The sequence below is a fragment of the Globicephala melas genome, chromosome 15, assembly GCF_963455315.2.
Source record: "Globicephala melas chromosome 15, mGloMel1.2, whole genome shotgun sequence".
Classification (NCBI taxonomy): domain Eukaryota; kingdom Metazoa; phylum Chordata; class Mammalia; order Artiodactyla; family Delphinidae; genus Globicephala; species Globicephala melas.
This window is the reverse complement of record NC_083328.1, coordinates 11,305,713-11,377,801: the sequence shown is the minus strand read 5'-3', so window position 1 is coordinate 11,377,801 and position 72,089 is coordinate 11,305,713.

The window sequence follows — 72,089 nt, the reverse complement described above, 5'->3', positions numbered from 1 at the left end:
GTGTGTAAAAGGGGCTTAATAAATTATAGAATAAAATATTACTCTACAGTGGAAGCTGCTGTTCAGAAAATTGACCACAGCCAGCAAAGACACTTGGCTCTCTTTGATGGACCATGTGTCTCTAGAGCGGAAGTGTTACTCAGATATTTAGAAACACTCTCTGCAAGACATTCAGAGGTGAAATCCTTGTAATTAGCTATCATGTCAGTTTGCGTTATTTTGGTTATCAGTCAGAGGAAAGAGAATTTACTGGTTCTTGTAAATTGTCAAGCGGCAGGACTAAACTTTAGGCAAAGCTTGATCCAGTAGCTCAGATAACCGGGACTTGGTTTCTCCCGGTCCAATGTACTTGCCATGGCTTCCTCCCAAAGCCCCATGCGGTGGTCCCATCTCATTTCCCAAGTCTCTCCTCAAGTAAAAGAAGAAATATCTATGGCAGCTGTGAGCCCCACATCCCCCCAGGGCCAGGACAAGACTGAGAGGATTGAGGCATTTGCCTCAGATGCAAAATTTAAGTGGGCATCAAAAAAACTCAGTAATCAAGGTACATAATATTTTCATGCTACGTGTAAAAAAAAATAATGCAAAAATCCATGATGAACAGAATATCAAAGACTTAAATAAAAGAAGAATCAGAATCAGCTGAAGAGAGATGCTTTCTCCCAATAGTTCCATCAAACATCTTTTTTCTCCTCTGGGCCCTGAGTTATGTCCCATCCCAGAACCAATTGCTGTGGCCAGAGGCATGGGACACGCCCACTGGCTTCAGCTAATCAGGGTCCACTTCTGAAGTGGGGTGGGGTCAGTCATAATCAAGCCAAAGAACAATGAATGGGAGAGCTGGCTCCAGAAAGAAAGACCATAAAAATCACAGTATTGTTACCCTAGGAAGGCGGCATGAATCTCAGGTGTCAGTAAGCTATGTTTCACTCTAGTCATTAATTAACCAGATTCCATCTTTTCGTCCAGCTCCAAAGCTAAGTTTATTTGCTTACCATTACAACTTGATGTTTATCATGATGGTCAGAAGTCCACGTTCTGCTTATTTTGCCTCCCCCACCCCCAGTTTGTTTGCTTTTAGCAAGGTTAAGAAGGAAGAGGTGTTGGTGTGGGTAGGAGGACTCCAAGAGGATGGGGTGTCCATGGACCTACACTGTTAAGGTAGAGGGGGATCAGTGAAACTGTAGCCCACAAGGTCTTCTTTGTGTCTGTCTACAGTCCTACTAACTCTGTGTGTGTGTGCGTGCGTGTACGCACGCGCTCACCTTTGGCACAGTGATGACTGTCATAAGCACATTCTCAGTGGGGTACTTATGGAACATCTCTGATGATAAAGATGCTGTTCACACCTGAGCACTTAGTATGTGTGTATTATATATAAGGTGTTTTCATTTATAGTAGCTTAGCCAGTTATGCAAGGCTGGTATTTTTACTTCCTCTTTTTTTTTTTAACGTCTTTATTGGAGTATAATTGCATTACAATGGTGTGTTAGTTTCTGCTTTATAACAAAGTGACTCAGTTATGCCTATACATATGTCCCCATATCTCTTCCCTCTTGCATCTCCCTCCCTCCCACCCTCCCTATCCCACCCCTCTAGGGGGTCACAAACCACCGAGCTGATCTCCCTGTGCTATGTGGCTGCTTCCTCTTTTAACAGAGGAAAAGACTGAGGCTCAGATATCTTACCAAAAAAGAGTAACTCTAAGGACAAATAACTAGAAAGTGGCTGAGATCAGATTTAGATCCACATCATTCTGGACCCAAGGCTCATGTTCTTTTCGGCATACCTCACTTGATGGAGGGGGTAGATCATTAGACCCAGAGTCAGGAGGCCAGGTCTGTTCCCAGTTCTGTAACTGACAGTCCCACTTTTGGCAAGTTGCTTCCCCTTTCTGGGATGTGGTGTTCTTAGGTATACCGTGAGAGTCACTTTTAAGTTTTGTTTTTAGCAGAAAAGCACTTCCTTCAAATGGAATCTTAAATGACTCAAAGCAGGCTCTTCTCTTTTTTTTGCGGTACGCGGGCCTCGCACTGTGGCCCCTCCCGTTGCGGAGCACAGGCTCCGGACGCGCAGGCTCAGCGGCCATGGCTCACGAGCCCAGCCGCTCCGCGGCATGTGGGATCTTCCCGGACCGGGGCACGAACCCGTGTCCCCTGCATCGGCAGGCCTACTCTCAACCACTGCGCCACCAGGGAAGCCCAAAAAGCAGGCTCTTCTGATGGAGTCTGGGGAGTGGGGAGTCGGGGTGGGATTGGGGAATCACAGAGCCCTGCTGGTTCAGCAGCCCTTTCCCACTGGGAGCTCCTGGGGTGCTGGTGAACACAGTGTAAAAGGCACTAAACTTGACAAAAGTCATTTCCAGTCCTACCGTTTCATGGCCATGGTTCTGAGTGTCCTCTGAAGGAACCAGAGAAACAGAGGTTAAGGAACTTGAGGCATGAAGTAAATGAGGAGAGAAGAGGGAGGACTCACAAGCCCTGGCTGACAGGAGCAAACACGGTGGGAAACCCCAGGCCACTTGGTTGGAGATGGAGGAACCAGTATAAACTTCATCTGCAGAAACGCTTACATCTTGATTTCTTGTTTTGTTCTCTGAAAGTCTTCTTCTTCTCTTCCTTTCTGGGTACACCTCTCATATTCTTTTAGAACAATATCATTGTCCTCTCCATGAGTTCAGAATCTGTTACAGGGACCCTCACGAAGTGTTGGTATGATAAATGTTAAAGTTGATTACATTGGGGAGGGGATTGTGAGACTATTAAACTGGTTTAAAAATGGGTTGGTTTCAAGAGCTGTAAGCAGTTGGAAAATAAAAAAGGAAACCCTTTTTTTTTAGTTCTTAAAAGAAATCCATAATGGGTTTTCCTCATAAACTGCAATTATTTTTAAATAGCACTAATGAATAATTTAAAGACCCACTGGGTTAGGCAATTAGTTTTAAGTGTGGATTAATTGCTTTCTTTATAATATTACATATTCATTTTTTTGCATAACTTGGACAGATATTTCATCTTATTTAAAAATATTTTATGTTTTCTAAAATGTTCTGATAGGTGGGAAAAGAAAATGCTACAGTCATTGTAGAATGTGAAGCCTGTACCTGCCCTTGCTTCAGGAGATCTAGCAAAAGCGTGGCATTTTCTTTTCCCCACTGGTGATCCGGTAGGCGGGGTGTTACTGATGGCAGTGGCTATCAAACTGTTTCTGATTGTGACCCGCAATAAGAAATTGTGTCCCAGTACTGACACTTTAACATAAAAGTTATATGGAACAGAAGTTTTAGAATACAAGGCTTAGCTCTTTTTCATACCCACCAATATTTTCTATTCCACTCCACTTAAAACATGGTCCAGCAAGGTAACTTTTGGAGGCAGGAAGGAGGTTTCTGGGGAAGCTGGCCAAGTTCTGTTTCTTGACCTGGGTGGTGGTTATAGAGATGCTCATCTTGGGGCTTCCCTGGTGGCGCAGTGGTTGAGAGTCCGCTTGCCGATGCAGGGGACACGGGTTCGTGCCCCGGTCTGGGAGGATCCCACATGCCATGGAGCGGCTGGGCCCGTGAGCCATGGCCGCTGAGCCTGTGCGTCCGGAGCCTGTGCTCCGCAACGGGAGAGGCCACGGAGGTGAGAGGCCCGCTTACCGCAAAAAAAAAAAAAAAAAAAAAAAAAGAGATGCTCATCTTGTAACTATTCACTAGCATCGTTTCATATGCTTATCTGTACCTGTGTTTTATTTTGCTACATAAAGGTTAAAAGTATATGTTCCAGCAGTTTGGAAAACATAGTCCTAGGGGTGTGGAAACTTTCCTGCCCATCTTCATTTTGTTTTTAAAGCAGAGAGAGAAGGTTAAACTGAAAAACCCAAGGGTGATTTAAGGGACCCTAGGAAACAGAGCAGAGCAGCAAAACCACTCCTCTGGCCATGCTGCAGGGGGTGGGTGGAGTGGGCTTGAGAGCTAAATCCGCAAGTCAGTTTTGGGATCGAAATCTATCCCCCCACTGGCTTTCCGGAGTCAATGAACAGGCCAGGAACTTAGCCAAATGGGATTCCCTCAGGTTGGGGTCTGCAATATCGTTGGAAGGAGGCATTCAAGGGGTGGGGGTGGATTATGCTGGGCATTTTACTGTTACGAACTTCAAACTTGGAACCTCTTTTTAAAGAGAGAGAGGTCCTCTCTCTTTAATCTTCTCTACCTCAATCAGCTTCTTCTAATGGGTACCTGTACATTAGCATTGAGGGTCTATTTCCCTCATTTTATTGATCTGTCTTGAAACTGTCTGAACCAATCAACCTTCTTTAGAGAGTAGTATTTCAGACAATGTATGTAGAATGATGGGCGTTGAAATCCTCGGTTCTAGCCTCAGCCTTGATCTGCAGTAGCTTTGTGGTCTTGGGTAAAGGGAACAGGATATCATTTCATCAATCAAGAGCAATCAATCTTTGACTATTTTGCTGTCCAAGAACACAATGGCATGAAGCTTTTATCTCCCAAGTAATACAGCTTTTATTTAGTGTTCAGAAAAATTATTCAGAGCTTTGAAATAAAGCGAGTGGCATGTCCCTTGAACATCATGAATGGCCCCAGACCCACCCAAGGGGGGGAGTATATTTTGTTCAACTCTGCTTACTATTGGTTAAAGATTCAGACTATATGACATTATACGTTAACTTGGAGATTTTTTTGTCCAGTAGAGATACAAGTACTTTCTGTCTGATTGAACTGATAACCCCAAATATTACAGTTTATTAGCCTGTTGAACTTTCAGTGGTTTTGTATCTAACCCAGAAATCATATCCTAACATTTCTGTAGTAAATTGTCTTTAAATACCTAGCTCTTCAAATATTCTTTGAACAAGTCTTAGTACATTACTGGTTCCCTCATTAATTAATGAATTGAATAAAATCTTTGACATGTGTTCATTTTATATTTACACAAGAGTCAAGATTTTATCTTTTTGAAGATTATGCTTTTTGTAGGTTGCTCTACAGAGATGCCCAAGTGTACTGACCTGACAGAGCCGATTAAACTGTGTTGCTTGAGAAACGCATCTCAAGGGCTGTGTAAGCCCAGACACCTCTTTTCTTGCTTCCAGAGTGAATCCCAGATGGCAACAGAACTCTAACTTTGCTGGCTTTCTATTTCTCTAGATTTCTTCTGTTTTTCATGTCTATAGATTTTATGTTTTTTTTTTAGTTTCTGGTTCGTTATTCCCCTTGGTGTTAGCAAGAGTTGGGATTTTGGTTTTATGGTCTCTTGTGAATGGATGATGGAGATGTATTCTCTGACATGTGAGACAGATATTCTGATTTGAGAAACTTTTAAAAAAAAATTGTATGTTTGTCTGTTTGTGAGCACAAATCAATTAAGAATTTCATGCTCACTGGAAAGAATAGTTCTTTGAGATCTGAACTGGTGAATTTTTGTGTTTCTGTGGTTATTTTTGACTTGAGGCTGAAGCTATAGAACTGAAGCTATGAGCTGTCTGTGTGTCAGGAGGGCTGTGTGTCTGTGATTCACAAAAGGCCTTGATATCACATTGTACAGGTATGAAATGTTTTCTTACCTCCAGGTTAGATTATTATGTCTTAAAATAAAGGAGCTCTGATCTGACTAGTTGTCAGAAATTGATAAATCTTATATAAATCTCATATTCCCCCAATATACAGAAAATAAGTAAACTACAGTTTAAAGTACTAAATTTTAAAAATGATTCTTAATGAAAATGTTAGCTCATAACCACATTAGTATAAGAATCCAAGTTCACATAATTAAGATAAATCTTTAGAAAAATCAGACTGGTTCAATTATTTTGGTTTAAAAATAAGCAATAACTATATATCTTTCCCTTGAATTTACAAGTTTGAAGATCTTGGTACTTTTTCTCATGAACTTCCTAACTTCCTGGTTTACTGATCAAATAAACTAACATTACTCCTACATAGCATTTAAGATTATAAAAAAATGTAAATTTTGTTTAACTAAATTGAATGATAATTCTGAAAAATGTTTTCATAGCAGTGTTTATGCTGTGTAGTCTGTCAGCTTGGACATAATTTCCAACATCTTTAGGTAACTTGAATTAATATTAAATTGAGTTAATTGATAATTGTTGTTTACTTAGATACTTTCTAAGAATGGATAATTAAACATTGATGACTAAGTGTAATTTTAAATTTATATATTTTACTAATTATTTTTATATGCTAAAGAGTGGCTATATTTGGGGGATCATATTAAGAAAACTTCTTCATTTTTATCACATTAAGAAGGAGCACAGAAGTGTGCAGCTATAGATAGTTCTGTTCTATGTATTCATGAACTTTGATAATTTAGTAAAATGTTTGTGTACAAGAGTGACTTTTCAATTTCCCTTCTCCCAGTTTTCTCTGTGAAATAATTTTGGTTAAAGTGAAGTATTTTGTTTAAAAGTTATGATTAGTGTTGGTGGGCAAAAAAAAAAAAAAAAAGAAGCAACAAAAAGAAATAAAAGGCATATAGATTAGAAGGAAAAAACAAATGTCTCTACTCTTAAATGGCATGGTTGTCTATATAGAAAATCCCAAAGAATCCACAAAGAGGCTCCTAGAACTAATAAATGAGTTTAGTAAGGATGCAGGATATAAGGTCAATATATAGTAATCAGTGTATTTTTATGTGTATTAGCAATGACCATTTGTAAATTTAAAAAAATACCATCTACAATGGCACCAAAAAACCATGAAATATTTAGGCATAAATCTAACAAATTATGTAAGACTTCTATATGCAGAAATTTATAGTACAATTATCAATAAAATAAAAGAAGGTCTAAAATGAATTTGTGTTTGTGAATAGGAAGACTCAATATTGTTAAGATGTCTGTTCTTCCCAAATTGATCTATAAATTCAAGCCAACCCCAGTCAAACCCAGAAAGACTTCTGTATAAATCATCAAGGTGATACTAATATTAAAGGCAAGCAATATAGAAGAGCCAGAACATTAAAAAAAATTTTTTTTAATTAAAAAAACTTTTTGTGTTTTGGCCACACCACGTGGCATATGGGATCTTAGTTCCCTGACCAGGGATCGAACCCGTGCCCCCTGCATTGAAAGTGCAGAGTCTTAGCCACTGGATTGCTAGGGAAGTCTGGAGCCAGAACATTTTAAAAAAAGAACAAAGTTGGAAGACTCACACTACCTGATTTCAACACTTATTATAATGATACACTAATAAAACAGTGTGGTATTGGCAAAAGGATAGACACACAGGTCAGTGAAACAGAGAACAGAGTCCAGATTTAGACCCTTCCATATATGGTCAATCAATTTTGACAAAGGTACAAAGGGAACACTAGAGATATTATAGTCTTTTCGACAAATACTGTAGCAATTGGACACCCACATGCAAAAGAATGACTCTCCATCCATGATGCAAAGCAACTGGTACCCTCATATGTTTCTGTGAGAATGCAAAATAGTATAGTCACATTGGAAAATTTGGCAGTTCAACATTCACTTTCCATAAAATCCAGCAACCTCCCTTTCTAGATATGCCCAAGTGAAATGAAAACTTATGTTTATGCATAAACTTGTACACGGATATTTATAGAGTCTTTATTCATAATTGCTCAAAAATGGAAGCAATCCAAGTGTCCTTCAACTTATGAATGGGTAAACAAGCTATTGTACGTCTATGTAATGGAACACTACTCAGCAAACTCCTGAGACCTGCAACTACGTGGATGAAGCTCAATGCATTATGATAAGTGAAGGAAGCCAGACTCAAAAGGCTACATACTGTAGGATTCCATTTATAGGACATTCTGGAATAGGTGAAAGTATAGGACAGAAAACAGATCAGTGGTTATCAGGGGCTGGGAGTGAGGTGAGGGGTTGATTAAAAGAGGTGTGAGGGGATTTGAGGGTATGTGTGAAGACCTGTTTTACGCCTTGATGGTGGTGGTGTTAGTTATGTGATAGAATGCATGTCACGTGTCATAACTCCAGGATGGTACACTATGAAAGGGTGAATTTGATGATGTAAATTACACCTCAATAAAATAATATTGGTGCTTAAAGCTATGCCAGGAGCAATAGTGATCGAGAAATACAACTATGTATGTGAGGCAATGGGATTAAATTTTGTTTTTCAAGAAAAATAGAGTGTTGATTTGTCCTACAATGTCAGCTTGTTCCAGAATACAAGAGCTTAGTGAACAAATAAGCAGCTTTTATTTGTCTAGGTTTATAATACCAGAGTCTGAAAAGAGGGTACAAAGTGTATTAAAATTTTGGCAAAGTTTGCTCAATTTTGACGGGCCTATTCATAAGATTATGTTAAAAAAAAGAAAAAAGAAAACTTATGCTACAACTATATTAATTCATTACGTGAATTTGGCTTTCTCTTTGTTAAAATGATAAATTGATTTTACAGCTCTTATCCGCCTAGTAGTAGAGTTTGTGTGTCTCACTAGGATAATTTTCTAGTCTTTTTGTTGACTTTATCATGTCTTTGATTATTTAAAAACGACAACAACAAAGAGCAAAGATTCTTCACTGTACACAAGCTCAGGTTCCTTATAATCATGTTGCCTTTAAAACATTATATTGTCACTTTGATTAAATAGGTAACCAAATTGTTTCCCTCAGGCATCCATGATCCCGTCTTAATCAAGTGACTAAATCTCCTTTGATAACTCTTTTGATTTTGCCCAAGTTTGGATCTAAACTGAGAAAGATAAAGTGACATTCCCAGGATATTTTTTACATCTAACACAATATTTTAGATTTTCAAGAGGTCCCCTGGAAGTCATAAAGATTTGTTATTCTGCCTTATAAAAACAGATGCTAGACATAATTAGGTTTTTCTTTTGGTTTGCTCCATACCTCTAAATCAATTCTACATTAGCATAAGAGCTGCATGGGAAAAACTGTCAAATCAAAAGGGATGTTCAGCTCTCCCTAGGTTAAGTTTCCATAGTTGAAATGATATTAATTCAGATATCTCAGAAGTTGTACACGTTATAGGAACGCCCTGGAGATTGGTCAATACTCTCGCTCTCCACAACGTGTTCTTACCCTCAGGGGAAACAGCAGTCAAACTCTGATGAAATGGATATGCACTCTACCCCAATATAGAATTTTCTTCTCCATTCCTACATTATTTATTACTGTAATAAATTAACCAGGGTCATTCAGTTTCATAATCAAAGAGGTCTCTGCTTTCTTCTGAGGCTTGCCCCAAATTCTACAGGCTAGAATTTGTCTCTTCAACAAAAGGGCAGCTTCAGAACCTCCTGGAAAGGGATTATACCAAACACTCTAAACTATTGGTATGTCTAAGAATAGACTCTAAGGCACATGCTTCTGAGCTGACATAGCTGAACCAACTTTCAGATTGCATCAGTAGACAGTCAAGGTTTCAAGGACTCTTTTTAGCCTACCACGTGAAAGCGGACTGCTTACCCACACCCAGCAGAATGAGAATCAATTATATGGGACTGAAGAGACTGATGAGGGAAATTTAACTTGAGTTGTGTGTTTGCAATATTGTTGATGGTGTTTTAATGTTCTATATCTTATGGACATGTAAGAAAATATGAGAAAGCCTTTTCTCCTTCTTCACTAACCCTCCATTTAGTAGACTTTGCTTTTAAACTAAGTAAAACTTTTAACGGTATCTGATTCTTAGCTAATTCCTTAGAGTTCAAAAATAAATGTTTTTACTGAATATCTCCTTATTTTTTTTTAATGGCAATACAGTTTTGGCATGGGCTCATTAGAATCTGTCCTCTTTTTTACTGGAATATAATTGGACAAATCAATTGTGCAGCCAAGGTCATGACTGGATGTCACATTTGAGGAGGATTCTCATTTAATTAGGTATGACAGACCCAATCTTAAGGAAAATTACTCTGATGGTTATTTTGTGGTTGCCCCATGCGGTGCCTCGATTAAACATTATTTCTGGGTACGTCTGTGAGGGTGTTTCTGTATGAGATTAGTATTGGAATCAGTGGACTCAGTAAACTAGATTGTCCTCCCCAGTGTTGGTGGGCATCATTCCACCTGTTGAGGGCCTGAATAGAACAAAACGGCAGAGGAAAGAAGAATCTACCCCCTTTTGCTTCCAGCCTGCCTGTTGAGCTGGGACATCAGTCTTCTCCTGCCCTTGGACTGGGGTTTATACCATCGACTCCCCTGGTTCTCAGGGCTTCAGACTCAGACTAGTATTATTCCACCCACTTTCATGGATCTTCAGTTTGCAGACAGTGGACTGTGGGACTTCACAGTCTCCGTAATTGTGTAAGCCAATTCCTATGATAAATCTTTTCCTGTATATGTATATCCTATTGGTTCTGTGTCTCTAGAGAACCCTGACTAATACAATTACTGACCTGCTATGTGGAGCCATTGCCTACAAATCACTCCCAAGAAAACCAGCTTCGTATCTGGTTTACAGAATCCCAGTGTCAGTTAGTAAGGAAGCCTACCTCCTGCTAGGCCAGGGACCTTCACTAATTTGGGGGACCTCAAGAAGAGAGGAATTCATCCCCAAATATAGGTACATACTACCAGGTAAAATCTGGTAGAGAGAGTGTGTTGCACTTATTTCCTAGCCTTAGGGTAGAAGAACAAATAATAGAGGTTTTCAAAAGTCCAGTCCAAGATTCCATATAAAAATTTCTGCACAGAAGTTTCTTTATTCTGAAGGGCTATAGAGCATATTCAAGGAGGCATGTGTGGTCACTGAAGACCCTTTTTTCGCACATATATGAGTAAGCCACCCAAACATACTGACACCAGCCTCTCTGGAAGTTATTTATGATATGAGGAGGGTGGTAGAGAGGCTTCTGAGTTGTCCAAAATTTGGAAATAAGGCCAAAAAATGGGGTGACATGTCCTTTCAGTGGAGCACAGGCCCACCCAAATTTAGAGGGGTTTCTTATTGATTAATATTGGTAAAATTTTCAAATTTAGTGAAGTTACATGTTAACTTTTGTAGACTTTTGTCCACTATATATGCAAATGATTTCTGTTCAATGGAAATCCAAAGTTTAAAGCCTCCTGCCCTAGTGGACATTAAAGGATTTGTGTCTAGTTCAGAAATTTTATCCTAATAGCCCTTTACTTAATTGCCTATAAAGACCTGTTTCCTTAAATGCTGTTTGAACCAGTCTTAACATCTCACTGGTTCCCTCAGTAATTAACAAGTAGAATAAAATCTTTGACAAGTATTCATTTTATATTTGCATGAGTTATGTTTTTAAAATCCTGAGAATTGTACTTTAACATAAGTAAAAATTTGTCTTTTCCTTTTTGGTTAATCTCAGAAGTAGAGGAAGGGATCCCGATGTGAGTGGCGTGTAACTGAGTTGATGTAATTTCAGAAAAAAGCCAAGATATTTAAAGCAATTGGCTTTTGCAGCAGTCATTGTATGAGTTTGGCTAAGTTTTCTGGAAACATGTATTAAAAAATCATGTGTAGACTACCTTCATCAACCACCTAGAGGTTTCGAGCCTCAAAGTGAGATACCTCTGACCCTAGATTAGGTCTGACGTTTAGTCTTCTGTGGCCTGATGTGGTTTGATTCTATGATAACTAAACTGTGTTTGACATAGATTTGAAATGGTTCCTTAGTGGTGGATCCTAAAAATACCTGCTGAATGAGTGTCAACACAGAGGATCACTGCCTTCTTGTTCATTGTTCTCCCAAGCCTTTCTAATTGGAGCCCGTGGGCTTTCCATTCAGCTCATCTGGAATTGAGTTTACCATACCTTCCTGGACATGTGTTGTTAACCTGGCTTTTCACGTGGGGTCGATTTCTCTGTCCTGGCATAGTCTTTAATTGATTCCTGGTCACTCATTTTATCCCCAGGCCAGAGATTCCAGCATGGACTCTCATGACCACATCATTTATGAGCAGATGATTGCTAGCCAATCCAGCAAAGTTCAGCCTGTACCTTCGTTGATTAGGGTCAGGTGGTGGAAGCAGAGTGAAGAGGAGGTGGATGGAGGAGCAACTGGACTCAAATGCTCCTCCAGTTTGCAAAAATGACCAAGTTGACTTCATTCATGAGTTGTTCCATTCTTAAAACAGGAAAACAAAGTGACATGGCTTAACTCTATCCAGTTGAGAGCTTTCAAGCCTGTGGTCCTTAAAGAAACAGGGTTAAAATTCAGTAACTTCTTTCGGGAAACAAATTAAATTGTATTCAAATGCTCAAAAGGAAGCATGTCAAGGTTTAGTGGAGGCTGTCAGAGATACCCAGCAAGCAGATGATGGTGGTTTGGACTAGACTTGCAGCAGTGAGCATGGTGAAAAATATCAGATTCAATGTATATTTTTAGAAGTACAGAAAAAAGAACTTACTGAGGAACTTGATATGGATGTAAGAGAAGGAGAGGAACTAAGAGTAGGTTTGTGGTCTGAGCAACTGGGTAAATGGTGGTGCTATTTATTGTCTTGGGCTGGAAGGAAGACAGAAATTTAAATAGAGAGGAAACCAGCATTTCTGTTTAGGACATTAAGTTTGTGATGCCTTTGAGATATCCAAGTAGAAACATGAAGCCATCTGGAGCTCTGAGGCTAGGTCCAGGGAGGGCAGAGGAATTTGAGAGTTGTCAGCTCATTGGAAGCTGTGGGTCACACATTATAACCTAAGAAAAGAGTGTTGATGGGGAAGAGAAGGGCATGAGAATAGGACCTTGGGGATCTCCAACTTTTAGGAGTCCAGAAAAGGAGGAGGACCTGGTGAAGGAGGTTGAGGAGTGACCTCTGAGGCAGGAGGAAAAATAGAAGAATGTGGTGTCCCAAAAACTAGACAGAAAATATTTCAAATGCTGCTGAGAGATTAGGGGTGGGATGAGGATGAAGAATTGACCAATCCCTGGCCTCGGCCTGATGTAGGTCATCAGTGACATTGCTAAGAGAAGAAGAGAAGAGATAGGGAGGAAAGGTCCATTTTTACCGGGTGGTTAGTAACATGGATTTTGGAATTAGCCGGATGATGGTAATAGCGCCCATGATTATGACTCAGTATCTACCAGGTGTTTTGTAAAAATCGTCTAATCCTCTAAACTCTGTGAGGCAGGTAGTGCCCTCATATTCATTTTATAGAAAAAGAAATCAAAGTATTTAAACAAACTGACTAGCGTTACAGCCCATCAGCGGCAAAACCAGGATTCAAACAGAAGCTGTTTGACTTCAGAGCCATACCTTAACCATTAAAATGTTTTTTAATTAAAAAATTTTTTTATTGAAGTATAGTTGATTTACAATGTTGTGTTAGTTTCAGGTGTATAGCAAAGTGATTCAGTTATACATATATACTTTAACCATCTTGATAAACTGCTTCCTATAGCTAGTTTAAAGCCTTGCTGTCCTACTGACTGGCAGTGTAAAGTTGAGTAAGTTACTTAACTTAGTAAGACTCAGTTTCCTACATTTGTCATAAAAGGGAGATGTGATGTGTGTAGAGGGTTTTTGAGCATTAATTGAGCTATGTATGCAAAGCCTTAGCACAGAGCCTAACACACAGTTATTATCCGGTGCAGCCTACTCAGGTCACAGATGAGGAAGCCAGACCCCAGAGAGCCCAGAGAACTCGTCACAGGTACAGGGAGAGTGCCAGAGGGACGGCTGTGCCAGCGCCCTGACCTCTGGTCCAGAGCTCAGGACGTTAAGGACCTCTGGCCAGCTCTGTTTCTCAGAAGCCCCCTACTAAGGGAACAAAGTACTCTTTGATGCAGTTCCAGTGCACCTCTGAGCTGCTCAGAATAGTCCCTGCTCAAGGCAACAAATAACTCACAATGTTGTTACCTGCCTGATGACTTTTGAAGCAGCACTGTCCCGAGGAGTGCTCTGTCACTGGAGTGACAGTCCCTCATGTTGTACAGCCCCCCAAAGCTAACGCTCTGCTTTTGTGTTTTAAAATGCCCAAGACAGATCACAGAAAGTGCCAGTTTATTCCAGGAAGCAGAAGGATACACATTAGGCTGTCCTACGGCCAACGAGGGGAAATGTCTGATATGTATGTATATATGCATGTCTGCGTGTATGTATGTATACATGTATGTATTTCCTTTTCAGTCTGTCTCAGCTGTGGTTTGGTTATGAAGAAAATTCTCAAAGATGAAGTTTGATTTGGAGGTTTCTAAATCTGGGAGGTTTACAAGGTGCCATGGATTCAGAATCATGGACGTTGACTCTGGAAGGGCTCAGAGAGTGGTCAGCTCAGTGGCCTTTGTGTTTGGGGCTGTGGGGGACTGTGAGACCCCCCAGGAGCCCCTGAGTACAGGGAAAGACTGGGAGATGATGAGTTATGACTGCAGCCCCCAGCCCCAGCCCTTACCCAAATAGGTTTTTTTTTTTTTTAAATATATATCTTTATTGGAGTATAATCGCTTTACAATGTTGTGTTAGTTTTTTCTGTACAACAAAGTGAATCAGCTGTGTGTATACACATATCCCCATATCTCCTCCCTCTTGCGTCTCCTTCCCACCCTCCCTATCCCACCCCTCTAGGTGGTCACAAAGCACTGAGCTGATCCCCCTGTGCTATGCAGCAGTTTCCCACTAGCCGCCCATTTTACATTTGGTAGTGTATATAGGTCCATGCTACTCTCTCACTTCATCTCAGCTTACCCTTTCCCCCCGTGTCCTCAAATCTGTTCTCTACCTCTGCGCCTTTATTCCTGCCCTGCCACTAGATTCATCAGTACCATTTTTTTAGATTCCATATATATGCGTTAGCATCTGGTATTTTTTTTCTCTTTTTGACTTACTTCACTCTGTATGACAGACTCTAGGTCCATCCACCTCACTACAAATAACTCAGTTTCGCTCCTTTTTATGGTGAATATTCCACTGTATATATGTGCCAAATCTTCTATATCCATTTATCTGTAGATGGACATTTAGGTCTCTCTTAATTTGCTTTACACGGCTATAGATGGCATTGAGGGAAACAGCTTTGGTTTAAAAATCACTGATCTAATCTAACTTTCTTATCTTACAGATAAGGAGACTGAGGTCCAAACAGGGAACTGATTTGTCCGATATATAAGACTAAGCCCGTCCTAGAGCTTAGACGGGAACTCAAGTCCCTGATTCCCATATGGTTGTTTTTTTGTTATTTTTTCCCCTCTATTTAGTAGGGCTGGAAGTTGACTTTTATTTCTGCCCTTGCTTTCAGCACAGGCATCAGTAAACTTTTTCTGCAAAGGGTTAGATCATAAATATTTTCTGTTTTACGGGCTATACAGTCTCTGTTGCAACTACCCAATTCTGTCCTTGTAAGGCAAGGCCGCCGTAGACAAAATGCAAGCAGGTGAAGGTGGTCAGAGGATACAAATTTCTAGTTATAAGATGAGTAAGTTCTGGAGAGGTGATGTAGTGCATGGTGATTATAACTACCAGTATTGTATTAGACACTTGGAAGTTGCTAACACAGTAGGTTTTAAAAGCTCTCACCACACACCCAGAGATTGTAACTGTGAGGCGCTGGAGGTGGTAACTGACATGGTTGTGGTGATCATTTTGCAATATATACATATATAAAAACACTGTGTTGTACAGCTTAAACTTACACTGTGTTCTATGTCAATTTCATCTCAATAAACCTGGGAGAAAAAAGAGGAGGGTCTATGTATATGATATGCGATTTATGTTTGTTGTTTTAACTTACTGGCTCAGAGCCAGGAGACTTAGATTTAATGCGGGTCTACTTCTCATTAGCTGTGTGAACTTGGGAATGTCATTTAGGCTCTCTGAGCTTCAGATGTCTCGTCTTTTGAGTGATGATGATAATACCTACCGCCAAAGATTGTTGTGAAGATTAAACAGGATAATGTATTAAATCTCCACTTTAAATCCTGTTTTTTACATACAAAAACACAGCAAAGTGTTTTTATTTTAGTATAAACCGAATTCTCAAAGAGATTAAACCTGAAGAGAGATTTATCCTTGCAGCGATGGGCACTGTTCTCGATGTTGTAATCCACTGTGGAAATGGGGGATCATTTTGACATTTCTCATGAATCATCGGGATATTCTCCATGGCCTGAGAATGGATTTTAAGATGTCTCTTAGGCTGGAATTTTAATTCCTTGTAAATTACATTGCTCACATGAAAATGTGCTATACGCTGCAAATAGAGATTGCAGCTAACATCAATGCCAAATGAGGACTGCATTATTTTAAATTTGATTGATGTCATGCTCTTATGCATTCCTGAAAGAAAATAGTGAAGTCAGGTGACTCAATACCAGTCTTCAGTGATACTTATTAGTATGATGGTTATTCAGTAAAGATATTCTTAAAGTGTAGGAGGCACTCGTACAACTAGATTCAGTTGCATGCTGAAGGCTGTGCATATTCATTTTCTCCCAATTGTTACGAAGAGTCCAATTTTAATTTGTTTGGTATTTCTGTTAATACCAAGGCCCACTTAGTATATCCATTGAAAGTCCTTAAACATATTAATGGGAGTCCTCCAAGAATTGCTACAGAGTTTTTAAATGTTTGTGAATTACCTTGACAGACCTTTAGTTTTAACTCACATTAAGCAGATTTCATTATTAACAAGAATATGTGCAAATTAAAATGAGGCCATTAACATCTTAAATACACTGCGTGTTAAAAAAGAAAGCGAGTTTGAAAAAAATTGAGGAAATGCATTTTGCAAAAACAAAGTTGCCAAAAATAGAAAAAAGAAACCAAATTTAACCTACCAGTAAAGACATACTGATTGTGTTTACAAATGAGCATTGAGAAATATTATTTAGAAGAAAGCAAATAGGACTGGAAATCTGGAGCCTGAGTTCCAGTTTTAGGTCAGTTTTCCAAAAAACAGTCTGCCAACAGAGAATTCATTATGGCTAACTTGCCAAATAACAAATTCAAAGAATTTGCAAAGTTTACTAAAATTGTGTTTATTTTAAACTGTTGGTTGAGTTTTTCAAACAAAAGGTTTAGATGATTTGGGGTAAGTTTTAGGCGATCAGCTTTCATTCTGCCTTCAGAACAAGATTTTAGGAACTCTTCGTCCTGTGTCGGGCCCTAAGTGCCCCGTGGTGGTTGGAGCCCAGGGAAGGGGATCAGAGGGGCCCCCCTCTGCTGGAGGAAGGTGGAGAGAGGGGTCAGCTGAGAACACAGCCTGGGCTGCAGATCCCACCCGGGGTTCCTGAGCAGCAGAGGGCAGGGCAGGGTAGACCAAGGTGCCGAGGGTAAGGGTGGGCAAACACACAGCATCCAAGGGCAGGGACCTGGGGGGAAGAGGCTCCTGGTGGTAGAGAAGGTGGTTATGCTGAGGGTGAGAAGGCACCTAGCTAAGGAGTTCCGGCTCCCCACAGCACCACCCATAGGTCCAGTAGGCATTGCTCTAAACTTAATAAGTAGTTAAAACTGGAGCACATTTTTGATGATTTGGGAAACTGAAAAATTAGTCATTGATGACTTGGCATTTGGTGGAATGACAAGCATGCTGACTTTTATCAAACTGACTCAGCAAACTGGCTGTTCAGTGAACTGGTCATTCAGAAACCAGACTCAGCTCCAGGTGGAGAGGCACTCATGTGGACCCTGGCCAAAGCGCCTTCCTCTGTGGGCCTCCCAGTGGAGCAGCTGGGGCCAGCCCAGCTCGGAAGAGCACAGGGAGGCCCTTCTCCAGGGAGGTGCCCTGCGGGGAGGAAGGAGGCCAAGCAAGGCAGGCTCTGGGCCTTGACCCCCCCCCCCCCATACCAACCAGGCCTACCCTCTTCTACCACATGAGGTTTCTTGGAGGGAAAAACGTTTCACTGTTAAAATCAACAGAAACACATTTGAAAACCACTAGAAAAGATGATCACACACCCGTTGAAATAATAATAGTTAATACTTTTTGAGCACTTACTATACGCCAGACACTGTGCTGAGCACTTTAAAGACAGTTCCTCACTTAATCCTCACTCTTGCCCTTTGAGGAAGGTGACTGTCATCCTTACCTTATGAGTGAGGAAATGGGCTCTCTCTGTGCCAGCTGCAAATGGCCTGGTGTCTCTCTTTTGATCTCACTCACATGGGGACTTTCTGGAGGGTTTCTTAGGCAGCCTTTGGGACCACTGTGCAGCATGATCCTGACCTCTTTGCTGAACAGAGGCTCTGTCCCTAAAGCGAGGGAAGTCGGACCACCCGCCTGGGCTCCTCCTGTTCTGAATGGTTCTCACTGCCTCACCTTTGTAGCCCCTTCTTTTCTTTCCTCGCTGGCTAGCCAAAGCTTTACGGGCGCAGCCTCATTCCCACATTTCTACAAAGACTTAGGTATTCTCACAATCCCAGCTGCAGCACCAGAACCAACGTGCTGAGTAGTGACTTCCCAGTCAAGGTGCATACAAGTCAGTTATGCAAGATGCATGAGTTCTAGGGACCTGCGGACAGCCCTGTGCCTGTGGTCAACAGTCCTGGATTGGACACTTACAAATCTGTTAAGAGGGTAGATCTCATGTTAAGTGCTCTTACCACAAAAAACAAAAAGAAACAAACGAAATCCAATACAGAGCATGCCTACTGCATTCCCGGCACTGTACTCGAGGTCTTGCTGCAACAGGTATAACCCAAAAGTTCGGATATCACTGCCTTTCCACAGACAGGGAAACTGAGGCATGAGGGGTGAAGTCATTTCCCGAGTCACACATCTGGCAAGCAGCAGAGCCCTACTTCCCGCCGGCCACTTATTGTTCCTCGCCTCTGTTTGCCAACCCCCTCACTCCCCTCTCCCCAGGCCACAGGGACTCCATCTCTTCCAAACTCCTCTGACTCTTTAAAAAGCAGCTCCCAGTTCTTCGGCCCTTCGCATAGCGTGTTCGCTATTGTAAGTTAGCTTTTCAGGAGTTTGTGTCTCCCCTCTCCAGCTAGGGCGGGGGGCTCCCGAGGGCCCTCGCCCCCATCACTTCCCTCCATGGTGTCAGCACAGAACCGGGCACAGGACTTGATGACATTCTGGTGCATTCTTCAGCCAGCACTGGAAGCCATTTCTCCCCAGGAAATTATGGCTTTCAGTTTGTTTGTATTGATTACGGCGGGGATTTGTTTTCTGTCCTGCTACATAAATGTCTTTATGGGATAATTGTCGCAACTTTTCAGGGAAGGTTTACACTTCATGGAGTCAGCCCTTTCTCCAGCATCCATCACCGTCGACTGCAAACGTCAGCAGCTCTGAGTCTGAGCTTCTCCCCATCCACAGCTTGTCCTGCCCTAGAGGGCAGCCTGGTAGTCGCCCCAATACCAGCTCCCAACTCCATGTAACAAATGTTTAAGTGGCCTAGTCCTGCTCCACAGCCCTTTGCTCAGTACGAACCATTGCTGTTTGGGGTAAAGATTGGGGAAAAGACTTTGGACCATATTTTTTTTTTCTTCATAAATATGTACTTTAGCCGTTAGCCAGAATACACAAGAGGAGGAGGCCAAAGAGATGCATGGTGGCTCTGGACCAGGGTGAGGATGCAGGGAGGCTCTGGACACAAGGAGGAGGATGCAGGGAGGCTCTGGACACAAGCAGGAGGGTGCAGGGAGGCTCTGGACCAGGGTGAGGATGCAGGGAGGCTCTGGACACAAGGAGGAGGATGCAGGGAGGCTCTGGACCAGGGTGAGGATGCAGGGAGGCTCTGGACCAGGGTGAAGATTCAGGGAGGCTCTGGACCAGGGTGAGGATGCAGGGAGGCTCTGGACACAAGGAGGAGGAGTTAGGGTAGAAACCCCACCATCGTCCCCACGATTTTCTTGCTCATTAGGAAAAGCTGCATAGGTTGCTTATCCACTGTGGTAGAGAGGAAAATAGCTCCCCTAAGATGTGCACATCCTAAAGAGGTGCAAAGAGGAATTAAGGGTGCAGATGGGATGAAGGTTGTCTATCGGATGACCTTAAAATAGAGGGATTAGCCTGGATTATCCGAGGGCCCGATGTAATCACAGGGTCCTTACAGGGGGAAGAGGGAATTGGCAGAGCTGTCAGAGAGACGGCAGCCTGAGAAGGACTCAGCTCAATGTCGCTGGCTTTGAAGGAGGAGGAAGGTGGCCATGATGCAAGGCAAGCAGGCAGTTTCTAGAAGCTTAAAAAGGCAAGGAAAGGGCTTCTCTCTTAGAGCTTCTAGAAAGCAGTGCACGCTGCCAATACCTTGATCTTAGCCTGGTGAGTTCCATGTCAGACAGCTGATCTACAGACTTGTAAGATATTCAGTTTGTGTGTGTGTGCTTTTTTAAACCACTAAATTGGCAACAGTTTGTCACAGCAGCAGCAGAGAACCAATACAATCTGTAAATACTCTTAATCTGTGAACCTTTTGTCAACCAGAGGAAAATTTCACACTTGGGAGTTTACATATTGCTGTTTAGGTTTAGAACACTATCCTGGACTGCAAAGCCGGGTGTTTCCTTTTTTACCCATTTCACTAGAAAAACCACTTTCTAGTGGTTTTCAAAACTTGCCCTGATTTTTTTAAGATGGATAAGAAGTTAAGCACTGGTCAAGTGGTCAGTTTGGTTTTGCCTCTGAAAACTCTTTGAAAAATCAATTTGTATTTGACCAACTTCGTGAAAATGGTGAAAGATGGCTGTGGTTGCTAAGAGAGGCTGCCAGGGGGTTGCCATGGGAACAACTGTTTTTAAATCAGGAATAACGAGCTCTAACTGTAAAGAGCTGAGGTAGGGAAAACAGGGGAGGTAGCTACCTCTTACTTCCTCCTCATTAAGGGGAAACAGCCTGAGGTTTCCTGCCAATTCCTTAAGTTCAGCAGACATTGCCCTGCTGCTCTGTGAAGGGCAATAGTAAATGTATGGGTTTCAGATTCCAACAGATTTGGGTCTGAATTCCTGATTCACCCGTGCCATCTGCAAGACCCAGAGTAAGATGCAGAACTACCCTGGGACTCTGTTGTGTTAGTCGTGAAATGGGGATTATGACAGTAGTACTTGCCTCTTGGCGTGGGTGTGATTACATGAGAAAACACGTGCAATTTGTCTCACACAGTGCCTGGAAAGTAGTAAGAACTCAATCCCTGATGGTGCTATTATGCTTAGACAAGAGACTTGTTGCAAGGCTCCAGATTGTGCTTCCAAACCAACTTGGAGAAAGACCTTTCTAGAGATTCCCAATGCATCAGGCACTGATGAGTGATCCTCCAGCATATGACTGGTAGGCAGCTCAGCCCACATGTGAGTCACCTTGAGGCAGCCACATCTGAGCTAGTCTAGAGTCTGCACAAGGAGCAAGTCCAGTGCTCCCATGGTTGGCTGTCCTGGCAACGCCATCAGAGTTTTGGCAAGCTTGCTGTTGGCTTCTGCCCTTCTCTCTTGGTGGGCCGAGTAGACAGGCGCTGATTGAGGCACCAGCTTTGAGGAGACTGCTCTAGATAGCCATCTGATTACATGGGGCAGCAGCTGTTTGTTTTCTCTGATTTCACCCGAGGGTGACTGGTGAGAAGGGCAGGAAGGCAATGAGAGGGGGACCAGACCCAGGCCATAGGCAGGCACAGGGACTTTGAAGACTGACTGACCACTTTGCAGAAGCTTTTCACCACCACGAAGGGAAAAGGCTCAGCTGAGTCCCAGGAGCCAAGTCTAGGATGCGAAGCTGAGCAAGTAGCTAAATGTTGGGTTAAACTGGGAGGACTGAGCAGGAGAGAAACTAGAGGAGGACCAATTGTCAGCAGAAGGACCATGAGAGGATGGGGCAGATTACAAATGATGGAGAGAGCGGACCCGGGGCAGCTCTGCCCTGGAGGATATGTGCTCCTGGCTTGGCAAACCCAAGGGGTGATGGTGAGCTGCCTGTGAGACCTGGCTAGTCAGCTCAGGCCATTAGAAAAACTCACCTCGCCACTAGCAGAACCAGCCTTCGTATAAGACCCCAATGAGAAATTTCCACTGGGCCCAGAGTCAGGAAATGGTGGACCTTTTCTAACTGGTTTGTTCCTGTCTGAAGCCAGACCTGGGGAATTGCTCAGGTATCCGTATTCACCATTGGCTGCTGGAAACCTTAGAGCCACATACGTGTTCCATGCAGAACATGTGCATGGTCTTGGAGGCATGTATGTTTGGTTTAGATTCAGTCCTGGATTCATCTTACGTTCCTACTCTGGTTTGTCTTTCTGACTTAACACTTAAAAATTGTTGAATCTTGCTTCTTAACTAAGAAATATGCTTTTAAATTTAATTTGTCTTCATTTTACAAATAACTTTTTATAATTACAAAATAGTATAATCTATGGTACAGTACAATCTATCATCAAATCTTTCTATATCTATGGTATACTAATGTATACTATGGCTATAGTATAATCTGTAATCAAATCTATAATCAGAATAGCACAATCCTCCTTATGCTGAATGGGAAGCAGACATATATAAGAAAAACTCATCTTTAATCCCACTACTATTAACATTTCAGAGCTCTGTGCCACTTTGGAGTCACCACTGGAATGGAAACGAGGTTTTGGCCTTTTCACCCAGTGTTCCACGAACTTAATGGTCCAGCTGCTCAGGCTGGGGATGACTTCTAGAGAAGGATTTCCTGTTGGAAATGTAATTGCATTTGGGAATAATTATAGAGGCTGTGACTATGTACAGACTGCCTCCCTTAATAACCAGGAAACCCAACAAGGTCTGAGCTAAAATCAGCTGGAAAATGGGTAGTTTTTAAAGTGACTATTAGTAGTCATTAACTGGTTACCTGCTGTTAGCCTGTTTCAATGAATTTTGAAGTTTTCAAACAAGTTTATGTGGACAAATAACCAGAGACCAGAATGGTAGCAAGGGTAAGAAAAAGAATATCAAGGAGCAATTTGATCTATTAAGCAGTTGTTGTGTTGTATCTCTTCATGCCCTGAAGAGGATGGGCATGAAAAAAAATGAATTCTTTAATTACAGCATGGTTTCATTAATTTAACTTTTTATTAGCCTATAATTTTGTAGTGCTTTGGAGCCTATAGAATGTCAGAGGAACCTTTTCTTGTATCCAATAATGAAGCTGTGTACTATACCATTAGTTTGTCTAGTCTTTTAACTCGTATTTACTGAGTATCAATTTCGTGGCTAGTCAAGGACCAAAGATGGCTTATTCCTGGTCCCTGCCTTCAAGGAGCTCCTGTTCTGATGAGGTGACAGCACACTGCATTGTAACTATGTTTTGCTTCTCCGAGGGCTTTGGAAGCACAGAGAAAGAACAAATTGAGGCAGCCTAGGGCAGTGGAGGGTGGAGCCTCCCAGGCAGAGAAGGACAGAGTGGGGTGAGCGGGGCTTTCAAGGTAGCAAACAGAGAACAGCACAGAGGTCACAGCTGGAAAGATCCTAGTTGGTCTGAGTTGCTCTGAGCGTGGCTGGAGGGTTGAATGGAAAAAGGTGGAGGGGCTAGCAGCCTCCTGCTGCTGCTCATCTCTGGGTTGCCTCCTCGCCTTGTTCCCACACATCAGTATCTCCTCCTCCCATTCAGGTTCTGCTGTTGTACTCCCTGCTATGGGCTCCTTTTCTGGGCTGGCTACAAGCTGTGACAGCATGGAAGGAATTCAGCAGTTGGTAAGTACTCAATTCACGTCAGCTATTTTCGTTATCCGTATGACTGGCTGCCATATTTCTCTAAAGTTGCAGTGGCTTGGATTTGTGTATCTCTTAGTACCCACAGAAGCCTTACAGCCAAAGGGAAGTAGTTCCACACTGGATAAAACTTTTTAAGTGCAATCCCCAGGAAGATCTCTTTGATTTTCCCCAAGATAGCCCCTTCACTCATGACACCTTTCCATGGGAAAACCTTGGCTCCGTCCCGGCCCAGTACTCAGCTCCCGGTGGACAAGAGGCCATTGAAGAGAGTGAACCACATGGCCAAGTTTCCCCTAGGTCCAGGCCGGGGTCCTGCTGCTGTGAGTTCTGAAATAGGACACAGTGTCACATCACCTCCCCCAAGCCATCCAGAAGAAGGTAGATGCCAAGGCAAGCATGTGAATGTGGAATCTTTGGGCTAGAAAGGCATTCCTTCAATTCTCCCTTTTGTGGGGAATTGCTGACATGCCTGGAATTGCCACACTGCAAACACACCAGGCCACGATATGCAAACCCACAACATTTATGCTTTGGAATGTCAGACCTTTGAGTTTAAAAACAGACTTTAAAGAGTTTGAGAACCTGGCAACTAATCAGTGCTCTCTGCTCAGAATGAAAGCACAGAATGGTTTGTTGTATCTCGATACACAGACGGCTATGGCTGGAGAAAATTATTTTTTCTCTATGGTACTCAAAACACCCATTTGTCTGATTTTTCCCCGTTTTGTAGTTTATTGCTTGGCATTTGGTTTGCATAGCCCAGTAGTGTAGTCAGTCTGCAAATCATTTTTTTTTAACATCTTTATTGGAATATAATTGCTTTACAATGTTGTGTTAGTTTCTGCTGTATAACAAAGTGAATCAGCTATATGTATACATATATCCCCATATCCTCTCCCTCTTGCATCTCCCTCCCACCCTCCCTATCCCAACCCTCTAGGTGGTCACAAAGCACCAAGCTGATCTCCCTGTGCTACGCGGCTGCTTCCCACTAGCTATCTATTTGACATTTGGTAGTGTATATATGTCAGTGCCACTCTCTCACTTCGTCTCAGCTTACCCTTCCCCCTCCCCCTCCCTGTGTCTTCAAGTCCACTCTCTATGTCTACGTCTTTATTCTGGTCCCGCCCCTAGGTTCTTCAGAACCATTTTTTTTTTTTTTATATTTCATATACATGTGTTAGCATATGGTATTTGTTTTTCTCTTTCTGACTTACTTCACTCTGTATGACAGACTCTAGGTCCATCCACCTCACCACAAATAACTCAATTTCATTTCTTTTTATGGCTGAGTAATATTCCATTGTATATAGGTGCCACATCTTCTTTATCCATTCATCTGTTGATGGACACTTAGGTTGCTTCCATGTCCTGTCTATTGTAAATAGTGCTGAAATGAACATTGTGGTACACGATTCTTTTTTTTTTTTAACATCTTAATTGCTTTAAAATGGTGTGTTAGTTTCTGCTTTATAATAAAGTGAATCAGCTATACATATACAGATATCCCCATATCTCTTCCCTCTTGCGTCTCCCTCCCACCTTCCCTATCCCACCCCTCAAGGTGGTCACAAAGCACCAAGCTGATCTCCCTGTGCTATAAGGCTGCTTCCCACTAGCTATCTATTTTATATAGTGTATCTATGTCCATGCCACTTTCTCACTTTGTCCCAGCTTACCCTTTCCCCTCCCTGTGTCCTCAAGTCAATTCTCTACATCTGCATCTTTATTCCTGTCCTGCCCTAGGTTCTTCAGAACCACTGTTTTTTTTAGATTCCATATACATGTGTTAGCATATGGTATTTGTTTTTCTCTTTCTAACTTATTTCACTCTGTATGACAGACTCTAGGTCCATTCACCTCACTAAAAATAACTCAATTTCATTTTTTCTTATGGCTGAGTAACATTCCATTTTATATAGGTGCCACATTTTCTTTATCCATTCATCTGTCGATGGACACTTAGGTTCCATGTCCTGGCTATTGTAAATAGAGGTGCAATGAATATTGTGGTACATGACTCTTCTTGAATTATGGTTTTCTCAGGGTATATGTCCAGTAGTGGGATTGCTGGGTCGTATGGTAGTTCTATTTTTAGATTTTTAAGGAACCTCCATACTGTTCTCCACAGTGGCTGTATCAATTTACATTCCCACCAACAGTGCAAGAGGGTTCCCTTTTCTCCACACCCTCTCCAGCATTTATAGTTGGTAGATTTTTTGAGGATGGCCATTCTGACTGATGTGAGGTGATACTGCATTGTAGCTTGGATTTGCATTTCTCTAATGATCAGTGATGTTGAGCATCCTTTCATGTGTTTGTTGGCAATCTGTATATCTTCCTTGGCGACATGTCTGTTTAGGTCTTCTGCCCAGTTTTGGATTGGGTTGTTTGTTTTTTTGAGATTGAGCTCCATGAACTGCTTGTATATTTTGGAGATTAATCCTCTGTCAGTTGCTTCATTTGCAAATATTTTCTCCCATCCTGAGGGTTGTCTTTTCGTCTTGTTTATGGTTTCCTTTGCTGTGCAAAAGCTTTTAAGTTTCATTAGGTCCCATTCATTTATTTTTGTTTTTACTTCCATTTCTCTAGGAGGTGGGTCAAAAAGAATCTTGCTGTGATTGATGTCATAGAGTATTCTGCCTGTGTTTTCCTCTAAGAGTTTGATAGTGTCTGGCCTTCCATTTAGGTCTTTAATCCATTTTGAGTTTATTTTTGTGTATGGTGTTAGGGAGTGTTCTAATTTCATTCTTTTACATGTAGCTGTCCAGTTTTCCCAGCACCACTTATTGAAGAGGCTGTCTGTTCTCCATTGTATATTCTTGCCTCCTTTATCAAAGATAAGGTGACCATATGTGTGTGGGTTTATCTCTGGGCTTCCTGTCCTGTTCCATTGATCTATATTTCTGTTTTTGTGCCAGTACCATACTGTCTTGATTACTGTAGCTTTGTAGTACAGTCTGAAGTCAGGGAGCCTGATTCCTCCAGTTCCGTTTTTCTTTCTCAAGGTTGTTTTGGCTATTCGGGGTCTTTTGTGTTTCCGTACAAATTGTGAAATTTTTTGTTCTAGTTCTGTGAAAAATGCCAGTCGTAGTTTGATAGGGATTGCATTGAATCTATAGATTGCTTTGGGTAGTATAATCATTTTCACAATGTTGATTCTTCCAATCTGAGAACATGGTGTATCTCCATCTGTCTGTATAATCTTTAATTTCTTTCATCAGTGTCTTATAGTTTTCTGCATACAGGTCTTTTGTCTCCTTAGGTAGGTTTATTCCTAGGTATTTTATTCTTTTTGTTGCAATGGTAAATGGGAGTGTTTCCTTAATTTCTCTTTCAGATTTATCATCATTAGTGTATAGGAATGCAAGAGATTTCTGTTCATTAACTTTGTATCCTGCTACTTTACCAGATTCATTGATTAGCTCCAGTAGTTTCCTGGTAGCATCTTTAGAATTCTCTATGTATAGTGTCATGTCATCTGCAAACAGTGACAGCTTTACTTCCCCTTTTCCGATTTGGATTCCTTTAATTTCTTTTTCTTCTTTGAAAAACTATGTTGAATAATAGTGGTGAGGGTGGGCAACCTTGTCTTTTTCCTGATCTCAGCAGAAATGGTTTCAGTTTTTCACCATTGAGAATGATGTTGGCTGTGGGTTTGTCACATGTAGCCTTTATTATGTTGAGGTAAGTTCCCTCTATGCCTACTTTCTGGAGTGTTTTTATCATAAATGGGTGTTGAATTTTCTCAAAGCTTTTTCTGCATCTATTGAGATTATCATATGGTTTTTATCCTTCAGTTTGATAATATGGTGAATCACATTGATTTATATGCATATATTGAAGAATCCTTGCATTCCTGGGATAAACCCCACTTGATCATGGTGTATGATCCTTTTAATGTGCTGCTGGATTCTGTTCACTAGTATTTTGTTGAGGATTTTTGCACCTATGTTCATCAGTGATATTGGCCTATAGTTTTCTTCTTTTGTAACATCTTTGTCTGGTTTTGGTATCAGGGTGATGGTGGCCTTGTAGAATGAGTTTGGGAGTGTTCCTCCCTCTGCTATACTTTGGAAGAGTTTGAGAAGGATAGGTGTTAGCTCTTCTCTAAATGTTTGATAGAATTCACCTGTGAAGCCATCTGTCCTGGGCTTTTGTTTGTTGGAAGATTTTTAATCACAGTCTCGATTTCAGTGCTTGTGATTGGTCTGTTTATATTTTCTATTTCTTCCTGGTTCAGCCTTGGAAGGTTGTGCATTTCTAAGAATTTGTCCATTTCTTCCAGGTTGTCCATTCTATTGGCATATAGTTACTTGTAGTAATCTCTCATGGTCCTTTGTATGTCTGCAGTGTCAGTTGTTACTTCTCCTTTTGCATTTCTAATTCTATTGGTTTGAGTCTTCTCCCTTTTTTACTTGATGAGTCTGGCTAATGGTTTATCAATTTTGTTTATCTTCTCAAAGAACCACCTTTTAGTTTGATTGATCTTTGCTATTGCTTCCTTCATTTCTTTTTCATTTATTTCTGATCTGATCTTTATGATTTCTTTCCTTCTGCAAACTTTGGGGTTTTTTTGTTCTTCGTTCTCTAATTGCTTTAGGTGTAAGGTTAGGTTGTTTATTTGAGATTTTTCTTGTTTCTTGAGGTAGGTTTGTATTGCTATAAACTTCCCTCTCAGAATTGCTTTTGCTGCATCCCATAGGTTTTGGGCCACCGTGTTTCCATTGTCATTTGTTTCTAGATATTTTTTTATTTCCTCTATGATTTCTTCAGTGATCTCTTGGTTATTTAGTGGCATATTGTTTAGCCTCCATGTGTTTGTATTTTTTACAGTTTTTTTCCTGTAATTGATATCTAGTCTCATAGCATTGTGGTTGGAAAAAATACTTGATACAATTTCAATTTTCTTAGATTTACCAAGGCTTTATTTGTGACCCAAGATATGATCTGTCCTGGGGAATGTTCCATGAGCACTTGAGAAGAAAGTGTATTCTGTTGTTTTTGGATGTTAAGTCCTGTAAATATCAATTAAGTCCATCTTGTTTCATGGATCATTCAAAGCTTGTGTTTCCTTATATATTTTCATTTTGGTTGATATGTCCGTTGGTGAAAGTGGGGTGTTTAAGTCCCCTACTATTATTGTGTTACTGTTGATTTCCCCTTTTATGGCTGTTAGCCTTTGCCTTATGTACTGAGGTGCTCCTATGTTGGGTGCATAAATATTTACAATTGTTATATCTTCTTCTTGGATTGATCCCTTGATCATTATGTAGTGTCCTTCTTTGTCTCTTGTAATAGTCTTTGTTTTAAAGTCTATTTTGTCTTATTTGAGAATTGCTACTCCAGCTTTCTTTTGGTTTCCATTTGCATGGAATATCTTTTTCCATCCCCTCACCTTCAGTCTGTATGTGTCCTTAGGTCTGATATGAGTCTCTTGTAGACAGCTTATATATGGGTCTTGTTTTTGTATACATTCAGCCAGTGTATGTCTTTTGGTTGGAGCATTTAATCCATTTACATTTAAGGTAATTAGCAACATGTATATTCCTATTACCATTTTCTTAATTGTTTTGGGTTTGTTAATGTACGTCTTTTCCTTCTCTTGTGTTTCCTGCCAGAGAAGTTCCTTTAGCTTTTGTTGTAAAGCTGGTTTGGTAGTGCTGAATTCTCTTAGCTTTTGCTTGTCTATAAAGCTTTTAATTTCTCCATTGAATCTGATTGAGATCCTTGCTGGGTAGAGTAATCTTGGTTGTAGGTTTTCCCCTTTCATCACTTTAAATATATCCTGCCACTCCCTTCTGGCTTGCAGAGTTTCTGCTGAAAGATCAGCTGTTAACCTTATGGGGATTCCCTTGTTTATTATTTGTTGTTTTGCTCTTGCTGCTTTTAATATGTTTTCTTTGTATTTAATTTTTGGTAGTTTGATTAATATGTGTCTTGGCATGTTTCTCCTTGGCTTTATCCTGTATGGGACTCTCTGCACTTCCTGGACTTGATTGACTATTTCCTTTTCCATATTAGGGAAGTTTTCAACTATAATCTCTTCAAATATTTTCTCAGTCCCTTTCTTTTTCTCCTCTTCTTCTGGGACCCCTATAATTTGAATGTTGGTGTGTTTAATATTGTCCCAGAGGTCTCTGAGACTGTCCTCAATTCTTTTCATTCTTTTTTCTTTTTTCTGCTCTGCGGTAGTTATTTCCACTATTTTACCTTCCAGGTCACTTATCGAGGTCACGTTCTTCTGCCTCAGTTATTCTGCTATTGATTCCTTCTAGAGAATTTTTAATTTCATTTATTGTGCTGTTCATCACCGCTTGTTTGCTCTTTAGTTCTTCTAGGTCCTCGTTAAACATTTCTTGTATTTTCTCCATTCTGTTTCCAAAATTTTGGATCATCTTTACTATCATTACTCTGAATTATTTTCAGGTAGACTGCCTATTTCCTCTTCATTTGTTTGGTCTGGTGGGTTTTTACCTTGCTCCTTCATCTCTGTCTTCTCATTTTGCGTAACTTACTGTGTTTGGGGTCTCCTTTTCTTAGGCTGCAGGTTCGTAGTTCCCGTTGTTTTTGGTGTCTGCCCCCAGTGGGTAAGGTTGGTTCAGTGGGTTGTGTAGGCTTCCTGGTGGAGGGGACTGGTGCCTGTGTTCTGGTGGATGAGGCTGGATCTTGTCTTTCTGGTGGACAGGACCACCTCCGGTGGTGTGTTTTGCGGTGTCTGTGAACTTAGTATGATTTTAGGCAGCCTCTCTGCTAATGGGTGGGGTTGTGTTCCTGTCTTTCTAGTTGTTCGGCATAGAGTGTCCAGCCCTGGAGCTTGCTGGTCATTGAGTGGAGCTGGGTCTTCGCGTTGAGAACGGAGATCTCTGGGAGAGCTCTCGCCAATTGATATCACATGGGGCTGGGAGGTCTCTGGTGGTCCAATGTCCTGAACTCGGCTTTCCTACCTCAGAGGCTCAGGCCTGACACCCAGCCAGAGCACCAAGATGCTGTCAGTCACACCGCAGTGAATGTGGCGGTCTCCATGATGAAGTCAGATTATGAGGGTCTACAATAGCTGTTCAGCTAAAACAGGCTGACTTGGGAGCAGTTTGTCTACCAGGCTGTCTCCAGCAGCCTGTGGCTAAAAGAGTAGGTCTCTGCATGTGCTGCAGAATCTTGAACGTTTATATAGAGGTCTTAATTGGGTTCAGTACAGATGGTCTCAAGAACACCTTACTGTCTCAAGGTGGTGTGCTTGAAACACCTCCTAAGCCTGAGGGTCTACGAGCTGCAGGAAGACCGAGACCGCCCACAAGCCGTGATTCTCGCCATGAACCCTGCTGCTGCAGCAGTGGAATCTGGCTTGCCCCGCGGCTCTGTAGGGAGCTTTCAGGGAAGTTTTCTCTCTGTGATGATGAGATTCATGCTACCTGAGTTGCCCAAAGCCACAGAGCGCTTAAATGTTGGGGCTGGGGAACAAGCCCAGCAAATCTGGCTCCAGGGTCTGTGTTACCGCACCCTAAACGTCTCACCCCCGTGAGGCGCCTCCGCAAACTCGCTCTGCCGCAGGAAGAGTCCTGCAAATCATTCTGTAAAAATTGGTGATGCTGGTATGTTCAGAACAACACCCGCTGGGGTTTGACGACCACAAGATCAGGTCTTCATTATCTTATGGTCAACTGATGGGCTGTCATTGATTGACAGATCCAGGGTCTGGATTCTGTCCCTTGGTTTCCTCGTTTCTGTCTGAGCAAAGTGCAGGGGCCTCAGCACTTTAATTAGCAACTTGGATTTACTCTGTGTATTTGTTCCAGTCCATGGAGATTCTGTCCTGACTTGTCCTCTCAGATCAATTTATTCCACAGTCAAGGAGTATTTATTGAACTGCTACTCTGTGCGGGACCTTAAGGGTGTGGAGAGACCAGATTACCATGGCTGATCTCAGGTCATTCACACTGGGTAGGATGGACAGGATTCTGAGCTGCACAGACGTGTAGACAGAGGGAGGGCAGCCAGGCCAGTGATGGACAGCCACCACAGCGTGGGTAGGGAGAGAGGTTGACAGGGAGACTTGGTAATACTTTCCTTTTAGAAAATGGACCATTTTCTGTTTAAAATCCAGACAATATTGTTTCAGGCCCTTGAAGTTCCATTGTCTTCTACATGTATGACCAGGAAGGAGTCAGACACATTACACTTAGCACCCTTCTGGCAGAGTGGAGAAAACTTTGCATATCACCAAATTCCACTAAGTGGCCTTTATCAACTCATTCGATCTCCCTGGGCCTCGATTTTTTCCTTCTGTAAAATGGGGATCATCTATATTGTTGTCAGGATCCAGTATAACACCATATATGTGAAAATTATATTCAGAAAAGCCTTGTCTTATGACCAAATAGGTAAGACACCTTGCCTATGTATTACCGATTTTCTAATCTCTGTAAATGTTAAGATTCATGAAATACAGATTTTATTTTAAAGAATTGCCTCATTCATAATAATTGTTACCCATTTCCTCAAACAATGGATACAAGGTATAATGACTACCATTTTGGAGGAGAAGGCTCTTTGGGTTTTATTGATGTTAAAAAGAGCACCCCATACTCTGAAGTGTTAGGAAACCTTGAAGAAGAAGTGGGAGGTGGTGTTCAATGCCAGTCTCTGTTTTCTGCTCTGTCTGGCTCGTGAGCCTATAAATGATGCACCACTCTCAAAGCCCCATCAACTTGGAAAATGACCAAGCAGCGTCAGCTCAGCAATAGTCATCCATATTGTGCTTTTGAACCCTGCTGCTCTAACTGGAAGGAAATAAGGCACAGAGGGAAAATTGGCTTTTCTCAGCTGCCATCTGTCCGGGTTACCTCTGCAATGTCAGGAGGTGGAGACCTGTACAGGCAGCCCCAGGTGAGAGAGGCCTGGGTCAGTGGACCTCCTTGGGAGCATGACCCTGGCTGTAGCCCCATTTTCCTTATTCCTGTTTCCTTATGGATTGTCATTCAGGATTTGAATTTCCAAAACATTCCTTTTACAATTCCGAATGATCTCCTGATACTTGTGTTGACCGTCTCATCCCAGGGTGGCAGACTGGACCTTCTGCTTGCTTGTTGGTTTCTGGCACTGACCCGAATGTTTCTGGTTCTCATGTCCGCCCAGCCCAAACCATAGCAAGTTCAGCTTCAACCATCCTTGTCTAGAATCTTGGACAGTTCATCCACTAACAGGGATAGAGCTGTCATGCTTTAGACTATGATATTCATCTCCCAAGATGTAAATTCTCTCTGTTGCATATCATCTTATATTGCAACCTAAGGCATGACATTTAGCCTCTCTGAATCCCAGTGTCCTAGTCTGTGGAGGGATACTGTATCAGTGTAGACCCTCCAGGAAAGGGATGCCAACATGTAGTTAGAAGTGCAGGAGCTTACCTGTGAAGGCTGAATGGGGGGAGCCTGCGGAGCCTTCAGACTTCTATGGTGTGGGCAGGGAAAGCTGTCAGGCCATCATGCAGGCCTGATGCATGTGAAAGGAGAGCGGAGGAAGGGAGATAAAGTGGGAAGAGCTTGAGACAGTGGTGCAGCTCCTGGAAAGTCTTAGCCAGCCGAATGGAGAGCTGCAGTGCAGAGATTTCCTGTAAAGGAGTCCCATGTTGGGGCAGAACTGGCCAGGCCATGGCATCGCCTCTAAGCTCACTCATCCACTGGGGACTTTTACTAGTGATAATCTCCAGCCCATAGTCAATTCATCATTGTGAACTAAAACTATTAATGTTTCAAATCAAATATTCATTGAAAACCTACTCTCCATAAAGCACCAAGCTGAGTGATGTCACGAGGCATTTGCAGATTGACTCAGTGTGTCCTGCAGAGAGAGAGATAATAAAATTAAAATGAAATTTTTTTTTGGAGTGACAAGGTAGGGGAAGATGCCAAGAACGGGTGAGCCTCAGGTTAGATGAACTGGTCCAGGTATAGGCCTGGTCCCAGAAAGATAGAAGTAGAAGTTCAAATTTGGGCATTCAAAGGGGCGTTGGAGACGTAGGCTTGATTTGGGTCAGTGCTGAGGCCAAGGCAGGAAGACCTAAGAAATCACAGGCTGGGAACACCTCAGTGCTTATAATTCATTGGGAATGGAAGCAGAAGATAGCTGGGCGCCCAGCTCTCTGTGAAATCCGCTGCCAAAAGGTCAAGGTCCAGCCAGTTGGTCTGGGGTTCTGAGAGGCTTCTAGGCAGGAGTAGAAAGATGCATGTCATGTAGACTGAACTAATACATCTGAGCATGGAGGAAGCCTGCAGTGGCTGAGCAAGATGCTGGCATCCACCTGCTGGGGGGATGGGCACATGGTCCACTGCCTCATCGGTGTTGTCTCTGCTGTGAAGCTGAGCTACGTCTGACTTGGGCAATGAACACAGTATTTTCCAAGTTTTCTTCTCTGGAGTGCCACAACTTGGAAGCTAGAGCTGACTTTTTCTATAGTGTCAGCTGTGGTTTCCATGCTGTTAGAGAATCGTTTCCTGGTAGAGGACTTTACCCCTGGATGGCTAGTTGGTTCCATGCGTTGCCTATTCAATGGTCACATGTGGCTAAAACTCCCACTCAGTCACCTCTGTCAATCCCAGGGAACCATCAAGTACGCGGGCGTAGAAACGAGGTGGAGGCTGTTGTTTGTGTTGTTTGTTGCTCGGAGAGAGATGCCTGCGTGTGGCATGTGAGTGAGAAGTGAAGAATGTGCATGGGTTTACCTGGAACACACTTCCTCCCCCCACCATGACTCTATCTGTCTGAGGATATGAGGGTGGCCCACAAAGTTCCAGGGGTTACAGAAAGCACTGTGCATTTGTAGACGTGCTGATGATTGACAGTGGAAGGAGCACGGAGGAAATAGCAGGGCTTGGAGAGAGGTGGGCCCCAGTGAGCAGAGCTGGATGGTCTTTGCGCAGCCCATGAGGCACCTGGGCCTGATCCCGGAAGATGTCGAAAGCTATGGGAAGGTTTGGAGCAGGCAGTCGGTACAGTCAGATTTGCTTCTAGAAAGATCTCTTTGGCAGAAATGCAGAAGGGTCAAGGGTTGGAGTGGAGAACTGTTAGGAGGTGTCAGCAGTAGTCCAGGTGAGAAAATGATGGAGACTGCTACTAAGCTGGCGTCATTGCATGGGAGGAAAGTGCACGGCTTGGAAAGAGCAAAGAACAAAGTGCAGTGAAAACAAGAATGCACACCACAGTCTGTGGGCGACTCAGAGAACAAAGCCAGCAAGGAGTCCACAGGAAGCAGCTCCAGCTTCCCAGGCAAGATCCAGAAGGGCCTCTCTGGAAGGGCCAACGCCTCTTGCAACAGTGATCTTCTGCTGGCCTTAAAGATTTTTCCCAACCTGATGTCCACTCCCAACCAACATCGACAGGTGTCCGGCAGGAGAATGATGTGATAGAACGAGTGCTCTCTGATCAGTCAGTGCATATAAGCTAGTCTAGATGAAGCCCCTGGAACTGGGTGATGTGGTTGATTCCATCAGACAATCACGTCCGTTGATACTTTGATATCCAAGAATATTTTGGCGCCGCCTTGCTCCTTTCCTCTTCCTTTGGCACTGGCATTACACCTGGTCATTCAGGCAGTATAGTAGCACCTGGGCTCAGGTTTTGGCATCTGGAAGACCAGGATAAATTACTTTTTTTCTAGTCTCAGCTTTCATCTTCGAAGACTGAATAATAACAGTGCCGGGCTGTCATGAATTTCAAATGAGTAGGGGTCCCAGCACAGTGCCTGCCTTGCAATAAACCTCCACAAGCGTTAGCCAATATGAGTATTATTACATGTCCCTTTGCCTTGGAGTGTTTGGGTCTCTTCACGCTCTCCCAGCCCCCCGGGGTGTCCGCATTTCGAGGAGCTGCTTCAGTGCCCAGTCTCACGGTGGTGGGTCTCTGACCAGAACTGCAGCCACCCCGCCGTCCCTTAGCCCGCCCTCCCTCACCTGCCCTCCCCCGCCCCTTTCTCCTCCACATCCTTCCAGAGTGTCTGGAACAATGGGGGAAACCTGTGTGATTACAGTCAAAAGTCTCTCCGGGAAGCTCCAGCCCTTTCAGGGTAATTTGGCATGATTTTATGGAAGTGAGCCTTGGGGAAAATTCAAATGTCAAGCATAATTTGATACTTGAAACATGAAAGAAAAAGCCTTCTGATTTCTTTTCATCGACATTTCCACGCTCCACACTGCTCGGTTTTCCCCGTCCTCTCTCAGGGGTCATTACTCCGCAGTGGGGGCCAGAGGTGAAACAGCAGTAGCAGGTGGCAGTCTTTTAACCCTCCCTCCCCGCGAGTCCAGCACGGCCACTCAGTCTCATTCACTTACCCAGGCATCTCTGCCAACCCCGTTTTCTGAGTGCTGTCAAGGCAGGATGCTTTAATGAGCACTGAGATCTCAGCTTAAAGATCAGCAATTATGTATACACAGTAGATGATGAGCTAAAGTTCTCTTACATGTTATCTCTATGTCTGTCTTAATCAAAAGAACACAAAACAGAGGGAACTTCTATCTTCTTTCAGGCTAAAGATGGTGCATTTCCAGAAGGCTTCTTCCCCACCCTTCCCCCTGCCAGATGAGGTTGGACTACCCAACTGGTCAGACCCTGAAGTGGGATTCCAGCTCCACCATTTACTAGTTGTGTGTCTGGCGAGTTCCCTCACTATCCAGGGATGAGTGACAGCGCACCTGAGCTGAAACATTGCCTGGTGCCCAGCACCGACCTTGCAAGCAAATAAGGAATTTGGCTGCTACTTCCGGTCCACTTCCAAATCTCACGTGAAGTGTTTGCTGTGGTCACACTAACACAGAGCTGTGCAGGGAAGTGGATTCTGGGAAATATAATCCCATCTTAGCTGACGTGATACAGAACAAATCCAGTACAAGGACTCTAAAAAGTATATGTCAAGTGCTTAGCCCATACGGACACAGTCACCATGAGTCATCATTCCTCTCCCTTTCCCTCTTTTATCAGCCCTTGCTCAGCTGAGTCCTTGTACCTGCCCAAGGGGGTAGCACATGGGAGAGATAAGGATCCAGTATAAGAATCCTGTGTATGTGTGTGCGTGTTGGGCAGGGGCAGCGATGGGTGCATGCCATTCTGAGACCAAAGAATATAGATTGGGGAGAACCGGTTTTGGACATTCTGCGCTTTCTGGTTTTTTTGTTTTTTTTAAGTGTGGATGATGGGAAGTTTTCCCTAGTTTATTGCTCAGACATAAGCAGTGTCTGCCCCAGGCAGGGAAAAGGTAGCCTCTGAGAGAGCTGATACCACCGCTGTCCACCTTGTTTCTCTTGTCTCTTATTTTCATGGGGTTCATGGATAGAACATGATCTGCTCAAGCAAACTGGGCTTTCCGGTTTTTATTAAGCAACTGTTTTTTTTTCATTAAGGATAATTTTGTTATCTAAAATATGATGGGGATTTCTCTTTGGAGCAATAAGTCACCTTAAACATTGCGGTGCTCAGTTACAGGGAATTTAATTCCTGTAGGAAGCCTTGGAGACCATCTCATTATCCTAATCTTTCGGGGGTTCCTGGGGGTTCCTGATGCCCAGCTATAAACATGAGGAGTTTGTTTTTCAGTAACTGCCTCCCAGGCTGGGATGTGTGAGTGGATTCCAGCTTGTACACAGTGAGACAGACACCAATTAGCATGACCGTTTTCTGGGTCTAGAGGGACAACACAATATCTGCTGTGAAGGTCTCCTTGGATGTTATCCTGGGTTATCCTGAGTCTTCTTGGACATTCTTCCTCTGGATCCATTTGGTTGATCTGGGTCCAAATCTGTCTACTGTTTTTTAAGTTTATTGAATTATAGTTGATTTACAATGTTGTGTTAATTTCTTCTGTACAGCAAAGTGACTCAGTTATATATATAACTTCTTTTCATATTCTTTTCCATTATGGTTTATCACAGGATATTGAATATAGTTCCCTGTGCTGTACAGTAGAACCTTGTTGTTTATCCATCCAGTATATCAAATCTGTCTATTTTTGAATCTATCGCCTGATGAAGGGAAGTTATACTGCTGTTGATTACAGGACAGACAAGCAACACATATAAGTTGACCAGCTTTCCAAAGACCTTGCTTGACTTGGTTTTATAGTTTTGGCAAAGTAAGAATTTTTCCATTGACACATTTCAAGATCATTTCCTCACATGTTGCCCATATGTTGGTGTGGTCAGTTACTGTGGTCACTATTTCCCTAGCCAATAAGGGCACATGGATGGTGAGATATCTCATTGATTGGGCTTGCACCATTTGATGTCATCACAGGTGGGCAAAAACAGTAGGAACGGACAAAGCTCTAGTTATGGCACAAAAAGCGGTCAGAGTCCTTCCTGCAATGGTATGAACTTTCTTATTTCTAGAGCAGTGATTCTCAAAGGGTCATCTCTAGACCAGCAACATCAGCATCATCCAGAAACTTGTTAGAAATGCAAATTCTTGGGCTCCATCCTGGACCTACTGAATCAGAATCTCTGGGACCCAGAGATTTTAACAAGCCCTCCAGGTGATTCTGATGGCAGCTTAAGTCTGAGAAACACTGCTCTAGAGCTGGGAATGGACTCATTTCCTTGACAGCTGAACATTTTCTTAGTCTGCAGGACAGGTTCTTGTATGTTAGAAGAACCTGCAACACTCAGACAAGAGATATAGCTTTTCTTTCTGACACATTGTCCAAATCCTTAACTCTTACAGATAAAAACTTTGAGAGTAAAAAAAGATGTGGGTGGGAGGAGCTGCCCAAGGTCACACGGTTAGCTGCAGAAATCGGGAATGGCTTTTAGTTCTCTGGATTCCCACTTCAGTGTACCTTCCATTCTAGGCACTCAAGAAGATGCTGGGAGGATGGACGGATGGCTGATTAGGGAGGCTTGTTGGTAATAGTGCATTGTGTTGGGATTCGGATCTCTTTCAAATTCTCTCATTCTCTAGGTATGGCTAAGGGAGAATCATGGCACCCCACTCCCATGCCTCAGTTTTCTCATCTGAAATATGGGAACAACAATCCACGTGCTGCCTTCCTCAAATGAGGTATGAAAAGATGCAAACTGTATCTTTGTGAGATGCAAACCGTATTGTGGAATCTGTCCAGGAAGCAGCAGTAGCAACAGTAGCAGCAGCCACTGCTACCTTTCTACAGGCATCCAGTGTCCGGGCTGCCTTGCTCTGGCAGACAGGAGGGAGCTCTCACCACGTGGAAAATGACTATCCTTTCCTTTCATTGACTAATTCACATGACAGTCTTTCCCATTCTGGTTCCAGCTCTATCAAAAGCAGTGAAACAACCACTTATGTGATAATCATTTTATCACTCGGCTGCCATTGTAAATAAGGGATGGAGGCCCCTGTGCAGAGCCATCTTTACAACAGCTCCATCTAAATGCAAATGTAGATTCCCTGCCAAACAGAGAGGTGAAAGCTTTCCTATTAGCAGGCAGGAGATAGGAGAGTTAATTTAATGCTAAAACATTCCCGAGCAAGGAGAGCAATTTCTCCCGTTGAGCAGTGGCCTCATTTTCTCTCCATGACCACCGTGCCCATAATATGATAATTTTTACCTTTTTAAACTTTGCTGAAGGGAAAAGGACAGTCATCTATCTTTGGAAATGGCTCCTTCTGCATTCATTTTATCCACAAAAATGCAGATGTTTGTCTATTTGGTGAATGAATGGCCTGGAAGAAGCTAAAAGATAAAGATGACTTCAGTGCTGTGATGTGCAGGGATTCAATGTCTGCACTTGACTCCATAAACTCCCCACAGGCAGGCTTGCTCTGTGGTGGTATTTGCCCAGCCCAGACTAATTGACTTGTTTTCTTCCTCCCTGTGGCCAGTCTTCCTGGGCTGAGAGAAGAGGAATTGAGGAGGAGAAGGGAAGAAAAAGAATATGGACAACTGAGTCCATTCATGTTGCAGCTATTTGAGCAGTGGAATGTGAGGACTTCAAACGGGTCCTTCTTCCTTGAGGAGCATCTTGGGTCAGATGCCTTTAAGCTGTGTGGCCTTGAGCACTCACTCAGCCTTGCTGAGGCTTCTCATCAGTGTAGGGATTGGAGATAATCCAGGTATGTCCCTGGAGAGAGCGAGAAGGCAGTGACAGCTTTCTGAGCCCATTTCACAAACAGCCATGGCCTGCTTCGCTGCGTGACCCTCACAACCCCCGGCAACCTTGGGAGAAGGTGGTGTTAGGCCCATTTTACAGATAAAGAAATAGGCTCAAGTGCTTCTCCTGCCCAAGGCAGCATGCCTAGTGGAGAAGCTACAGTTGACCTTCATGACTCATTGATTCCACACTTGTGAATTGGCTTACTTGCTAAGATTTATCTGTAATCATCAAATCAACACTCGCTCTTTCACAGGCATTTGTCGACGTGCATAGACCTGAGAAAAATTTGAGTTGCCCGACACATACGTTCCCGGCTGAGGTCGATCAAAGCAACACGCTTTTTGCCCAGCTCAGACTGTCCACAAGGGTCCCTTTTGTAGTCTGTTTAGTGCCACGTTTCTCACATTTCTGTGATTTTGGTTGGCAATTTTGCTGTTTCGAATGGCCCCCAAGCATACTGCTGAAGAGCTGTCTGGTGTTCCCAAGTGCAAGGAGGCTGGGATGTATCTTATGGAGAAAATACGTGTGTTAGATAGTTCTTGTTCAGGCAGAGTTACAGTGCTGTTGTTGGCTGGGAATTCAATGTTAATGAATCCACTACATATTAAATAAGGTGTCTTTAAACAGAAACATAGATAAAACAAGGTTATGTATTGATTGGTTGATGAAAATATATTTCTCCCAGGAACAATGATTCAGTATTCGCTAATTCGGTATTTGCGGTGACTTTATAGAACATGATTACAGTGAATCACGAGTAGTGACTGTACATTGAATCAATGCTGTTTGCCTCTCCTGACATCCCTGAAGGGGTGAGAGACTGTCAGAGGGGTCTGACCCTGCCCCATGGCACCCTCACCCCAGCCAGTGTTCCCTTCTCCTTGTTAGGATCAAATCTGCCCAAGTCCTAGGTCAGCTCTAGCTGTACATGGGATGCAAGTGAAGATTTGCTGCTTCAAGAGGCAAGTAACCTGTATGCTTATCAGCTGGGTATCTTGGGTGAATTATGTGCTCTGCTTCTTCTTCTATAGGGTGGAGTTCTTAATAGTATTTGGAAGAGTCGTTTAGGGAGTTGGTGAGATTAGCATACCTACAGGGCTTAGCACAGTACCTCAATCATCATAAAATTTAATGACTGTTAATACACCTAATAGGATCTTGAGTTGGAGTTATTTTTGTGATGCTGCTGTTCTAAGCCTTCCCTGGCTGGTTATTCTGGGTCTTGTCTGAGCCTCCCTTTTACTCTCTGCCTATCTTTTCTGCTGCTGGTTTCTTTCCAATGGCCTCTCCTGGCTTCTCTGTTCCTGGACCTTACAAGCCCTGGGTCCTCTCTGTAGTGCGCAGGATCCACTGGCTTTCTGTGGGGGAAGCAGGGGCTATGGGCTCACTCCAGTCAGACTCTACCTTCATTCTGCAGTTGAGGGCACAGAGGGATGTGGGTTTGAAGCCACTTAACAGATTCAATCACTGCTCCTCCCCAACCACAAGCTTTGCTTGGTCCAGCCCCATTGAACAGGAGCTGCTGCAGGTATTACTCCCACTGAGAGGAGAGTGATGAAGCCCACGTCAGGGGGCAAGCAGGAGCTTAAATGATACTAGTGTGTATGTATGTATGTATGTATGTATGTATCAGGGAGGAATTACTGTGACCGACATACAAGAAATGCCACCCTTAAATAAATCTAAATAAAACTCCATGGCCTCAACTAGCTGAGGTCATTAAGAAGTCTGATATTTAGGGTGTCTCCTCATCGGACATAGTCCCGTCAAAACAAGGGTGGGATGCTTGCAATAACTTGGAAGTTAGGTACTAGTACCATCCTATATTACAGATGAATAGAGTAGCTTGAGAGTTGAGACATACCCCAAATCAGGTAAGCAACTTTGGTAAGGAGACTGGCAATTCAAATTGAGACAGTCTGAGTCCAAACCCAGTTTTCCCAGGTACTGAGCCTTTATAAGAGGTGTTGGGGGGATAAGTCAGGCATAGATTCTGCCCTCAACAGTTTGCCAGTCTGCTAGAACCTTACATTCAATTCCATTTTAGTGTATTTTTTAAGACCATGGGTTGCCTGGGATTGCTCTTCGGAATGGGCCACCCCATTCACAGAATACCTATGCTTCCACTGTGTGACACTTCCCTCCTGGCCGTGGCACATCAAACCAGGGGGAAAGTGATTGGAGGGGAGGTCACTGGAGTCTATCTCTTGGGAGAGTGAGTGTTGTGAGCAGAGTCAAGAAAAACCAGAATTGGACTTCCCTGATGGCGCAGTGGTTAAGAATCCGCCTGCCAATGCAGGGGACATGGGTTTGAACCCTGGTCCTGGAAGATCCCACATGCTGTGGAGCAACTAAGCCCATATGGCACAACTACTGAAGCCTGCACTCCTAGAGCCTGTGCTCTGCAACAAGAGAAGCCACTGCAATGAGAAGCCTGCACACTGCAACGAACGGTAACCCCCGCTCGCCGTAACTAGAGAAAGTCTGTGCGCAGCAATGAAGACCCAATACAACCATAAATAAATAAATAAGAAAGAAAGAAAGAAAGGAAAGAAGGAAGGAAGGTAGGAAGGAAGGAAGAAAAAGAGAGGGAAAGAGAGAAAGAAAGAAAGAAAGGAAAGGAAGGAGGGAAGGAAGGAAGGAAGAAAGAAAAGAAAGGAAGGAAGGAAGGAAAGGAAAGAAGGAAAGAGAGAGAGAGGAGAGAGAGAGAGAGAGAGAAAGAAAGAAAGAAAGAAAGAAAGAAAGAAAGAAAGAAAGAAAGAAAGAAAGAAAGAAAGAAAAGAAGAGAAGAGAAGAGAAGAGAAGAGAAGAGAAGAGAAGAGAAGAGAAGAGAAGGGAAAAAAAGAAAAGAAAAGAAAAGAAAGACCAGGATCCCAGAACAAAGACCTATCAGCTCTCCTTGCTGAAAACCTGAGAGCAGCCCTGGTTTCCTATCTTTCTATTGGGTTGGTTGTTCAGATTTTCACTGGAATCTCTGAAATGCCTCAGTATCATCATCATCATCATCATCATCATCATCATCACCTACTTAAGCTCGCTCAAGTTGTTTTCTCTGGCTGCAATCAGAGCGAGTTTAAGAAGTACCCAGATCCATTCTTTAACCCAGTTCACCACTGTGCCTGAGGACCTTGGCTCTGCTGAGTGTCAACCAGACACAGAAAATAGACTCCGGAATCCCTACCAATCAAAGCTCCCAGTACCCCGAACCCAGGCCTTGTTGGGGGTCAGCGCTTTGGCTATTTCTTAGTTTAGAATCTGTCAAAACGTGTCAAAATAATCAGTGAGGTTAAATGTCTGAATCCAAGTGACCGTTCAAAGACAACTGTTATTCTGTAGAGCCTGCGATGTAGACATATGCAGAACTGGTGAGAATCAAAAGGAAGGGCCCACATCATAAGTTATGATGAAATGACAGGAGTTGAGAAAGAAACAAAAATCGTGCAAGTCAGTTTCACGGAATACAGCACTGCCCTAGAAGGGCAGTGGGGTCTTTATTCAATGGAGTTGGTTGGTTGTCATCTGTAAAGTTTTGTGAAACTGACATTTTGGAGCCACCTAGCTTCATAAATACCTTGTTTTAGTTAAACCAATAGAAATGAAATGTGTTTCCTTCCCGCATACTAGTTGATTTCTCCTTTTTTAAGCTTTCAGCCTTCAAATCCTGTTCTTTCTGACTCCGAAACCCATGAATTCATTTACCATGCCTGTGGTCTTCAAACTTTAGAATGCCTAAGAGTCACCCAAGGAGCCTCAAACGTTTCTGATTTTGGGCCCTATTGCTCAGAGCGTCAGTCAGAGGATCTGGGAGAGGCACCCAGGAATCAGCATTTTTGGTTGACACAAGGACTGCAATTTGAGGGATATTTCAGTACCCTAGATTGCCCTCAGAAAGGTAGCACTTCCGAAAAAAGGGGATTATGTGCTAGCCTAATGCACTCAGAAACCTTTTACAAATTGGGAGAGGAAATGATACCAAGACCCGTTTTCCTTAAGACAAGGGTTGATTTTGCTTTTCGTTCCCTTTATGAAGATCAGAACTCCCTTTTCCCCTGCCATTTTCTATGGGATTATGACTTTTTTTTTTTTGCCAAAGATTATCACTTCAAATAAAAGATAAGTATTTCCAGTCCTGCTACAAAAATGTATGAGTGGGATGAAGATGGTCCCCAAGGCACAGTCAGTGAGGAACGACAGGATCCTATTAGCACATCCTGCTTTTATTTATCTGAGCAGTTTCCAACCTATTTTAAAGTCTTTCACACTTTCCATAGAGAAACAGTATATTATTTCTAGTAAGAACTGAAAGCTGGGGATTCGGGCCACATGTAAGCTACCTCTAGAGATACTTGGAGTTTTTCTACTTGCCTAGAGCCTGCTCTGTTCTCCAACCCACTTTCCTTGAAGGGATCAACCACTGAACAGGGCAGGAAATGTGATTTAAAGTGCCATTGATTCTCTTGGCCTAGCTCTTTTTATTTTTCCGGTCTGTGCCTAGAAAAAAAAAAACAAAAAAAACACCAGGGAGTCAGGAGTTGGATAGGTTTATCTGAAAGAGATGCCAAGGGTGAGGCAATATAACAAATTAAAGAGATAAAGACAGACTTCAACAATATAGATGACTTACAGTAGCTGTTCCCTTTTGGATGTCTTTGCTCCAATTAATACTTTCTACAGCCTTAAGGTAAGATTATAAAGTAGGTAATAAGATCCTTTAAATCCTACTGTTTTGAAAGAATTCTTATTGTCTAATTCCCTTGGCTTTTCTGTAATGCTTTCAAGAGGTTTCAAAGCCAAAGTTCCAGAAATGTAGGGCTTTCTCCCCTTCAGCCTGGGAGATAAGTAAAAATAATTGATTCTTCAGGGCCCTTAATTTGTCGGGATTGCAAGCTGAATCCTCAAAAGATCTCAGTCCATTTGCTATATAAACGTTTCCGGGATGAAAAAGCTGAAGTCAGAGTAAGATTTGAGTCAGGTGGAAAAGAGTCTTAGGATTATGTGTGTGTCTATACTCAAAATTTTAAATGGTCCTTGGACATGTTAATAAAATTTTATATATATATATATATATATATATATATATATATATATAAAGAGTTCCAAGCACTACTACTCTGGGATGCTGGGAAGGCCATTTAATACTCTGGCCTTCTTTTCCTCATTTCTGTTGGATTCAGTTTAGAGCCAGAAACTCTGAAGTTAAGTTCTGGCTCTGCTCCATACCATGATGGTGATGGAAAAGTCTTTTGTTCTCTCTGAAGGGGAGTTTTCCCAAGTGTAGAATGGGAGAAAGAATGGCTACATTAGAAAGTTATTGTTTACCCATGTACCCAGTAGCTGTCATCCATACAGTCATTGATGTATTCATTCATTCATTCTTAAGCCCCAAGTATGTACTAGGTTCTAGGATGTAACAGTGAATAAGCCATCATGTCTAACTTTAAGAAATTCTAAGATTAATGGGTTGATATGTAAGTGGATTGTCAATCACAATATAGAGGATTCGGATTTCTAAGAGGGGGCAAAATTGGGAGCAGTGGCAGCACATGGTTCCCTAAGCAACATGCAGGGGGTTGGGGATAGTAGAAAATAGTACTGGTTGCCAGTCTGACACCATCCTCTTTTCTAGCAGACTTAATTCTGTTCCTGTAATCTGCGCTTCACTAATCCAATCACGGTAATCCCTCTCTTGCTTGTGATGGATTTAGGCATGGGTTTGTTACACAATGCTGGTCACTGAGAATTGAGAGAAAGTCTGATAGAGGATTCTGAGAAATATTTCCCTGCCCTTAAAGAGAGACACTCAGAGACTGAGAGAGCCTTTTTCTTCCCCTGGATATTGTTGTGACCTCGTGTTTTGCCTAGAACCATAGCAGTCATCTACGACCACAAAGGAGCAAAATAGGCAAAGGATGGGGGTGCAGAAAGATGGGCAAAGCAGGGTCATTGATGACATTGTTGAGAAGCTGAATTCACCAACCTGAGAACTCCCTTATCTAAAGACTCCCTGTTTTACGATGTAATACATCTTTGTTATATTTAAACCAGCTGAGTCAGGGTTTCTGTGACTTCAGCTAGAAGACCCCTGGCTGGTATATGATGCTTGATTCCTGAAGAAGTAAGAGATACTCAGGAGATGAGAGCGGAGAAGGGCAAAGCGAGACACATCATTGAAAGCTCTTGAAAAGAACCTGACTCACTGAAGAAGCTGGAGGAAAACAAAAAACAAAACCTCAATATAAATGAGGGATGGCAAAAGATGAGCCTGGAGAGATAAACAGGGTCCAGGTCAGGAGAGCGATTGTGTATCTTCGTGGTAGTGACATAATTCCTCTTTGTGAAAGTGTAGAGGACTGTATACCAGGGAGGACTCAGGGGACCAGCAAGTCCCTTCTGGCACTGATTCTCATCTCCACGTCAGGGCCACTGGCTTGCAGGACTCCAAAAGGAAGTCTTAAGTCCACCCAAAGGGGGTCATTTGAGACCAGCTCTTCCGATTTTCATAGAAGGTTTCAGCTGTTACCAGACGGAAAAGCCACTTAACCTTTGTAGTTTGGGCTGCCTGCCCAGCCTGTGACCGGGGGGTAGACAGCTGTGGCCAGGCAAAGGTGCAAACTCCACTGTGCCCTGCTGTGTAACAGGAGGTTTTAGAATCGGAAGTCGAGTCCTGGACTGTCCAGAGCCCCTGTCCTGGTCGCTTTGCCCATTATTGCTCCCTCTCTTACAAGCTCAGTTCATCCTCATTGTTTGTGGATTCTGTATTTGCAAATTCACCTACTTGCTAAAATGTATCTGTAACCCCAAAATCGATACTTGTGCACCTCTCACAGTCATTCACGGATATGTGCAGAGAGGTGAAAAATTTGAGTCGCGCAATACGTCCCCAGCTGAGGTTGAACAAAGTGACACTCTGCCTTCTTGTTGTAGCTCATGCTGTAAGCAAGTGTCCTTTTCACTCTCTCTAGTGCCACTTTTTTTGTTGTTGTTGTTGCATTTTTCTGCCTGTTTGGGGGTGACTTCCCTGGCTTCTTGAGCATAGAGATGAAGAGCTGTCTAGTGGTCCTAAGTGTGAGAAGGCTGTGATGTGCCTTAAGAAGAGAATATGTGTGTTAGATAGGCCTTGTTTAGGCATGAGTGATAGTGCTGTTGGCTGTGAGTTCAATGTTAAAGAATCAATTCTATATATTAAATAGGGTGTCTTTAAACAGAAACACACTTAAGACAATGTTATATATTTTTTATAAAAAACTGTTTATTTAAAAATTTTTTTTTTATTGGAGTAGAGTTGATTTACAATGTTGTGTTAGTTTCAGGTATACAGCAGAGTGAATCAGTTATGCATAAATATATATCCATTCTTTTTCAGATTCTTTTCCCATATAGGCTATTACAGAATACCGAGTAGAGTTCCCTGTGCTATATACACAGGTCCTTGTTAGTTATCTATTTTATGTATAGTAGTGTGTGTATGTTAAACCCACAGATCTCAAAATCAAACTTATGGTTACCAAAGGGGAAATGTGGGGGGAAGTGGTAAATTAGGAGATTGGGATTAACAAGGTTATGTATTGATTAGTTGGCGCAAGTGTTGTGACCAGAGGCTCACAGGAGCCCAGCCCTGTATTTCCCCTAGGGGCAATGATTTATCATTCATGGTGACTTGAGAGAACATAACTACTGAAGGTAACAAGAAGAGATTGTATCTCCTTTGTGTTATGGATTTTATCATAGGCATGTGCTACTGAGGTGATCACATTGTCTTAGGCTCTCTGAGTTTCTAGGGCAATCTCTTTGAGAAGAGCCAGGAAGGATGGTGAACTAGCCTCCACTTGGATCATTCATCTGATGGGGTGCCCAGTACCCTATAACATATCTCATTTTAGCTCTGATGACTAGGAAATGCTTTCTTGTAGAGAGCTGAAAAATCTGCTCCTTGAAACGGTTATGCTTACTCTGAATTTTGCTCTCTGGGGCTTCATCAATTTGTTTTCTAATATGTTATTTCCTACAAATATTTAAAATAGTGATCTGATTCTTCTTCCCTCTGTCTCCTTTCTCTTTCAACTCTGTCTTCTTCTTCCTCCTTCCTACCTTCCCCCTTCTTTGACTCACAAACACTGGCCTTTTAGCTCTACCTCTTCCCCTGGGCAAATCATCTCCCTGCTCTTTCCACTGTCCCATATATGACATAAATCTGTTCATTGAACTCCATCAGAAAGTGCAGAGCAAAATCATTTCATTAACCTTTGTTGGATTCAAACATATCTTACGTTTTCAATCCTCACTCCATTTGTAGTCATCTTTCTTACTCAAAGGTATCCCTGGATTTCATTTGCTAATTCATTTTAAGTTGGTTGCATGTAAACCAAGCTCTTTTAAACACACCTGCTTTAGAAATGGGCCACCCATACCCTCAGGATAGAAGGATGACTTTGATAATAGTAGAAATTATTTGTGCTCATAAGGGACCAGCTACGGCATTTTTATACTCTTACGTATGTAAAATTATTGAGGCTGGGTCCCAATTAATGAGGTACTGTGTATAATTATTCCTTGAAAGCAACTCTTTGTTTTAGAAATAGCTCTAAAAAACGATTTTATTAGGGCATGAGGTATGTTAAAGGAGACCTCCTTGTGTTGTAAAACAAGGAAGGGATTATTTAGAATGGGTATGTGTGCATGTATCTATGCCACTGAAGGGAATTGCTGAGTTGAGGGTAGGGAGAAGGATTAGAAAGGCCGGACACAGGACAGCAGCCTGGAAGAACACTAAATGCATATTACAGGCTCTCCCTTATTTCACACGATATTTCAGTGCAGTTTCCACTGAATAATTCAGGACTCGTATTCAACCGATAGCTTACCTAGGATGGTTTATGAATGGGATGAAATAGAATTAGAAGCCTTGATCCCACCAGAGACTATGTATTCTCATTCATAATCATCAGGATTGTTCTTTCTGTTTAGAACAAGAAGGAGAACAAGAAGGAAGACTTGAATAGGAAAAAAAAAAGCCTGTTTATCAAACCTTTTAAAGAAACATGACAAATTATAGAATAATTAGATTATGCTTCAAAACTAGCACACTATTAGATTGCATCTTATGATTCTTATCTTTTGCCATCTTTCTAGATACTAGGACTCACATGTGAGTCCTCAAATGTAGAGTAGTGAGTATTTCATATCCAGGAAACTAAAATTTGCACTTAACACATAATTTGATTCCATAGCTGTCTGAGGGTTTCCCTGCCTTCACACTGAATGTCAAGAAGCCAACTTCTTGAAACCAACAGCACAGTCTGTTTACCTTGTACTCCGTGGGGTCACCATAAGTGTGTCGCTAGAAAGCATTTTCTCCATCTGCAGAAGAGGAAATGACGTAGAACTGAAGAACAACTGTTCTGGTGACAGTTTAATTTTTTTTTTTTTTTTTTTTTTTTGCAGTACGCGGGCCTCTCACTGTTGCGGCCTGTCCCGTTGCGGAGCACAGGCTCCGTACGCACAGGCTCAGCGGCCATGGCTCACGGGCCCAGCCACTCTGCGGCATGTGGGATACTCCCTGACCGGGGCACAAACCCGCGTCCCCTGCATCGGCAGGCGACAGTTTAATTTTTAATCAAAATTAAAAGGAGGGACTTCCCTAATGGCACAGTGGTTGAGAATCCGCCTGCCGATGCAGGGGACGCGGGTTCGATCCCTTGTCCGGGAAGATCCCGCATGCTGCGGAGCAACTGATCCCATGCGCCACAACTACTGAGCCTGCGCTCTACAGCCTGCAAGCCACAGCTACTGAGCCCACATGCCACAACTACTGAAGCCCCCGTGCCTAGAGCCCATGCTCCGCAACAAGCGAAGCCACGGCAATGAGAAGCCCACGCACCGCAACGAAGAGTAGCCCCCGCTCGCCGCAACTAGAGAAAGCCCGTGCACACCAACAAAGACCCAACGCAGCCAAAAATAAATAAATAAATAAATTTATTTTAAAAAAATTAAAAAGAAGCGTTCTGCTCCTACTGGTGAAAGTTGGATTTGATAGTGTGCCCGGTTCAAATTGCCTCACTTCTTTCCTACCGGATTCCAAGCTCTTGCATTAATTTCTTAATTCTTTGGTTGATTGATTGGTTTATCCACTCAATTTTCAAAACCACTTAATGGCATTGGATTGTTCCAATTCCTTTTAAAACTTCTATGTAGACTTACTTCTGTGGGTGTGAGGTTCTGAGTTTGGGTGCAAGTTTATGTTGGATAATTGAAAGAGGCGAGGACATTTGCAGATTAATGGCTGCTTAATGGTAGGATGACAGAGTTGGGAATAATTCAGCTGAAAGATTTGAGGGTTTTTTTGGATGGGGGTGAGAAGTAGGCAGTTTGCACAGAGGAAAGCATAAAAGTTTTATTTTATTTATGTTTTTAAAAGTTAAGAATTATGGTTTTTAAAAAATATTTGTTTATTTACTTATTTAGTTTTGGCTGCATTGGGTCTTAGTTGCGGCACGCGGGATCTTCATTGCGGCGTGCGGGCTTCTCTCTAGTTGTGGCGTGTGGGTTTTTTCTCTCTCTAGTTGTGGTGTGGGCTCCAGAGCGTGTGGGCTCTGTAGTTGTGGCAGGTGGGCTCTCTAGTTGAGGCGCACAGGCTCTGTAGTTGTGGTGCGTGGGCTTAGTTGCCCCGCAGCATGTGGTATCTTAGTTCCCTGACCAGGAATCGAACCTGTGTCCCCTGCATTGGAAGGCAGATTCTCTACCACTGGACCACCAGGGAAGTCCCTTATTTTAAAATTATATTTGTTCAGTGATCACAAATCAGAGAAGAATTTTTATTGTTATACAAGGTAATATGTTGTAAAAGATTTCATACTGACCTATTTCAGATTGAAACATCTGCTTACTCTGGGCCAACTGCATAATATGCCAATAACTTTGTTGTTCAGAATACTTGCCTATGATGAAAATTTATTAACAGTTATAAGATTTTATTGATATCACATTCCAACTGTGTAATGTGATCTATGGCCCATATTCCTCTATTGTACACAGAACTGCTAATATTTATGGGGCCGAGCCAATGAGTAGTTTCACCAATCCAAGGGTTCTGCACTCTTTTGATGGCCCTTTGATTAATTCAAAAGATTTGTTTCCTGGCCCCGCCCCACCATGTGACTGTAAGCTTGATGACAGTAGTGGACCCTCATACTCTTGGGGTGTTCTTCACAAGGCCTGCCATATGGCTCTGCATTGCAAAGTCTAGAAAGTTTCATGAGTAGATTTCAATGGACAGCTTACTCTTCCTCTATCTCTCTTCCTTCCTCCTTCCTCCCTCCCTTCCCCCCCTTTCTCTCTCTCCCTCGTCTCTATTCCTCCCACATTCTTTCTCTTTATCTCTCTCTTTCCTTTTCTTTTTCTTTTTTTTTTTTTTGCGGTACGCGGGCCTCTCACTGTTGTGGCCTCTCCCGTTGCGGAGCACAGGCTCCGGACGTGCAGGCTCAGCGGCCATGGCTCACGGGCCCAGCCGCTCCGCGGCATGCGGGATCCTCCCAGACCGGGACACAAACCCGTGTCTCCTGCATCGGCAGGCGGACTCTCAACCACTGCGCCACCAGGGAAGCCCTCCTTTTCTTTACATGTAAACACTTGCTATGGTATTACCCTTCATATATTGCCTTTAAGCCTTTTAAGAATGAGCTTTGTTGCCCTTAAAATGTACCAAAGGAAGCATCTTGAATGCACTTCCCTTTGACATTTATGAGATTTGCCCGTATCAATTCTCTGATGAATAGATGAGCATAGAGCCCCTTAGGAACCCCAGGGAAAACTGAGCAGACACTCCACAGGCAACCCAGGTGCTGAATTCCTATAATGAGTTGCCTGAAAGCCCAGCAGATGTTAAGGTGTCTTTGGGAGAAGAAATGAGACAATTGACAATTGTGCAGGTGTGTGAGCCAGGCAGACTTAATATCAGAGGTGACACAACAGGATGTGGTTTCTCATGTGGCTAGGAACATGGACGTTACATTTTAACTTCCAGATTCAAAAGAACAGAACTGTGGGTTTTTCTAAAGACGAAAAGCATTCTAAAATGGGACATTTGCAAACTAATGTTTTGTGGAAATAGGAAGAAACAAATACCAGGAGGGAAGCCATGGGGGAATGGAATAGCTGCCAGTCCTAAATGCGTGCAGGGCCAATCTGAGCCTTGCAAAGTAATGCTGCCTCAGGCCCATGGTACTGAGTGGCCAGATATCAAGGATCCCTGGGCTAACAATGGGCTCAGGAGAGGGCAGAAGTTCAGTTGCCCAAGGTCAGATCAGGCAGGCATCTGGCAATTCGTTTATAATCAGAAAGGGAAGGAGTGACCAGGTAAAGTGAGCATGGACTGACCAAGAACATGTTTGGCAAGTTTCCTTTTCTTGCACTAGTTGTAGACCAGCTGTATCAGGAAGGAACGTAGAAGCAGATGTAGGTTATACTTAGTTGTCTCATTTTGGGGGTTCAATTTCGGGTTCGTGAAACTTCACTATATTTAAAAAAATAAATGAGTAGCCATATAAATAGATATTAATGAAATAAATCAGAAGAGGACCACTTGTACTTACTGTTGACAGTGTGTTAACAAAGGATTTTAGTTAATCCAATTTTGTGGCCAATGGCTCTGAAATAAGTTGTTAAAATTATATGTGGTTACAGCAAATGAAATGTTCAGACATAGGATAAGGGATCTTTGCATCTTGGAAGCTGTTCATGTGAAGAACACCTGGGCACTTTTGTTGAGCAAAAGTGCCTTCTGAGCCTACAATGCAGCAGGAGTCCAACTTCTTTCCTCTGAGTTGGGGTGTGCTCAGTGGGAAAGCCAACCACATGAATCATCTCATGATAGTCCCATAGGCCAGACTGCCCTGGGCTGGGGTGTTTCATTTGCTGGAAGCAACTATAATTCAAGGAACAAGTGAAACTTGTGGCCTGGAAATAGAGCCATAGGTCATAGCAGAAGAGCTCAGGGAGAGGCTTTGTGGCCAGGAGCAGAGGGAATCTGAAGTCTGGAAGCAGAGTCAATAAACGAGGAAGGGAAGGGTTCAGAATGTGGGTGCAACAAAGTCGCAATGCCAAGAGCAGAAGTTCCTGGGGGTGCTGGCTCTGTGCTGAAGGGCAGGTAGGTAGGCTCATTGAAAGGCATAAAGCTAAGAAAAGAGCCAGTGGAATCTCAGGTTGTATTAATAGGAGTTATGAGTTAGGGAAGGGAGGTGATGGTCCATTTGCATTTTGCCCTGTGAGATCCCATCTGGATTATGGAATTCAGCTTTGGGCACCAAGTTTAGACAAAGGTAAGGTCCCAAGTGGGGCTCCTGGGGAACACCGGGCTGGTGCAAACCATGTCCAAGCGTGGCTTCTCAGCTGGCAAGTCCTTGGGTAAGACCACTAGAGGAAGCCCAGAAGGACAGCAAAGTCAGGGCGTGTTGGAGAGTTAAAGCAAATGTCACAGATTCAGGATTGTTTGGTCAGGGCTGTATTCACAGTGTCAGGTTTGCTGAGTCTCAAGGGCCTGACAGGTGCTGGTGGAGACAGAATCATGAGGACCAGGGCTCAGGAGAAGATCCCCAGAAGCACCGGGCGGGGGTGCAAGACAGGGAGCTAAAAGAGCTGGAATTTTGGACAGAGGGCAAAGACGGGCACTGGGAATTGTGAGGCAGGAGGTGAGACAAGACAGGGAACCAGATACGAGCCAGGACACTGGGAGGACCCTGAGTCTTAGAATTGGGCGTGGGCCACAGAGAGTCCACACGCTCTGAACCACAGGTGCAGAAGCTCTTCTGCTTCCCTGTGTGGTGCCGGAGTTCCAAGCATAGCTGTAAGGACATTCGTAAGCATCAACAACGGGTATGAGGCTACACTGTTGATTTGATTCTTGCTGCAAAGGCTTCATTGGCTTTTGTACTTCTCAACTTTACCTCTGATGTTTACTGTTCTAAATCTACAAGTGTCTGAATTTCGGGACTCTGCATTTCTATTTATTTCTGCTGGCAAAGGCTGCTTCTTTGCTGAGCTACCCTCTTGTATCACCTGGCCAAATGAGGCCAGTTGCAATCAACACACAGATTTTTGTCTTGTAACTCACTTCCCTAGAGCCACCAAATATTACCTGTATTCTGGGTTATAGCAGATGACAGTTTTACCACATACTTCAACCATGCATATCAGAGTTTGCCATCCTTCCAGCCTCCAATAATGATTTCCTTACGATAGACCGACACCCCGAATCCTAAATTAATGCCACATCTTGAGGTTCATGTTAATGGCAGCACCTCATTTTTAGGAACCATTTTTTGTTCAGGTAGAAAAGACAAGATGAGGTCAAAGCGGCCAATAAATGTGACATTTCAGTGGAGATGTATTTCTTGTTCATACTACAGGTCTACCTAAGGTAGGCTGGGAGCTTGGCTTTTTATCTTCCCCACTCAAGCCTTCAGAAAGAAGGAAGGTTCATCTCCATGTTGCCATGTTTTCCAAGAAAAAATGAATATGGTGAACTGCACACCAGTTTTTAAAGCTTCTGTCTGGAAATGACACATGATACATTTCATTGACTAAAACAAGTCTCATGGATAGCTTACCTTTCTGGGGCAATCTGCCATGTGACAGGTACCTGGATACAGAGAGCAAGAAATATTTGGTGGGCATCACTAATGATTACCGCGATAATAATAGCTGATGTCTATCAATTGCACTTTTTTTATTTTACGGTGCTCTCTATGTACTAACTAATTAAAATCTCATAATTCTCTGAAGTAAGTACTATAACAAATAATTATTTTAATAGATGAGAAGATTGAGGCACATAGAGGTCACAATCTTGCCTATGGTCATACTGCTGAGTGGTAGAGTGATACTTTTAACCCATGCTCTCAACTCTTACAGTTCACTGCCTCTCATGTGCTGCTGTTGAGCTGAAGCCATATTCTCTATAACTTGCCTGGGTACCACAAAGCTAGCTCCCTCTGCCTGGAAAGAAGAGGTAAATGACCTCAGTCGTGGGCACTAGAGGCAGGGGGCCCCCGGGGCAGAGGGTTGGCAGAATGAACAGGAGAAAGGCAGCCATTGTCTGGGCTCCCGTGATCCGGTGGGGGCACTTTTCCTGTTTAGCAGAGCACTGCATGCCTTTTAGCCTTGAGATGTTTCTGAACTGGTGAGACTGAAGGCGGAGGCTGGCCCTGCTCATGGAAGTGAGGATGTCATTAATTTCAGAGGCTCGCTGCAGTGCCCAGCCGACCAGGGGATGCCAGCCAGTCCCTGTGCAGCCGTCAGCGTGAGGGGCCTCCTTGCTTCTGCAAGACCTCCGCTGCTCTGCTTTGCCTCTGGTAATTTAGCTGCCCGACCTCTGTGGGAGTCTCCCTTCTCCTCCTCCAAGAAAGGAATTGATTTGTCAAACATATATCCACATTTCTCCACCCGGGGAAGATTCATTTTCTCAGCGAGCTACACATCATGCTTTCAAAGTCAAGCACTGAATCCTGTCGCAGGCAATACCGAGGATTGTAGAACTCCCTATTTCTTCTCTTTCTGACATCTCCAAAATGTCAAGACATAAGTAAGTCATTTATTTATTCAACTGACATTTGGCTATAAAGGGCATTTATATCCAATAAGTCTAGAACCTCTGTTAGCAACTCAGGACCCCAAGATAAATAGCCTTAAGGTTCTTTAAGGACCACAGCCAAGTTCACATCAGGGATCCCTGGAGCTCGTGTGCAGAGTACCCACCCCCCCAGTCAATGAATACATTGCATCCTATATATACAGAGAGCAGCCCCTCAAATCCCACCTCACTGGGAGAGGTGCTAAGTACTATAAATATACCTAGTTTTTAAAAAACTGTTTAATGAGGAATAGATGGACAGAAAACTGCACTGATCACAAGTGAACCTCTCCATGAATTGTCAACAAATGAGCACACCTCTTTATTCAGCACCCAGCTCAAGAAACAGAACATTACCAGCACCCCAGAAATCACCCTCATGCCCCCTTTCCCCAAATATTCTCCATCAGTGTAACCACTGTCTTGACTTTTGGTATAGTTACCCTGTTTTCAGCCTTAACAGCCTTGTCCCGTGCCACGTGTGTTTCTTTTCCCATGATGTACTCCCCAGGTGACAGTCCTTAGGAGGAGAGATTGGGTGTCCCTCTTTGGCCCATGAATCTGTCATAAGAAACACACTCTCCTTTGATTGCCCATCAGAGAGGGATAGGGTTGTAGCTTTTGCCAGACTTGGGGGCTGCATTAATTTGGGTCCTGCAAGAAGCAGACATCAAGATGGAAATAGGCATCCCAGAAATTGATTGAAGGAAATACCTGTGAAGGGTAAAGGGGAGAGTGAGCAGGAAGAGGCCAGGAGGGCCTTCACACCGCACTGCCAGTCTGGCCCCTGTGAAAGGATGGAGGGAAGGAAGGAGGATGTAGTTGAATAGGAGAAGCCTTGGACTGCAGGCAGATTGTCCATTGGAGGAGACCTGCTTTGCAGGCAGGAATGGCCTAGCCCTCCTCAATCACTGGGAGTAGCTGGGGAGGGTGTGTCCTCAGAGCAGATGCTGTCAAGGAGCTGAAGGTGCCGAAGCTGGATTCCTCACAGCAGGTTCTCACGAAGGGCACTCTAGGTGGTACACCTCCGAGACCACCCAAGGTGGCTTCTTCTCTGCTGGGTGCATTGAACTCTCCATTTGCCCAGCAGTTTCGTCTCACTGTCATTGCCATGGTCAGACAGTAGAAAGTCAAACTGACCTGGGTTGGAGTGGTACCTGGTGCCTTCACTTCCTAGCAGGGTGACTGTATATCTCTGAGCCACAGTTTCCTCATCTGTGAATTGGGGGAAATTGTTCTCACTTCGTGCGTTTGCTCTTAGGGAGTACCGTATTTAAATAAAATACAGTATGTGACATGAAGTGGGTGCTCTACCAAGTCAGTTCCTTTTATTCCTTCCCTTGTAGGATTTCTTGTCCTCCTCACCAGGGTGCAGAGTGTACACTCTTCCTTAGGAATCCCTTTTTCTCATGGGCAGGACACATTCTACAGCACTGGGTCCTAATGCTCAGGCAGCAGGTTCATTACCCCCACTTAAGCCATGGGCCCCTTGGAAGTCTGGTGAGCCCTATAGACCCCTTCCCAGAAAACCATTTCTAAAGAATAAAGTAAAATAACTTAGGTCAAAGGAGAAACCAATTATGCTTAAACTATGTATCACAATATTACAAAAACAAATTTGTGACATAGTAATGGATCTGTTTCTTTTATTAACACCTTGGGTAACGCTTTCTAGTGGTGAGCCTAATTTTAAGTCACGATGAGCATAATTGCTATTTTGTGATATCTGCAGCAGACATGATGTGATACGTAAATATCTGATTTTTATCAGGAGTAAAGTCACAAGCAATGCCAATTCTACTGCAGTTTGTTGTCTGCATCCATAATTGAAGGAAATGCTAGATTTCAGTTAGAGGTAAAGGGAAAACTAAAGATGTACTTCTTTCCCCTCCATCCAAAATTATGATTACAAACCCCAGGTAGAGACCTCCTGTCTGAGATGGACTGTATCTGCCTGCTCCCTTTGGAGCACTTAATTTCCAGGAGAGGCAATGCCCCCAGGTGTTCTCCTTCAGACCCTGCCCTCCTGTAGCAGGCTTTCTCAGTAGCACATGTACAAAGGAGTCTGTACAAAGGGAGAGAACTGGTTAGACCAGTGAGTTGACAAGGTTGCTGGATTCCCTTTCTTAGTGGTGTGGGCACATTCAGTCATCTTATTTTGTCCTTACAGGATGGTAGAACGCTGTGCATGTCTGGGTAATTCTCATGCCCTAAAACCACTTTTCAGCTTGTCTGTAGAATAAAGCATTCCCATTTATTCATTTTCTCCATCCCTTCCCCCTTTCCTTCAATGAAGGCAGCATGCATTTCCCACCATTCTAACCCAACTGAAAGTTCCAGATCAGGTTTGTTTTGGAATCCACTAGTGGGTCCAGTGAGAGTTCAGGGGTTTATCTACTCAAAACCTATCCACACACTTGCCTATAAGACATCGGAGAATCTTATAATGGGGGAAGTTTTCATCCAGTGTGAAATGCAGTCCTACAAGCTGGTATCACTTGGCAAGCACCTACCGTATTGTGTCAAAGGCAGCGCGCTAGGTGCCGTTTGTATGTGTTCTCGCTTGATCTTGACAGCTCCATGGGGAGTCACTTGTTCTCATGTTTCAAAGAGCAGACTGGAATCAGAGATTTTAATAATGTTACTAATATAACATACCCAGGACCTGAATTTGAAAGGTAGCTCTAAATTCTTCCAAATCCTTGAAAATTATATAACAGCCCTCCTTCACAAAGTTCCCTTGATTAGACTCCAGTACGAAAAATCAAAGTAACAAAAGTGAGGTAATGAGTATGATATTAAGCAGGTCAGTTTCATTGCCAGGCTAAGAACACTTGGGACCACAGTATGCCTTGGACTCTGCCCAGGTCCCAAGAGCTGTTGGTAGCAAAGGCCCCCCCGTACCATGGCAAGCTCTACTGCATTTTCTGTGTTCTTGAGCTCTTTCTTTTTTCTTTTTTTTTTTTGCGGTACGCGGGCCTCTCACCGCTGTGGCCTCTCCTGCTGCGGAGCACAGGCTCCGGACGCACAGGCCCAGCGGCCACGGCTCACGGGCCCAGCCGCTCCACGGCACGCGGGACCCTCCCAGACCGGGGCACGAACCCGCGTCCCCTGCATCGGCAGGCGGACTCTCAACCACTGCGCCACCAGGGAAGCCCCTTGAGCTCTTTCTTTTGAACACTCAGATGGAGAGCACTTCTTTGTGTCCATTTAGTCTCCGCTGATTTGTTGTTGACGTTTTCGGTAATCCATTCTGACATCCACCATGGATACAGCAGTCACAGCCCAGAGGAGCACCTCCTGATGGGTGCAGGTGTATTTGCTGCGTGCTTCTAGCACCCAGGATCCTGGGCTTCACTGTGGAACGCACCAGACAGAAGAGGTGCTGTGCTGGCTCCTATCTGCACTCCTTACTCTGTTCCTCATCAACCAAGTGTCTGCAGGTAACTCAAAAATGAGTAGCTGGAAGTTTCTTGGTAATGTTTCCATGGCAGAAAGATGGACTCAGAGTCAGGGAGAGAATTAGTTAGACCGGGCTAAACTCAAAACCCTAACCAAACCAAACTACCGTGGGCACCTGGCCTTGAGTGAGCCTGAGCTGGTTCTAATGCCCTTACTTTTAAAGGATCACGTTTTCCTCTCCTTTGCGACAGTAATGGCCCCATTTGCTGAGTACAGACTTCACGCCAGGTAGTTGCTCAGGACTCCAAGAGCATTATTTAAATTAATCCTCATAGGAATGCTATGAGGTAGGTGATATTATTGTATGCATTTGACAGATGATAAAACTGAGACCGAGAGATGTCATTTAGCCACTAAATGAGGCATCTGGGATTCAGATTTTGCTCTAAGTGATTCCATAGTTCACGTTCAGAAATCAGAATTAACGGACAGTGTGGGTACTGGTTAAGGGTGAATGCTCTTATTTTCTTATTGAAAATGGCCATTTATTTCCTTCCAGTTAAGAGATAAAGGCATAATGCGATCATGCAGTAAGTGTGTGTGTGTGTGTGTGTGTGTGTGTGTGTGTGTGTGTGTGTGAGAGAGAGAGAGAGGGAGAGAGAGAGAGAGAGAGAGAGGGAGAGAGAGAGGAGAGAAATGGGGGATGGAGGTAGTGGGAGGAGTTGATATTAATTTGTGAAGCTTATTACAACCTTATACAAGGATGTGTGAGAAAGATGATGATATATTAGACTTTGGCAATCTGACAAATATCTAGATTAGGATAAAAGTAATTACAATTTTAATGCTTGTTTTTGAAAAGTCCATGAAGTTCCAAGTGAATCTGATGGAGGGCAGAGAAAGTAATGAAGGACAGATAGAGGTCCATGGAACTGTTTAAAGTGGGTTGGTGGGTGGAACAGCTACTTAGGGAATTGTCTGCTCAGCACATCCTGCCCTCCGGGAAGCCCTCTCCGCCCCCATCATGAGACATGCAGAGAGGGGCTGTATTCATTTCCTATTGCTGTGTAACACATTGCCACAAACTAGCTGCTTCAAACCAGACACATCCATTAGCCTGCGGTACTTTAGGTAGATATGTGGGTGAGCTTGGGTGGGTGCTCTGCCTGGGGTCTCACAAGGCTGAAATGGAGGTGTTGCTCAGGCTGGGCTTTTGCATGGAGGGTCTAAAGAAGATGCTGCTTCCAGGCTCGTTCAGTTGTTGGCAGAGTTTAGGGGGGGTGGGTCACTCTGCATTGCAAGAGGCTGGTCTCTGGTCTTGCACGTGGCTCCTCCATCTTCAAAGCCAGAACAGCACGTTGAATCCTTCCCTCGATTTGATTCTCTCTGACTCCCTCTTCTGCTACAGAAAAAGCTCCCTCTTTTAAGGGTTCACCTGGTTGGGTCAGGCCCACCCAGATCATCTCTGTACTTCAAGTTTAGTTAATTTGGGATTTTAATTACATCAGCAAAATCCCTTCACAGCAGTCACTCAATTCATGTTTGATTTAATAATCATGGGGCAGGAATCTTGGGGTGTCATCTTTAGAATTCTGCTTCCCACAGCTGCCTTCTTCCTAAATGACCACAGCCTTCATGTCACAAGTGGTTAGACCGGAAATTGTCAAAGTTCCTGAGCTATTTGAAACTGCCTCACTCTGCCTTGGGACATTGGAGGTGGTTTCTCTTATAAGCAATGGGGAGCCTTGGGAAAGTTTCTCAGCAGGAGAGTGAATTGTCACATCTATGTTTTTAAAAAGGTGTGTAGAAAACGGAACGTAGGAATTTAGAGAATAGAGAAAGTTGAGGGATCAGTTAGGATGTGACACAGGGTGGCCAGGGCACTTGGAAGGGGCTGATGGAGGGAAGAGAGTCAACATTTTGGTGATAGAAACGAAAGGATGATGCCTGGGAGCTGAGAAAAGGAGAGGCAGGCAGGTAGGGATGGTTCAAGAAAGAGTCCCAGGACCCTGCTGAAGAAGTAATACTATTAACTAAGGTCAGAACTCAGAAGGAGGTGTGTCTGGGGAGAGAATGAGTTCTCTGTGGGACCTGCAGGGAGACCTTTCCAGTGGGCAAGTGAAAATGTGGGTCTGAAACTTGGCGGAAAGGAGGAATCTGGAGTTTCGATTTGGGGCTCATTGTGAACTAGGAGGGTGGCTGAAGTCTTGGTGACAGTGACCTTAGTGGTGGGGGAGGGGGTAGAGCAGAGGGCTCCCAAGCTCTGAGGACACCGGATGGTCTCTGCATGTCCAAAGTCAGCAGGGTAGAGAGAGGAAGGGAGGGATTGAGAGGGCAAGGAGAAGACACATGCCCCTTAGGTTTAAAAAGAGTCACAGTGCAGTGATGTGCTTTGCGTTGACTCTGGTACCTCTTCTCCCAGGCCCGTAGATGCTTTTTAATTTGTTTAAAATTGTGGTGAAATACACGTAACTTATCATCCTGACCATTTTTATGTGTACAGTTCAGCTCAGTGGTATTACATATGTTCACATTTTTGTGCAACCATCACCATTATCCATCTCCAGAACTCTTTTCATCTTGTAAAACTGAAACTCTATACCCATTAAGCACTAACTCCCCATTCCCTGCTCCCCTCAGCCCCTGGCAACCACCATTCTACTTTCTGTCTCTATGAATTTTTGACTACTCTAGGTTTCTCATCTAAGTGGAATCCTATAGTATTTGTCTTTTTGTGATGGGCTTATTTCACTTAACATAATGTCCTCCAGGTTCATCCGTGTGGTAGCAGGTGTCATAATTTCCTTCCTTCTTAAGGCTGAATAATACTCCATTGTATATATATATACCACATTTTGCTTACATACTCATCCATCAGTGGACATTTGGGTTGCTTCTACCTTTCAGCTATTGTGAAGAATGCTGCTATGAATATGGGTGTACAAATAACTCTTAGAGACTCTGGTTTCAATTCTTTTGAATATGTACCCAGAAGTGGCATTGCTGGATCATATAGAACAATAGTTCTATTTAAACATTTTTAAGATGCCACAATACTGTTTTCCACAGTGGCTGCACCATTTTACATTTCCACCAAGAGTGCACAATGGTTCCCATTTCCCTACGTCCTTACCAACACTTGCTATTTTCTGTTTTTATTCATTTTCATTTTTATAGTGGCTATCCTCATGGGTCTGAGGTGGTCCATAGGTACTTTTTGCCTGAACATTATTAGTCTGTGCTGTCATTTTGTGTGATCAAACACTGTGTGTCCTTAGGGTGGCAGGAAGGCCCCTGGAAATTTTCTGGGGCATCTCAGGGTCCCCAGGCCCCAAAGTGCTAATGAATGCGTTTGATCACAGTGGAAGGGAAAGTGAGGCGCTGGTGAATGGTCTTAGAATTCTCTGAATATGAGAGGTAGATCAGCATCTGCTTGATAATCCTGAATGTTGATTTACCCTAGAAACTTTCCTTGTCTTCTTTCAAGAGGTTAAGAGGCAGAATGGAAAGGGAAGAAACTCATTACGGACAATTCAGCATAAATAAAAGCACTGACTAGCTAGGCACATGGCACATTGTCTCCTTTGCTGAATTCACTCCCACCAGGACACATACCATACCTGGAAACAATCTACTTCTCCCAGGGCTCCCAAGTGCAGACCAACAGCTCAGTGAGACTTTTCACAGAGTCAACAAGGTGTTTGATAATTCAGGTTCCATATGTTTTCTATCTGCTTAACTCTTATTCTGCATTTACAGAACTACATTTCCCCAATTATCTGCCTGGTTGTCAGTAAAAGACTCTAAGATCATTTAAAATTCCAGGCTATACGTTGTCTCATCCCCATCCTGGATACTGTTTCTGATGGAGGATAATTGCTCAATTCTTTCCATGGAGTGGAGAGGTAGGGATGGTTCAATAACACTTTCCTGTCCTTTTAAGAAGTACTTAAGAAAGAGAGGCAGAAATGGGAAATGGCCAAAAATCTCCTCACCCTGAAGTTTTACTGTGGAAACCAGAGTGGCCCTGATTCAGAAATGCAATTAATTGCTGAATTCTTATATTCATTCATTCCCTCTCTCATTCATTCAAAATACTGGTATAACCCACAACACCATTCTGATTGGTCACTTTTCCAGCCCCTGACAGAGGATGGGCTTGTTGGAAAACATTGACATTCCAGAGAGACGGTCTAAAGAAGCACTGAGCATGTGCTAATTTTGGGATGCTCCGCTAGAGTACCAAGTGGGGTCCCAGCAATCTGGACACTTGGCTTCTGTTCCCCTGAATACATGCAGACATGCCTGTCATTTAGCATTTTGTTTTTGGCTTTCACTGTGGGAACAGAAAGAGCTGGCTAGGAGAAGAACATTGCTGTACTTTTATCTGTAAAGTGGTGTTCTTCTCAGTTCAGGGTACCGTTACTTTTTTTTTTTTTTTTTTTTTAGCGGTACACGGGCCTCTAACTGTTGTGGCCTCTCCCGTTGCGGAGCACAGGCTCCGGACGCGCAGGCCCAGCGGCCATGGCTCACGGGCCCAGCAGCTCCGCGGCATGTGGGATCTTCCTGGACTGGGGCACGAACCCGTGTCCCCTGCATCGGCAGGCAGACTATCAACCACTGTGCCACCAGGGAAGCCCCTCCGTTACTTTTTGATTATATTATTTCAGCAGGCTCCTGATTGGTCAGTTACTGGGGCTTGATTCTGGCCCCCTCCTCTGCCATCCATTTTCCACACTGAGTCATCATTCTAATCATTCTAAAATGCATATTTCATCATGTTGCTCCTCGTGATTGTGATGCTGCAATGGCTTTCCCTTGGTTACAGAATAAATTCCAGTCTCTGCTCCATATCCCATGAGGCAACTCCCCGTGGCCCATGACATCCCCTCACACTCTGGGCTCCAGTAAGACCAGAGGTGTAACCTGTGCTTCCCCAGACCCACTCTGCTTTCCCCGCCTCCACTGCCTCCAGCCTGCTCAGCCCTCTGCTTACCCCAACTCGTATTCTGCTTCGAAGTTGAACTCACTGTGGAAATAATCCCCCCTCCTCCTCCCCAGTTCCCCCCAGCCTGGGTTACATGCCTCTCTGTGCACTCCTGTGAACTCCCAGCCAGGTCTCTACCTTGGCGTGTATCACACACTTATCTGTCAACTTGTGCATCTCCCTCGAGGCTGTGGGTACCAGGCAGGACAGCTAACTCTGCATCCTTGTGTCCTCAGTGTCTAGAATAGGCCTGGCATTAGGAGACTTACGATAAATGTTGGAACAAAGAAGCCTCTAACCTTCTTCTGTGCCACAAATACGTGCCTCGTTGTCCCACCCCTAGAGTCACCCCATGATGAAAGCATTGTTCGTCCCTTTTGGGAAGGCAGAGATGTTGGCACTCAGTCACAAACACACTAATTACTGCTCCTGCCACGGTCTCAGAAGTGACAAGCTGCTCAGTGGGAGAATGAAGAAGAGAAGGTTTGGTGGTGGACCTGTGTCAGCGGTGCCCTCATTTCCCTTTGGGACATTACCTTCACCTCGTGAAGGTGTGGTCAGTCAGTCCAGAAGTCTCTGGAGGCTCCTTCCTCCAATTCAGTGTCCCTCATCCCTGATGGAGAAAGGTCAGGCACCTGATCTAAACTCAGCGAATGGAAACGTCTATCCTTGGACCTTAGACTCTTTGAAATGAAGGAAGAGGAGAAGAAATAGTCGGAGCCCAACTGGCCCTTGAGCTGATGGGGAGGACAGAAATCAGGCACATGAGTTCATTTGCCTGTTTATAACAGGAAACCCCCCAATAACTTGATGGTTTACATAAGGTAAAAATGGATTTATTTCTCATATAAAAGAGGTCCAGGAATAAGTGGCCCATGAATGGTAAAGCCATTATAAGAAGATGTCAGAGAACCAGAGTCCTCGTACTCTGCATTGCTAGGCTATGGGGTATGGGGTATGGGCTTGTCCTCATAATCAGGGGTCCCCAACCCCCGGGCCACGGTCCCGTACTGGTCCGAGGCCTGTTACTGTGAACCGGGCAGCACAGCAGGAGGTGAGCGGCGGGCGAGCGTGTGAAGCTTCATGTGCGGCACCCCATCGCTCGCATTACCGCCTGGACTATCCCCCCACCCCGCCCCAGTCCGTGGAAGAATTTTCTTCTACGAAACCTATTCCTGGTGCCAAAAAATTTGGGGACCGCTGCTCATAACCCAAGATGGCTGCTAGAGCACCAGTCGTCACATAAATGTTCCAGGTAACAAGGTGGACAAAGTAGAAGGAAAGAGGGAATGCCTCCTTCTTTTAAAGATATTTCCTGAAATTAAAAAACACATTTTTTTTAATTTCACATGGCTTTTACTTCTATCTTATTGTCCAGAACTTGGTCGTGTCTGCACGTAGATGCAAGGGAGGCTGTGGAATGTACTCTTCCAAGTGGCTGACAATATAGCTTGTGGGAAATCATGATTATGTTATTAAAGAAGAGGGTGATATATATTGGGAGTTAGCTAGTAGCATCTCTACACTATTTGTCGTTGTTCTTTGAGAGGGGTGAGGAGTCCAAGGATTGTTTCAAAATAAGAAGTATTACAGTTTATATACGTGGGCAATGGCTGAGCTGGGGTAGAACAGTAGCAGCAGCAGGTGTAGCATATACCTTTGAGGTGCTACAAAGTAACAGGCTCTGTTCTGGGCCTTTGCGTGTGTGCATGACTTAACTTGAACCCAGCTGACAACCCTATTATCATTCCCGTTATACAGATGATAAAGCTTATCCATGATCACAGGTTCCAGGGCTTGGTTTGAATGCAGACCTGACTTGAAAACTCACATTCATCCCCCTTCCACACCTGGGTGCCCAGCCTTCGACATCAGAGCGAAATCACTTTAGGTGCAATGCTCAGAAGCACTGTTTACCTGGAGACCAGCCGGCAAGGGCCCCATAAAGGGAGGAGGCCAGCAGTGCATCCCTAGTCCTGATGGGTGGGACAGGCTATTTCATGATCACTTTCTCATGAGATGTCTGATGTCCTCATTTCATTTTGGGGGTTATAAAAAAATAAGAGGTAGCTTTTCTCTGAGAACCATTTTTTGGAGTTTTTTTTTGCTTCACATCTCAAAATGATGACTGATAGCCTGTGAACTTAATAGTGCCCGATGGGAAGGACTCAAGGTTGAATAGGCAATAGTTTAGTTATTTAACATTATCAAGAATCTAGTACTTTCCTTCGACAGGAGTAAAGTTACTCTAAAGAAAAACTGTGCATGAAAATCAATCAATGCATGTACATACATGTGTTTGCTGCTGAGAAGAAATAACCAGTTCAAAGTGATAATGGATAAGAGTGTGTGTGTGTGTGTGTGTGTGTGTGTGTGTGTGTGTGTGTGTGTGTTTATAAAGGTGGATGTGGGACAGAATAAATAGAAATCTTGTGGGTGGAACTTACTGAATTAATGTAGTTTGGAAACGCACTGACTCAAGCTGGTTGGAATTGGTAGTAATAATTAAAGGGACCCAGCAGCTAAAAGCAAGATCATGGCTTAGGTTTGCCAAGCCAGGCAGAAATGCATTGAAACCCACTGACAAGAAAGGCACGTGATAGGGATGAAATGATTCTGATATTGTCAAGTTTCCATTTCTCAGCCTAAGTTACCCAGCTGAGACGTGTGGGCGCCACACAGTGACAGCTGACAAAATAAATGTATTGATGGAATGATCGGCTGGTTCCCTGCTAAGTGACAGAGGGATGCCAGCAGGATTAGAGGTCTCTGGCCAATTATCTGAATTGGTCATCATCCAAGCTAGTCATCATTTTTACCATTGAACTAGGCTTTCTCCTATTGCAGCTTTTTAAGGGAAGTTCTTTGAGAACTGGACACAAATCTCCAGTCGATTAATTTTTTACAGTATTAGGGAAGGGCCAGAAAATGCACTTGAGAATAGCATCCTGTAATATAGAGGTGTCATACACAAGGTGTGGGGTTCAGGGGCTGAGAAGGAAGGATGTCCTTGTGGGGTAAAGGACAGGAAGAACGCCCTAAGGCAAAGCAAGCACAGTACCAGGCACCCAGGAAATCAGACAGGTATGGCTTCCTCTCCTGCTGGCAGAGTAAGCAGGAACCAGCTACTGTGTGTTTTTTGTTTTGTTTGTTTGTTTACTGTGTGGTTTTGAATGGGGTGTGAAGAGACTGCAGCCCGGACATTGAAGGACAGGGCTTGCCGTGGGTGGAGAAAAGAGATGGCAGCTTGACCACAAGAGAAGCTGGCAGGGTCTTCCTTACAGCTGTCAGAGCTCAGGGCACTGGGTGGGGACAGAGACCCAGGACAGCTGTGAGGCTGGGTGCAGAAGCCAAGTCTCTACTGCTCACCTGGTGAGTTCTCTGCATCTGGGTGTATTGCCTTCACTTGATGTTCGATTAACAGAAACACTGTATGAGTCACATTTCTTAATAAAACTTTGTAGTAAGAGTGATTTTTCAATAATTCAGATACTCTTAGTACCAATAAAGATTTACGCTGCTTGGTGGTTCACGAAGCTAATTATACGGAGGAATTGAAAAACATCTTGTGGAACAGAAACAGACTCACAGATGTAGAGAACAGACTTGTGGTTGCCAAGGGCCAGAGGGGAGGGAGATGGATGGACTGGAAGTTTGGGGTTGGTAGATGCAAACTATCATATTTAGAATAGATAAACAACGAGGTCCTACTGTAAAGCACAGGGAACTATATACATATCCAATCTCCTGGGATAAACCATAATGGAAAAGAATATTAAAAAAAGAATGTGTATAACTGAGTCACTTTGCTGTACAGCAGAAATTAGCACATTATAAATCAACTATACTTCAGTAAAAAAAAATGGAAAAAAAAACTTCATGTGGAGTTGGTGATATAAGAAGAGAGCCATCTCTTCATTATACCTGGCATCATTCAGTCATTCATTCACTCATTCACTCATTTATCAAACAGCCATTGAGTAAAGTTCACTTCAGTATGAAGTTTAAAATTGAAATCTAAGTGTGTTTTGGACTTACGAGGCATATGTGAGCAGGAGATTATTTGCTTTACAAAAGGATTTGCCATATGATTTCTTCACGTAAGAAACCTCCATGGTGAATTTGGCTGTCCTGTATGCCTGCGCACCATGTTACAGTTTACAGATGACTTTCCAGAATGCTCACGCGGGTTCCATCATAGTTCTGCTAGTGGGAAAGGCAAGGGTCGTGGCTTGCATTTCACAGGTGGGAGAACATTTCACTGAAATGTTAAGTGATGTGCCCAGCCTCGGAAATAGCATGAAATCTAACTCCCAGTTCAGTGTTTGCTCTATTTTATCATATAGTCTGTTAGATACATCTGCTGCAGTTGGGCACTTGACAGTTTACATTTTCACATACGTTCCTTTGATTATCTTCACAGCAGTCCTATGATACAGGTCACTTATCATCATCATCTTCATCATCATCACCATCATCATCATCCTAAGTAATGATCCCCATTTTTTCAGGGAGATAATTGAGGATCACAGAGGGAAAGATCTTCTTCCAAATGGAACCCATGTGAAGCAACACATAATGGACGGAATTAGTCAGCTGCAGACGCAACCTATTGCAAGAGCCTTTATAAATGTGTCACTAAGGCGATTTGGGGCCACCAGAAAATCCCGTTAGCCCGGCGTGTCTTTCAGTCTAACCGGGGTGGCCGGAGTGTGCTCAGGGTGAGCGTGTAAAGGAAGCCAGCCTCAACCTAAACTGCAACTCCTAGTTTGTCTAAACAAAGACTAATAATAGAAAGACAGTATTTACATTCAGTCTGTAGAAGGGCAATCAGTGAGTAAGAACTTGTTAGAACTGGTGAAAAAAGTCGCTGTGTCCAGTAACAAGAATTCTGCTGGCTGGTTGACGGGCTTCTTCTTAGAGTGAAGGTCGACCCCAGGCTGCCTAACTGAGTGACTTTGGCTTTAAGATTATCCTAGTCTCTGATCAGTTCTAGGTGCCCTACGTGGCCCCAGGTGGGAGAATGGCTTCCCTTGGACCCTTGCCTCTAAGAGAGAGAACGAGATGACTGCTGATGCGCAGGAAGGCTTTTGTGAAGCTCCCCATCCCCAAAGAATAAGGGGCCGTTGGCTTAACTGCTGGCCCTGTGGACTTGGTCATCTGTTGTTAGGACCTCTGGAAAGCCTAATAAAATGGAGATTTTTGTCTTCAAACTGAGTCCAACTCCAAATTTTGCTGGCTCTGCCATGCACTGTCCTGAGAGATGAGTGGGCAGTCTGTACCATCACCTGATCACACCTGGATGTCTTTTCTGCAAGTGGTTAAGAACATAGGCTTTGGGATAAAGACTTCTGAGTTTGAATCTCCATCCTGCCACTTAGTGCCAGTGGGACCTGGGCAGATCCTTCACCATTTATGAACCCCAGTTTCCTAATCTATGAAATAAAAGTGAAAACAGTAGTTACCTTGTAGGGCTCTAGTGAAGAGGAAATGAAATAATGCACTATGCGTTTAGCACATGGCACTCAAGTTAAGGTTAAACATTTAAGTAGGCTAAGCCATCCACAGTTCATGTGGTTTCCAAAGTGTATCTGTATTTCCTCCAGAGGGATGCATCTCTATGAAAATGTCCATTTAAGTTTCTTATTAAACTTCGCAGATGTAAACAGCAGTTGTCTGTCAGTGAGTGTCAGTAAGGGTACGTATCAGAAGGTGTTGATGGGGACTGAAACAGGTCTCCATGGAGAGTCTGATATCCATGGGGCTTGCTCCCCTTCTGTTCCCCAGTCGTTTCAAGGAATGACTTGTGTGGATGAGAACTGTGATTCATGGGAGGATGTGCATGGTGTCACTCATCCCCTCAAAGGAAGGGAGCCTCTGACAGTGTTATCCAGTGTCCTATATGGAAGAGTAAGCAGGCAGCTCATCTGGTCATCAACCTCCACAGGGCCAATGAATGAAGAATTTCTTTGAGGACCAAGCAGGTTAGAAGTGTCCAAATGGTTCAACACAAAGGCGAACTATTGGGAGATGCAGGCAAAGCTGCCTGCACTGAATAGTTCTGAACGTCCTTTCTTTTCTTCTGCCTGTCTTTGGTGGAGAGGTTCCTTGCGGATAGCAGGGGACCTAGGGCTTGGCTGGAGCATGAGCCTGAAGCCAGAGTCCAAGTGCCCATTCAACCAGGGTCTAGCCCAGTACTTGGCACGGCAGACCCCTGAAATGTTCCTGGGGAAGGAAGGAAGAGTCAGAGCCTGTGGTGGTGCTAGAGGAAGGTTTGGGGTGAGAACAGACCCAGGAATTGGACAAAGCAAGGTCAAAACTGGGGGGAGGGGTGTTCAAATGGAATCAGAGAACACGCATAGGTTTGGGAGCCTGAGACCAAATTGGATGGAGCCTAGAGTGAGCTGCCCCTGAGACAGGGTTCCAGAGAAATGATAGGGAGGCTACTACAGAAGACTAAAGCCAAGTGCTATGGACTGAATGTGCCCTCCTTCCCCAAAATTCACATGTTGAAACCTAATCCCCAATGTGATGGTATCTGGAGGTGGGTCCTTTGGGAGGTGATTAGGTCATGAGGATGGAGCTCTCATGAATGGAATTAGTACCCTTATAGAAAAGATTCTGGAGAGCTCCCATTCCATCCCCTTCCACCATGTGAGGACTCAGTGAGAAGCAGCCCTCTGTGAACCAGGAAGCCTGCCCTCCAGGCCTCCAGAACGGTGAGAAATAAACTTCTGTTGTTTGTAAGCCGCCCACTCTGTGGTGCTTTGTTACAGCAGGCTGTACTGACCAAGACACCAAGGGAACTTACGAAATTACAAACCGTTGTCAGGAGAGGACACGTGGGAGCCAGGCTGAATTTTGCTGGACACCAGAACCTGCTCCTGACTTTTATTCCTATTTCCTCCCTGGCAAGATGTTGCTGTCCCCTGAATACCTTAAAGGTACCGGACACCTTATGGAGGGAGGCCGTCCTGAGGAAGGCTAGCTCTTATGTCTGTGAGCATGTGCACGTCTCCCATCTCCCCATTCACCCTCAGAACCCCACCTGCAGCTCTGTTCTTTACTGACTGTCCTTGACCATTTATAGCCATGTGGCCTCCAATTAGAGCCCAGAGCCCAGACCTCGCTCCACTGCTGTGACAGGTGTAAAGGGGGGCTCAGATTGCTCAAGTGTGTGCTGCTCGCCATCTGGGTGAGGTCGGAGGAGAGAGCGAAGGAGGATGTACGTGCTTGCTGAGAGAAATTATTATGGGGATAAGGTGGTGAGCACAGGACCAGGAGGATGGAAAATTAGAAAATAAATGTGGCATCAATATGCAAAAATGGGAGTGCGCCTGGCGGAGGAAATTACAGGTCTATCAGCTTAATATTCATTGCGTATAAGAGAATGCAAGCTTCCTATTGTACGTGGGAGTGTAATTAAATCAAGGAGTTGGACTAAAATTGGCTGCAGGAGAGGCTCGGGAATTAACGGCAGCTCCTGAGGCACCTCCTGCCCAAGCGTGGTGCCCGGGAGCCTGTGCACAAGCCATGTCCCCGTCGTGGGTGTGGGTCCAGCCTCCCACTGAGTATAGATTTTCCTTTGCTCCTCTTCCTGTTCTGTTCTTCACGTAACACACAAGCCCATTGTTCCCAGGCTATTTGAGGACAGAGATACATGAAAAGCACAGATTCAGGTTTCCACGGGGAAAAAAAAAGTACCTGTTTTTGTCACTGGCAATAGAGAAATCCCATGAACGAGGCATGAGCTGAATTCCAGCTCATTAACACCCATCTCTGTGCAGTGATGCGAAGCTGTAGCAAGTCGCGCTGGGCAGACCCTGGCACTGAGACTCGGGCGGCACACTGCAGAGGAGAAGGAGGCTCCAACTTCTCCTGCTTTATGGATGGCAGTGGCCCTGGACCCCTCACAAATTATACCTCTGTCCAAGAGCCGTAAAGGGCCTCACAGGCCTGGTTCACTTGCTTCCCTTCCAGTCAGTGTCTGTTTTCGGTGGTTCTTCCACGTCCCTGGCTACACCTCCCCCGCCAGGCTGAGGTCTGGAACACCTGACCCAACTCTCATCTTTAGAGAGTGTTTATATTGCTCAATGCAACAGCCAATAACTTGCATTATTAAGTACTGGAGTTACAATTCTACCTGCCGTTTCCCTACTGGGTCATCTTCAGTCCCCTCTTCCACACCCCCCTACACCCTGGGCTTACCCCGTGCCACATCCTGATTGAGGGTCTGGAGATTCAGAGTTAAGTACGACACAGCCCTTGCCCCTCAGGTAAAGTGGGGGCAACAGGTAACCACGGAAGTGCAAATATGGGGTTAGGTGCTGAGGGGAGAGGCCACGGTGGAGCTGACGTCGCTGAGGGCTCACTCTCTGCCCCGCACGAGGGTGCTAAGCGCTTTCTGCAT